The sequence below is a fragment of the Telopea speciosissima genome, chromosome 1, assembly GCF_018873765.1.
Source record: "Telopea speciosissima isolate NSW1024214 ecotype Mountain lineage chromosome 1, Tspe_v1, whole genome shotgun sequence".
NCBI classification, from domain to species: Eukaryota; Viridiplantae; Streptophyta; class Magnoliopsida; order Proteales; family Proteaceae; genus Telopea; species Telopea speciosissima.
The window spans coordinates 15311338-15383426 of NC_057916.1; the positions used below are offsets into that span (position 1 = coordinate 15311338).

Consider the following 72089-nt stretch of genomic DNA (forward strand, 5'->3'; position numbering starts at 1 on the left):
TGCTTGTATCCACTAATTTTGAGGTTAGGAATTGAATTGCACCTTCGTCCCTCCTCCCACCCTGCACCCCACCTCAATCCCCACCCTTGAGTCCTTGACATAAAACCATATGACATTTTTTTATGGAAACATAACTATATGGCATTGAAAGAACTAAAAGGCAATCCAAATTTAAACTCCAAACAATGTCAGCCTAAAAGAAAAAAAGAAGTTCAAAAACATTCCAAGAAATAATGTCTTTGTCATTATTAGTATTAAATTAGGGGTATAAGTTTGGCCCTCTCGGCTTGAGCCCGTCTTAAGCCTAAATAGGGCTCGTGGGCTGAGATATCCTAAACTTGGAGGCTGGTCAGGGCTAGAAATAGGGTTGACGCCTTGGGCTAAGCCCGACCCGGCCCTAAGGATGGGTAAGAGTGGGATTTTGTAGGCCCTGAGTCAAGGCCGATCCGGGTTTGGGCCCAGCTAAGGATACTCAAGATTGACCTAGGGTTTTAAAAAGCCCGATCCAATCTGACCCTATGCAGCCCTAATTAGTAGAATATCCAAAAGCCAAGTACAGAATTCTACATGCGTTTTTATGGATATAGTGGACATTAAATAATATGCTTTTAATGGTGATAATTACCGCCACTGAATGTTCTTAATTTATTAATAAACCCAACAGGTTTAGAGCTATTAGCATCAGTTTAATTACCTTCACTAAATATAAAACAATCAACTACATTAAATTTATCGTAGCTAAATATATTCATGGGCAAGATATCTCTACTTGGTCGGATGATCTCTATACAAGTGTCTGGGTCAATGGGTGAATACACCTAGGTATCTACCCAGGGGGTAGAGGTGTCATCTCACGGTGCCTGTGAAAAGACGTACAAACAGCACCAAGTAGAGATCTTTTTCCCTAAATTTATTTTTTTTTTTAAATTGCACTTCACTCCAACCCCTCTGTATCCCATGGAGAGAATTACTCTAAAAGATCACATAATCAATCCACATGGAAGGACCAGGTGCATTAGTTGGAAAGGTTCTCAGCTGCTGCCTTAGCAAGTTTTTTTTTTTTTTTTTTGATGAAAAGAAAAATATATATTAAACTAGGGAATGAACAAAGTATTTACAGCATTCAGATCATACAAAAAGTGACGATGGAGAAACCTAGCTTTCCTAGCAAAGTTAAGCATCCAAACTGACGTGTTACTATCAGGGTTTTCTAAGAAATAAATATTATCCTGGACATAGTCATTAAGGCCAATCAACAAAGGCACCATAACCCATGGCCAAGATCTTTTAGATGGTTGTGGAATATGCTGAAGAAGCTCCTTTGTTGAAACCCAAACTTCTTTAATCTTAATATCCATACTAGAAGTATGTCGGAGGCCAAAAAATAAAGTTGTTGCCTCCGGTTCTAAGGCATGATACATCGTCAAAAAACTCGCATGAGCTGAGAGTACCCGTCCCTAAATCATAACGTAAAAAACCCAAGCCGAGGAGTCTATGCCTGGTTGGAAGATTCATGCACATAGTAAAATAGGATAATCAAAATTAGGCAACCTCAAATCAGTAATAGTTATCAGCATAGTAGAACTCATCATAGGAGAGGAAGTGGTATCCATAATCACTGGCGGTTCAAGATTAAGATTCATTATCCAATGATTGATTAATGTCATGGTTCTAACCGGATCGGCCTTAGCAAGCTAGCGTTTAATATTAAGAAGGTTCTGTTTAGGGTTTTGGAGAGGAATCATGTAAAGGAAAAATATAAGATAAAAACACAAAAAAAAAAAAAAAAAAAAAAAAAAAAGAAGGCAACAATTGGAAATTGGATTTCTATGGAATGATCTGGATTGGTCTTTAAGTGTCAAATTTTAGATGCTAATTCAATCACATCTATCGTGTATTGGCATGCATTTTTTCCATAATTATGCATTTATCATTTCACCCCTTAGTTTTCAAACAAAACTCAGATCACACCCTCAAATCACCCCCTGGTTTAGACCCCAATATGACAAATTAGTCCCTATCGTTAGTTTTATACTGTTAAGTGATGAGGTCAACCATTTAAATAAATTTAAATCCCTAAACTATCCTTGACCAATGTTGAAGATGAAGGAAGGATAGTATTGTAAATTTAATTCTAATGTTTTAGTACAAGGGTAAAATAGTCCATTCACACCAATAACTAACAGCAGACTAACACCGTTACTGTAGAGGGGGTGATTTAAGTATTTTCAAAAACCGGGGGGTGATCTGAGTTTCATTTGAAAACCAAGGGGTGACGTGTAATTTACCCAGAAATTTATGAATAAGCCGTCTAACCAACTCCTACCTCAAAATTAAAAAAATTATGTTTGAATCTTTGTGGACATCATAATCTAATGAATGTATGGTTGATTTCCATTCCAGTTCTAAATTACCATGTGTTGCAATTTCGTTTGAAAAGTAATTTAAAGCAAGAAATTTTGTTCGAAGAATTGAAAACAAGGAAGGGAAACTCCTACATAATGGCCCACAATGGGAACAACTAAATTTAAGAGATAGTGACCCAAATGAAGAGTTTCTCATTTATGAAATAGAAAAACCAAATTGGTGTTGTTTTCCATAGACCTTTTTTTTCCCCTTTTAGATTGGGAGGTGAGGTGAGGTGAGGTGAGGTGGGGTGAGTATTTGGATAAAATGTTTGCTTAAAAGGATAAGATTTTGGTAGGAAAAAAAAAAAAAAAATTAATAATGGATGGAATTGGGTGGTTCCTTTTGACTGGCGGCATTTGGATATGTTCTGGTTGATTCTTGATGTTACATATACCTAGTTTTTGTAATCTAATTATAAGCAGTTTCTGCCATTTCCATTTCCATTTCTACAAGTAATGCGTTAATGACTGGCTGAGCATAGAACTCTCACTTCAGTACTGATGATTTAGATAAGATAATGAGCTGTAAACCCATGGAATGACAATAAAAGACATTTGCATCGACAATGAAAGACAATTTGTCTGACAAAATTAACATGTATATATATGGTTGTGGATTCTCGAAGAACCCAAATATTCCAAATTTTAACTCTTATTATGTATGCGCTGTTGCCAATCATGATAATACCAAGATAGGATTGATTTAAACCCATGGGCTGCGCCTAACTGGAAGAGGAATAGTATTTTAGTTTTGAAGTTGGAAAAATTACAAAAAAAAACAAAAACAAAACAAAGCATTTGATGCCCATTGGTTTTGGAAGGTATATCAGTGTTGAGCTTGAGCTCTCCTTTGCGTATCTTTAGTTAATGATGCGCAACTTAGCATTTTTTTCAAAAAAAAAATCCTAGGATCAGAAATGGCCATTTTTCCAAGGCTCCATCTAGGTGCAAGTAAAAGAAATGGATGTGATCATGATTATGTACCTGACAACTTTTATCATAATTGGTAACTATACTTTTTAATATAATATTTAACAATAAAGTTTTTTGCACTCGGGCGTAGGGTACGCCTAGACACATGGGGTGGATGAAATGACTAGTCCCCCCTCCCTGCAATGACTCAAACTCTGCTCTTGGCTGTGCCCAGATGTGCTCCTGTACAGAGAACATGTGTCCTAATATTTATTGTCCTTTTCAAATCCAAGGAATTTGATTGCAAAGTAACATTAACACTTAATAACCAGTTTTAACATGTTTGGAATTAGTTAAATAATCAGGGATTTAGATACTCTCCAACGCGGGGGTGTTGGGGATTGCCCAGTGAGGCCTCTCTAGCCGACACTTGTGTTGGAGATTAATTTTTATTTTTTTTTAATTAAAAAACTATCAAAATTTTTTTTATTTTAAATTCTTTATTAATTCTTATTATTATTATTTTTTTCATTCAAACTTCCATTTTTCCTCTTTGTACAATCGAAATCACATTCAATACCAATCCAATACCGACTCATTTTCGATCTGGTATGAGACTAACCCATATCGTATCGATATCGATATGATATCATAGTTGGTATATCGTTATGATGATCACGCCATATTGTGGGATTACAATATGGCATGATCATCATAGCGATATGGAGCAACTCTTCTACCAAAAACCTTTTTTTGCCGACCATTCTTTTCTTCCTCTCCAATACTGACTCATTATCAATTCGATACAAGACCGACCCATATCGTATCGATATCAATATTGATATGATACCATATGCGATATACGACTATAATGATCGCACCATATCATGATATGACATGATCAACAATATGACATGATCATCATAGCGACATAGAACGATCCTTTTGCCGATATCGATTTTTTGTTGGTACTAAAAAATAATAAGAATTAGTTAATACAGAATAAAAAGACAACAAAATTGATTTTTTGAATAAAGAATGGAGAGAGCGAGAAAGAGAGAGAACATGAATGAGAGAGAAGTCCTTGGATCCTCTCCAGCACAGGTGTCAACTAGAGAGGTCTCACTGGGCGATCCCCAGCACCAGGAAAGGTTCCAACTCCTACAATTAGTACTACTATTTATAGAAAGTTTGGTCCCATAGTGTGGAAAACTGTTCGTTCCCCGACGAATCTTGGAGTTTTAGGGCTTAGGGACTCGGTTACCCATGTTAACGTGTTGTTAAGTTAGGTTGGAGATTACTTGCTAATGATCACAAGGTAGGAAAAAAGAAAGGGAAGTAGTTCTCTGTCCGGGAGTGTGGCCTACGCTAGCACTCCCATGCGTCTATCTCTCTCCTCCTCAAAACAAGGGAGCAAATGTGTCTTTTCATATGGAGAGGAAAGAGATAGACTCATGGGAGTGCTGGCATAGAACTTTCTCCCAAAAAAATAGCAACTTTTTTTTTACATGTCTAGATTGTTTTCAACAATCAGTCTTAGAATAGTATTGCTAGTGTCTTACCTTATATTAAGCATTTAGTCTATATAAAACTGGTAATGGTAGAGATGCTAATACAGGGATAGATCCTTCGATCCAGATTTGTAAGGAAATTGTTTACCTGCAAGGCTCAACTAAAACCCGGCAATTTATAAATTTAGCATTCTAATACACAACAATATTTTGGAATTTAAGACTTTTAGCGAGTTGTGTACCTCTAAGATTGGTATTTTGGAGTTTGATAGTAGGGATCATTGGTTCTCGGTATTGGCTGGATTGGATTGGCATCGGATCGGCCGATATGAATCAGGATCGCTCAAACTTGGGCAAATATGACATTTTTGTCCCTGTTTTCTTATATAAAAAAAATAATTTTTTTTACATTTTTACCCATGTCTGTACAGCTGGATCAGATCGGTATTGGGATCGGTTTGAGCCGATACCGATCTGACCCTGCCAAAATCGGCCAATCTGATCCAATACCTCAAACCATGGTCCTTTCTCAAAGTGTGGCATTTTAACCACCAAGGTTGTTGCAACTTTTCTTCAGTTGAGATATCCTATAACTTAAGACCTCATAATAGAAGACACTCTAAATGGTGGAAGTTTTTTTTTTTTTTTTTAGAAAAAAAATCCATCCCAAGTTTAAAATGTTCTTATGAAAAGTTTTATACTATGGGGGCCTAATCAAAGATATTATCTCTAAATGGTCAAACTTGATGCTTCATGTGTTTTCTGTCCTGATCATATGGAATCATATCTTTTTGTCGTGTGAATTCTCTAAAAAGATATGGGTAGTAGTCCTTTTGAGAACTAATTTTAGTAGTCAGTTCTACAATTCTGGAATTGTTGGTTACTCTTTTGAGTTTGACTTATTTCCCCAGGTGGATAAGAACTTGGCTTTTGATGTTATTTCCGTTTCTATGTATTTCATATGGATCCACAAGAATCAGGTTGTATTTTCAAAATTTGAAATCAGATCTTGCTAGTATTATCCGAAATGTGTTAAAATAGGTTGCTGACCTCCGGTTCTCTCCGATTCAAATACCTTCTGACTGGCTTTTTTCTACGGAGGTTGATGAGGCTCAACGGATTAATATTCCAGAGTTAGATTTGCCTATTCAAGCTGATTATGTTCTTATAATTGGAACTTCCTATAATTCTGTTAACAATGAATTTGGTTGTGCTTTTATCATTTTGCATCAAGGGCAGTTAATTGGGAATATGGTTCAGAGCTTGAAGTAGTTTGGTGGTTTAGGTGATTAGCTAGTAAAGCGGAGGAGAAGTTAAAGTGGTTGGTTTAGGGGGGCTTGAACAATATTCTATCTTTATTAGTTCTTTTCTTTTCATTAAAAAAAAAACAATTGAATTGTTCACACACACACCTAAAAAATGAAAAAATCCAATTCAACTTCTCATTATTTTCCTTGCAACGAGACAAACCCGTTTGATCATTAGGACAGTTTCTTCACCAGTAGGCATTACTAGGTAACTAAAGCATTTTCATCATCTGAAGCTTAAGCATCCCAATTCAATGGTGTAGGGTCTCGGAATGTGTAACTCTTTTACAATCGGGTAAATATCACCAACAAAAAAAAACAATCGGGTAAGTTCATACAGTAAATAATGGGGGCCCAAACCCAAGCCCAATCCATTTACTGATTGGGCAAGGTTCAGAGTTCGGAAATCAGATAGACTAACCAAAACTGGTTCAAGAAAAAAATAAATCAAATAATACATGTCCACGATTTAAACAACAGCCGTATTGAGACAGAAAAGGGCCGAGAGTAAGATTGCTGAAGAAAAATGCAAATTACAACCTTATCCCCAAATCCAAAGATCAATCCTGTAAAAAATTCTCCTCCTCCTTCCGGTCTTATCAGGTTGCAAGTAAAGGGAAGGGAAGGGAAAGGAAATGAAATACGTTATCTTAATTTTTTTTTTTTTTAAAATTGATTATCATCATCATGCAACTACGATCATGTTTGGTTGGTTTTGAGTCGATTTCGCTTCCCTTCCTTTCATTTCCCTTGCAACCAGACCAAGCAAAGGGTTATTGCAGAACAAACTTCTTACCGTGTATAAAATAAGGGATCCAGTTTCTTTTCAACCATGGGGAAGGGCAATCCCTTGACAGAGTCATTGTGGCAGTGAATAGGCATAAGGGGAGGAGTAATTTCAACTCTGATCTAATAGGGAGGCAAAACAATAGTGACCCTAGATGGGTGTACCTTTCCTTCACCCATGGTGGGGGAAAACTTTCTCCTAGAATAATTATAGCCATAAAGCTATTCAACTAAAACTTTATGGAGAACGGTAAGATCCTTAAAACAGGGGAACAAGATTGTCTGCAGAATTTTATCTACGAATTGATGCAGAGGAGACAGCACACTCACCACAGTAAGACCAATTGGATAGCTTTTTCAATTTTGCGTACCTCATTGGGACCCTGTGATGATCTGCTACAAGTAATAAGCTAGACCTGTTGCAGCAACTGTAAACACCTGTATATGACATCCCATAGCTAAGCATCTCATCAGATCAAACATTGCCAGTGTATTTCAACAGTAGAATATACAGACAACAAACTAAACACGGAGTAACATAGTCATGGGTTATAAACTCTAGCAGTACAAAACAGCAGTTATCACAGTTAGTATCAGTTCACAGCGGCACTAATATAAACTAAACCTCTTCTCATCCTAACCGCACCCCAACAGGCAATGAAACAGCAAACATAAAAGACAATTTTCTTTTACAAGGAAATACTACAGTGCCATAAATCCCACGAATACGAGTTCTGCACATGGAATACCCGCAGGAGTTTGACATGGTAAGAAAGGACAGAATCATACAACATACATTATGTGACATAAGACACTGTTCCTACTCATTTAGCAGTGGAAGAAAGATGACAACAATTAACTCACCTCTCCAGGACCCCTGTAAGCCACCAATCAAAAGGGGGCCAGCTTAATTAAGCCCACACACCCCCCCCCCTCTAAAAAATCAAAGAGGAAATGAGAAAAAATAGTCTCGATATATAACTGGAAAATATCCCAAGGACTCTGCTTGTATTGGCCAGTGAGATCCACCTCAGCTGTATGCTACTCACAGCCTGTATTCAAAGAACCATCCTTCATCAGCTTTACACTGAGGCTATTAAACCTTCCTCTTGAGTAGTGCCGAGAAGCCTTCCTCCAGTCTGTTCCAGTTTTCATCATTGCAGCAAATTCATCATAGCTGATTTTCCCATCCTGCATTTCATTAACATTGAGGTGAAGTTGGAAAACACAGAATCCATGCTAGGGTCATAAAGAATTTCCTGAAGTTCCCACCTTGTCAGTGTCTACTTCTTGGAAGATGTCATTTGCAACATCTGCACTGGTGATGGCTCCATCCTCCATCAATGCATCCTGGAGCTCTTCCGGATCAATATAACCATTGCCATCCTTATCAAAATAGGAGAAGGCCTTGCGAAGATGCTCATCATGGGCCATTCTTTGTAGATGGAGGGACACAGCAACAAATTCTCCATAATCAAGTTTTCCTTTCCCATTGGTATCTACCTGTTTCCAACAAAGATGTCTCATTAGAAGATAACGAACCTGTGTCACCATCTTATGTTCCCTGTTGCTTAGCATTTTCTATAACCAAAAGATCAAATATAGGCTGTAGATGAGGATCTTAACAACAGGAAACACCATATAAGTCAAAAGTTTTTTAGACCAGAAAACATTCTCAAAGATGATAACCTGATTATTATCAAAAAATTATTTCCTGCCCCTTTTGATCTCAAGGCTGAGATAGTGATCATTAGTTTCCCTTCCACTAAGCTTTTCTTTTTGGTTGTCATTCATACATGGTTCTAGAGAACCAGAACTAGCAACGGGATTGGCCTCTGCCTATTCTGATTCCGATTCCGACTCTGACTCGACAAGAATAGCACCGAACCCTAGAAATCCAGTAAGAATCAGACGATTCGAATCAGCTGGAATCAGAATCGGGATTTTTCCAATTCCAATCCACTTCCTCAAACCATTCATTCATGTGATGTTGAAGCTCTTGGCGACGAAGAAGATAGACCAGAAAAAAAAAAATCCATAAGAAACCTTCCTACTTTAGACAAACATAAAATACTCAATTCAACTCAGCCTAATCCCAACTAAATGAGGTTAGCTACATGGATCCTTTTTCTCCAATCAGCCTATTCAAAACCATACTTGTTACAACTCCTGACCTATGCATGTCTTTCCTCACCACTTCTTCTAGAGTTATACATAAAATGACTTCCATTTTTCAAGTTTTCAAAATTTTGCTACAGCAGACACCATTTATTCATGTCGGACCATCAGTTAAAATGGGAAGTGCAAAAAAAAATTTGTTCGGTACAGTATGTTTAAAAAGTTTTAAAAATCGAAAGAAGCGGTAAAAAAATGGTCAAATTTTCAAGAATGACCCCAAAAAACAAAAACGGACAATATGGATTTTAAATGGTTAAATTTGAACACTGCAGGACCCAAAAAAAATGGCAATAATAACTATGGTTCTGACGGTCAGAATCAAAATTGTCCATTGATACTGGGCCAACCGGCCAATAATAAATGGTTCCATCTATTGTTCTCTTGTTAACATGTGGGGCTTACTTAATTAGGGCTTATATTTGGCCCACCTCGTCCGCAATCATCAAGCCCATGCCACTATGACTACAGTACATGGTGTGGGCTTGGACCACAATGTGGATTAGAGTCAGGCTTGGCACTTCTTTTTTGAAATGTTTTAAGTTATAACACAAAAAAAGGACACACTTTGATAATGGTGGGGCTGCCTAGAGAGAGAGAGAGAGAGATTCACAACTCACAAGTGCCTTTAGTCCTACATCAGGTAGGGGCAGATGTAAGAGTAGGAGTGTAGGACTATTATAAAAGTCTATGGGAGATAAAGTATTCCTAGCTCAAGCTCAGCAGCTCAGCCTATAGGCAGGCTTTGAGTTTAATTTTAAAGTTCTCTTTTTGAGTTGTCAGTGAACTGTCAACTGCTGATGTTATTTAATTTTATAATAAAAAAGTGAGCACTTTTAAATTGATGGCGTTTTAAACGCATTTCAATTGTGTCAGACAGCAAGATTCTTGATGAGGACATCACTCAAGGATTTATGCAGCCACATGTCACTTCATTATATGGCTAGATGACCAGCATTATGTTATTTCTTTTTATTATTTTGTTGTATTTTTATTTGGAGCCAGAATTGTTATGTACTAATGTTGTAAGGGAGTTATTGTTGGAGAAGTAGTTATTATGGGTTAGTTATTGCTGGAAAAGTAGTTATTAGGGAGTTATTCATTCTTCTTTTTTTTTTTTCATTTTGGATTTAAAAAGACTATTTGGAGATGGAAGACAAGGAAGAATGGAAAAATGAACACATGAGTGATCCTATGCAAACCTTGGAGTGAATCCAAGTTCGTGTGAAGCCAAGATGATCTTCTTTTTCTTCTTCTGTCCACTTCTCCTCTCTTTCAAACTCTACATCTATAACAGACCATCCTATTTGATTCCCCAAATCAGTTGTTGTTTGTTCCAACATATTTCTCCCAACCTCCATTTTCATTTTCTAACAGCATTCCATTTGTTCTTTCAAATACAGCAGCCCATTAACCCCAATAAATCATACTCTTTTGTCTGGAATAGTACTGATTGTGATGAAAGATGTGGATTAACAAACCTGTCCTAGATCAATTCTGCTTCTATTGTACATACAAACCAATACAAAAAAAAAAAGGGAGAGGGATCTACATGCAGCAATAGCGGGTAGCGAAATGGTATATTTAATGAGAGAGAAGGGGGGCCACATATTTAATGAAAGAGGACAGAGGAGAGAAACTGAGAGGGAAGTACACATTGACAGTGTGTACTTTATTTTCTCATAAATAAAAGAAACACCATGTTACTGTCCTTCACAGGCAGAAAAGACTGCTAAATTCACTCTAAGAGAGCTCTTTTTTAGGGGTGTCAATTTGGCCTGGCAAACCCGAGCTCGCCCTGAGCCCGGACAGGGCCTTGGCCCAGTTTTTCAGTCAGCAAGGAGGGATTGGGTTTAATTTTTTCCCAGCCCTGGCAGGGCTGGGCCAGCCTAGATTGAGGCCTCAGGTTGAGCTCGGCCCTGGATTAATTACAATGCATATAATTTTATATACATGTATACAAGGTTTAAAGTATCGGTATCGGGTATCATATCGGTCGGGTGATTTTAAGAGACATCGTATCGTATCGGAGATACGTATCGAACAATACAAATACGCATAGAAATGGTCAAGATACACATGGAAGTACACTTTTGGAACAAAAAACAATATAAATAAGCAATATATAATACGTGTCATGCATAAACACTAAAATGGTGAATAATGTATAACCAAACAAGTGCATAAATTGAAATTGTTATAAAAGATGAGGTTTTTTACATGTTGTAATCGTCTATAGCCATGAAGAGTATTGGATGATGCAAAGGATGATGTTGTAGCACTCCTTGATTTGTTTTTTAGTCTAAAAGTGTGAAAAACCAAGATTAAATGCAAGATTTTAGACTCTTGGTCGAGAGTTTTCCTTTCATTTTTTCGTTAGATTAGGAGTTGTATCAAGTCTGTGAATGCAAATGGCTTTTTTTTTATTGAATGTATCGATGGTATTGGTACGTATCGGAGTGTTAAGCTTTGCCACTAGAGCAAAAGTCTCCTGGTAGTCGATTCCATATGTCTATGTGAACCCTTTAGCAACCAGCCTTGCCTTGTATCTGTCCACACTACCATCTACCTTCTACTTGACCAGAAAGATCCACTTACGACCAACTGGTTTCTTCCCTGGAGGAAGAGCCACAAGCTCCCATGTATTATTTTTCTTCCGGGCCTTCATTTCTTCTACCATAGCTGTTTTTCACTTTGTATCTGTAATAGCTTCCTGCCAATTTTGTGGAATGCAAACAGAGGAAAGAGAGGAAACAAAGGTACAATAGGAAGGAGATAATGAATCATAAGAAACAACATGAGATATAGGAAGTTGGGTGCAAGCCCTGGTACCTTTGCGAAGAGGAATAGGTAACTCAGGAGAGGATTCAGAAATAGACTCAGGAGAAAAAACATTACCAGGAGAAATCGGATCTGGTTCAAGAGACTCCAATTGGATAGGTACCAATGCTAGAGTGGTGGTGGTCTCAACTTGCTAGTTTCTGGTGCTTGAAGCATGGCAGCCCGACGAGTCTCTTTAGTATGTACCAAGGCATAAGCCTGCTTCAGGGTAGGAAAAGGTGATCTACTAAGTACTTGAACACGAATCTGATCGTATTCAACTTTCAGCCCAGCCAAGAAGTCACACAGTCTGATTTTGTCTACATGCTTGCGATAAGTGGCAATGTCAAGTGCATTAGTAGGCTGATAATCACTGTAATGATCCAATTGTTGCCACAGGCTACGAAGAACAGCATAGTACTGAGAGGTGGACAGTTCTTTTTGGGAGGTGTCATGAACTTTGGAACAAAGTTCATACACTTGGGCATCATTTCCCACTTGTCCATAGGTCCCTTTTGCACCTGTCCAGATTTGAGTGGCAGTATCCAAAAGCAAATATCCACTAGCAAGATCAGATTGCATTGAAGTCAAAAGAAAGGACATTACCATGGAATCATTGGAGATCCATTGATCTAGAGCAACCCCTTCTTTAGATGGCTTCACAACAGTCCCAGTAATGTGTCCTGTAAGGCCACGACTAGCAATGGACAAGTAGGTAGACCTAGACCACATTAGGTAGTTGGTACTATCAAGTTTTATGACAGCAGCATAGGGAAGGTACTCATTGCGAGTCTGTCCTTCCAGTCCTGATGTGGCTGTATTGATGTCTGAATTAGTGCCCATCGATCAATAACCAGCAACTAAGAAGAGTGCAATTCGATAAGGGAAAAAAAACCCCCAAAAACTCAGATCGATTTCTGGGAAAATAAATAGACTCTGAAAAAGGGGAAACCCAAGATCTTCAATATTAGCCAAGAGAAAGGGCAAAAAATTGGATCGAGTGCACCTTCATGGTATACAATCCTTCCTTCAAAAAATCAGCAGCATCCGGCAAGGGCAGCCGCAAACTCGATAAAGCAGGTTTTCGAAGAAAAACCCAAAATTGAGATCTCGATAGAATCAAATAAGCTTCTGTCATCTGAAGATGGATGTGATAGATGCTGTCCCAAATGGCAGATGTAGATCTCCAATAGAGGAAGACTCGATCTCCAAAAAAAAAAGGTGACGACTCCAAATCGCAGGAAGGAGGGCAGCAGCTATAGTTCCAGAATTTTTTCTAAATCATTGCTTGATTGGTTGAGGTGAAGAGGAGGGCAGCAACTAGATCGATTGATCACCTCATTAGTGCTGCCCTTGAAGAGTGATTGGAACCAAGAAGGAAAAGAGAGAAGAAGACCGAGAAAAGAAGAGAAGAAAGTGAAACGATGGGTGGGAGGGGGGGAAGGGGGCTGTTTTGTAACCTAGATCAGATTTATGGCTCTGATACCATGTTAGCAGAGCTGAACAGATGTTGTAATGCTTGAGTGATCGATGTGACCAGCCCAAGAGCTTTATTTACAATAAAATTTCCGAGGAAAAATTACATATCTGCCCCTTCACTAACCGACTCTTCTAGACAGAGTCGGTGAAGGAGTGAAAGCCCAAATATGCCCCCCACAGCATATTACATACAGTTTAACACTCTCAAACTCCGACACTGTTTGCTGCCAGTCTCAAGCCCAGATAAAGGAGGAGGGTTGGGGGGTCATGTCGGCAGCCAGCACCGAAAAAAAAAAAACTCAGCCAAACCCCTTTACATGGATTCTACAACCTTATATTATAAACGTTACGCTAGGGTGTTCCCCGACAGAATAAGCGACGCACTACACTATGACCCGGGTGTAGTGAAAAGTGAGCAAGGGTTGACTAGGGTGTCCCCTCTAAGCAACACGCCGCGCCGTCACCCGGATGCGGTGACAAATAGGCAAGGGTTCTCAAATCCTAGACGAGTATGGGTAAAGAAGCTAGTCCAAAAGCGTAGGATTAGATTAGCATCTTGGAACATTGGATCTTTAACAGGTAAGAGTCGAGAATTGATAGATGTTATGAGGAGAAGAAGGATTAACATAGCCTGTATTCAAGAAACTAGATGGAAGGGTAAAAAAGCTAAGGAGTTGGATGACTTTAAGCTTTGGGCATAGTAGTAGATAAAGATTTAAAGAATGATGCTGTGGATGTTAAAAGATTCAGAGATAGAATTATATCCATCAAGCTTGTGTTGGAGAAAGAGGTTGTCAATATAATTAGCGCTTACGCACCTCAAGTAGGAATGGATGAAAGTAGTAAGTTACAATTTTGGGAATACATGGATGGATTAGTGCAAAGTTTTCGTCAAGAGAAAATATTATTATAGTGGGTGATCTAAATGGACATGTTGGGAAAGATCATAGAGGCTATGAAGGTATACATGGAGGATATGGTTTTGGAGAAAGGAATGAGGAGGGGATCTCAATTTTTGATTTTGCAATAGCCTATGATTTATCCATTGTAAACACTTACTTTGAAAAGAGAGAGGAGCATTTTGTTACTTTCAAAAGTGGACATCATAGTAGCCAAATAGATTTCTACTTAACTAGAAGGTCTGATATGTGTCTCACTACACATAATCATAAGAAAGGTGATCATATTTGCCTTAGGATAAGGTGGTGGAGCTTAAAAGGAGATACTTTGAAATCATTTACTTATGAAGTGGTCAAACAAGGATAGTAGGACTTCGAGGGAGACACTAATATGATGTGTAATGACTACTTGTATTAAGAAGGTTGCTAAAGATGTCCTAGGCGAATCAAAAGGAAAACATCATTCTTTCAGAGAGACTTGATGGTAGGATGATGAGGTTCAAACAGGCATTAGGACTAAGAAAGCTAGTTTTAAGACACGGCAAAGAACTATGGATGTAGAGGATCTACAAAGGTATAAATTTGCAAGAAATAAAGCTAAGAAGATTGTGGTAAAAACAAGGGCAAAGAAATATGAAGATCTTTATAACAATCCGAGCACTAAGGAAGGGAAAAAAACTATTTATAAAATAGCTAAAGTGAGGGAAAGGAAGAGTAGATATCTCGATCATGTTAGAGGTATTAAAAGTGAAGATGGTAAAGTAATAATAAGGGGTGAGGACATTAAAAAGAGATGGGAAGGTAATTTCTGCAGCCTACTAAATGAAGGCACTTCGAGTAGTAGTGTTCCGGAAGATTGCATTAATGCATTATCCATCAAGACACCACATGTCGTAGATATATACGAAGAATTAGGGTGTCTAAAATAAAAGAAGCTCTAAGGAGGATGAAAGTAGGCACGACACATGGCCCAGATGAGATGCCAATAGTATTGTGGAAGAGCTTAGGAATTTGTGGTTTATTGTGGCTAACCAAGTTGTTTAATAAGATTATAAGCATAAGGAAAATGCCAGATGAATGGAGGAGAAGCATTGTGGTTCCAATTTACAAAACTAAAGGTCATATTCAAAGCTGCAATAAATATAGAGGCATAAAACTAATTAGTCATACTATAAAATTATGGGAGAGGGTTATTGAAACCCACTTGAGACAAGAAACTACTATTACGGAGAACCACTTTAGTTTTATGCCAGGAAGATCCATGACGGACGCTATTTACCTAATTAGGAGACTTATAGAAAGATTTAGAGAGTGCAAGAAGGATCTCCATATGGTTTTTATTGACCTAGAAAAAACTTATGACAAAGTCCTTGGAGAGTAAATCTGGCAAGTACTAGAGAAGAGAAGTGTTTGAAGTAAATATATGGACATAATTAAAGATATGTATGATGGTGCGGTGACAAGTGTAAGAACTATGGGGTGTCAAGGTAGTGAATTTCCAATTACAATTAGGTTACATCAAAAAATCAGCTTTAAAACCTTATTTGTTTGCGCCTGTCATGGATGATTTAACCATAGACATTCAAGATGAGGTTCCTTGGTGTATGCTTTTTGTTGACGATATTGTTTTGGTGGATGAGACAAAAGTAGGGATTAACGCCAAGTTAGAGTTATGGAGAATTGGAGATCAACCTTGGAATCAAAAAATTTAAGATAAGTAGAATGAAGACGCAGTATATGGTGTGTAACTTTGGTTACACTAGGACGATTAATGAGGTGGTGAAAATCGATGAGAGGGAGATACCGCAAAGTGATTGATTTAGGTATCTTGGCTCAATCATAAATAAAGAAGGTGATATAGAGGATTAAGTTTCAGAGTATTAAAATACGATGGATGAAGTGAAGAGGTACGTCTGGAGTGTTGTGTGATCAGCGTATTTCTTTATAACTTAAAGGAAAATTCTATAGGATAGTCATACGACCGGCAATGATGTATGGTGCTGAATGTTGGGTAGTTAAGAAGCATCATATAGACAAACTTCATGTAGCAGAGATGAGGATGTTGAGATGGATGAGTAGCAAAACTAGGGAGGATAAAGTAAGGAATGATCATATTAGAGCTGGTTTGGGAGTAGCTCCGATACATGATAAGCTATGAGAAAGTCGTTTGAGGTGGCATGGCCATGTTCAACAGAGGCCTTTGGATGCTCTAGTATGGAGCATCGTTATCAAGGCGTCGCCTAGGCGTCCAGACTCCTTGGATGCCTAGGCGGGTGTCTTTCCGCTATGGCGGTGTCGCCTTGATTTTTAACCCTCTAAAACGCCACGGTCGCCTTGATAACTATGGTATGGAGGAGTGATTTGATTCAGATCGAAGGAACTAAAATAGCCAGGGAGTAGACCTAAAATGACCTTAGGAGTAGTGAAGAAAGACATGCATAGCTTAGGCCTTGTATCAAGAATGATCTCGCATAGAGCTGATTGAAGGGTTTTACCAATCACAAGCACACACTCGTATGCAACACCTTGCCTCTCAACTACATGCAATCATGAATATGTAGCAACGTTTATCCGGTGTGCATACCCATCCTGCATCAAATATACACCAATATATCCAAGCAAACAAACAACACACACACCACAAGAGACAGAGTTTTGCGTGGTTTAGAAATGTGTCTACGTCTAGGAGCAATGCCTAGATTGGGGCTTCGTATATTGCTCAATATGCTACCATTATTTTGGTATTTTGAGGTCCTTACAACGACCCAGGAGCACCCATCCCTGTTACACCTTTTTGCACCCACAAAAGTAATAGGGCCACAACCCTAGAAACTACCAAGCACCCACTTGATAGTGATTACAAATTTAATCAAAGTAAATAGGCAAACCCAACCCTCAATACATTCAATGAACTAGGAATAACCAATTTCTTATCCTAGAACAATATAAAAAAGGTTTGCAAAAACATAAGTTACCTCCCTTGGAAGTAACCTAAACTGATAAGAACTTGCAAGCTATGTTCTCCTCTTCGATTTACGTTCTTGCAGCATCAGATGGTGAAGTTTTGATCTTCCTGAACTTTCCAAAGAGATACTAGCATCAAACAATCAACATTGTAGCATAGGATGACCTTTTTCTCACTCTCCTCTCTTCTTAAGGGTTTTCTTCTCTTTTTGGCGCAACCCAATAAAAGCCATAGTTGCCTCCTTTTGTAGAAAACAAAAGAAAAATGTGAAAAGACATGCATACCTTTCGGTGTCGACATCAATATGATTTGTTCCGATGTTGACTGCCCAAACCAAATGTCGAACAAAATCTTTTGAACGTCGATCATCAGACGTCATTCCACATGCACCACTTGACATCGAGAGATCCTCCGTCGACATCTAATTAATTTATTATACTATTGATTGCCCTAGCCAAATGTTGAAGAGAATCTTCAGTATGTCGATTGTTAGTCGTCTTTTTATTTACACTACTCGACATCGAAAGGTCGTCTGTCGACATCGAGAGGTCGTCTGTCGACCTCGAACAATGTCATTGCGACGTTGATTCGGGGCTGCTGCTGCATTTCTCCAACAAAATACATTACGCATCACCTTGTCCACACTCCAAGGTCTCAAGCACCACCAAACACACATCTTCACCTTGTGTTGGCCCAACAAAACACACTGCACATCGCCTTGTCCACACTCCAAGCTCTCAAGCACCACCAAACACACATCTTCACAATGTGTTGGCTCAACTAAGACCAAGAATGTTGCCAACAATGACAACAATCAAGTAAGTTGCCAACAAACAATGACAACCCACCAAACGCCATTGCACTTGGTCTAAATGCTTTCTGACTCCCCATGCCCAACACGTATTTCCCTCTTTCCTATTTCAATTACACTTTCCTTTCCTATTGTAAATACACTTTTAGTTTCTATATATTGATGTAACTTGTAAGAGCCATAGAGCTCCATATGATTTTGCTATTGAATAAAAATTGGCTCTTGCTGCCTCCATGTTCTGTGGGATTCAGAATGCTCTATTATGGGATGCAACAACCCTTGGTAAGATGCTAAGGTTCGATGATGGGATATTAGTTTAGTTTCAGGTCGGATGCTTGTTGCATATCTTTCTTCTATTCCTCCGTTCTTCTAGTCTATCATTGATTCAGGTTAGTAATTTCTGGTTTTCTGTTCGGTAATTCTTCATGTTCTAGTTGCTGGAAATTTCTGTTTCTCACTATTTACATCTCAGTTTTCAAATCTGATTTCATATTTGGTAATCGGATAGTATTCTAAACAAACCCACAGTTTCAAATTTTGATTTTGGTGATGATTTCTTAAGAGTCCTACTTCAAGTGGTTTTCTGTTCAGTTATTCTTCATGTTCTAGTTGCTGGAAACTTCTGTTTCTCACTGTTTACATCTCAGTTTTCAAATCTGAATTCATATTTGGTAATCGGATAGTATTCTAAACAAAGCCACAGTTTCAAAATTTGATTTTGGTGTTGATTTCTTAGAGTCCTACTTCAAGTGGGATTCTTCTAGAGTCCTATTGCCAATAGGATTAGTCCATAATTCCAGATCTGACAATCTGATTTCAATCATATTTTGAGGAGTTATTCTTATTCTATACCATTCTGGAAACAGCCTCTCTGCGAAAGCAGAGGTAAGGCTGCGTACATTATGACCCTCCCCAGACCCCACAGTGGCAGGAGCCTTGTGCATTGGATACGCCCTTGTTTATTCTTATTCTATACCATTAAATTAGCATCCGACCAGAATTTCATTTCCATCCAAGTTGTTGATAATTACTTATTGAATTTCTCCTAAATCTGGTCTTTTCCCCTTCACTGTGATTCTGATTTTCAACTGAGTTTCTAAACCTAGTTTCGTAGGCTCCTAGTAACCCATCATTCCAAGAGAGAGTGAAGGTAACAAAGGACAAAGACAAAATTGATGTTGCACAGGACCCGGCACAATATCCCACAGGTTTTGAGCCATGTGGCAGATGAGATGGAAATTCCAACAGTTGGAGAGGTAGGGGAGTCCCCTATGCTACCATGTGTCAAATTTGGAACTCCAACTTAAACATATGGTCCACCTTGCATTGATTTCTCTGTGTACTTCCAATAGTCAATCATCTTAGCTCCTACTAGAACTTTAACCATTTTCCCCACTTTTTTGCAACATAAACAAAGTAAGATGGACTAAAATTTTACAACTGAAATATTTTGATGTCGGCCATGATCAAAATCAGAACCGAAATTGAAATCACTTCATTACATATAAGTCCTTCAGCAGAAGATGGGTTAAGATGAACCTTAAACAAACATTTACAATGATGTATGATAAAATATGTGTACTGGTTAATGAACTACAACATTTATGCAGTTGACCCTTTAATCAGTATACATATATCCAACCTCATAACAATAAAAACTCAAAGAAAATTATCAGAAAAACAAAAACCAGACAAACAAAAGAAGCTTGTTTAAAGTTGATCCACACATCCACAATAGTGAGTGGTAAACAGTAACGAAAGAGACTACAGGTTTCTAGGCTTAGCATCAGGTATACAGGTTAGTGTCCACTCACAGCTTCAATTAGCATCTGCACCTCAGATTCTGCAAGTTGAGAGCCAAACTTTTGAAGTCCAACTTTCAGTTCCTCAATTGAGACAATACCATCATTATCTGTGTCCATTTTCACAAACATTTCTTTGATATCTTCAACTTCTTCAATGGATAAATGATCTGCAATGACCTATTTGACAGCCCCCTTTAGTATTAGATATCTTGGTACAAAATCGACTGACAGAGAAACAGGAAAAAAGACCATAGAAATGTGAACCAACCCTCAAGGCTTTCCTCTTGAATCTGTTCATCATAGAAAACTGTTTAAGCCTTGACTTGACAACATCTCCAAGGGGAACATTTGGAGCTTTTTTCGCATTTTGGAGCCAAGGATGCTCTGCAACCAGTGAACAAGATAGACATCATGGAAGAATACACAAATAGTGGGGTACTCAATTTTAACATTAACAACATTGATATTTGTAGATTTATTAAGCGAAGCACTTTCTCCCCCTGACCCACCTCTTTCTTTCTGTTTTTCTATTTTACAGAAAGCTAGTGTGGTTTCAAAAACATTGTCCAGAAAATGGCTATCTATGTCCAGGTACAGCTATCCATCATTTTTCATATCATATGTTGATACTTGTGATAAGCATCCAGGCATCCTATAAGATGATCCAGTTTTAGGAGCTAATAGTCGAATTTCCAACGTGTAATTTCCCATGAAATACATGTACATAGAGCTGCCACAACTTTCTATAGTGAACCTTCACTTTATGGTCGGAGTCTTGAAGAAGGGGACAACAAAATTTTGTTGCAGATGGTCAAGAAACTACTGACAGGCATGGACAAATAGCTACTATATTTTTTAAGATCAACTGGCTCAGTATAAAAAGACAAAATTGAGATGTCTAAACTCCCTAGTTATGCATGCATCAAAAGGCATCTGATGCTGCAGGCTCTGCAAAACAGCTACCATATTACAAATGATGATGTGTTTCCAGTGGTTAACAAAACAGTAATGGCACAACTAACACATACAAGCATGTATATGTGGATGTCTGTGCATGTGCCTGCCATGAATAACAGGTAGATAAGTAAAGCCAAACTTTCTGCATCAGAAGCACTCCCAACCGAAAAGTGCACCTGATATGGTAAAGTAAAGATGGTGAAGGTTTCAGATGACACTAAACAAGCAACTATGCATAAACAGTATAGACATATAATTTACTGCCAGATCTAAAATATGAGGGTAGATAGCAGTGCAGCTGCCATCTCGACTCAATACACCAAACCATTTCATGAACCTTGTTCGGATGAACATCAGATACATAAGTTGAAGCATAAGAATCTCAGTTTACAAAGGATACATACGGTGTTTATATAAAACAGCTAGCCAAAATGCCCGTATTGGTCAATGTTGGAGGTGTCTGATGTGTCTAACTATTAATAAAAGTTGTGTCCATTTAGTAATTAGATGGTCCATCTGTAAACTAACTAGCACAGAAAGGCATACAATACCAAGCACTTGCTTTGCAGTTAACCGGAGCTTTGGGTCAGGCTCCAACATCTGTCGAACTAGACTCTTTGCAGTCTCCGAAATATTTGGCCATGGATCCCGTTTAAAATCTATTAGCCCACGGAGAATGGCCTGTGCAACCCCTTGCTCTGACTCTGAATTTTAAAATCATAAAATTCATTATAAGTACAGCGGAAGCATTTCTCTTAATCAGAAGGCATGCTAAAATCTCAAACTCAAAACTAGTATCACTGACTACAATTTCTGGTTCACATAACAGAAAGTATCATCTTGTAAAAAGTTAATTGAACGGCTTCTACTAGGGAAGAACCTTACCAGCCCAAAATGGAGGAACCCCACACAATAGGATGTAGAGAATCACTCCCGCACTCCATATATCTATTTCAGGTCCATAGTTCCGCTTGAGCACTTCTGGAGCCATGTAGTATGGACTTCCAACAATTTCAGAGAATCTTTCACCTGGAATGACCAAGAGTATAAGCATTACATAAACATCAGTGTGAAATACTATGCACGGTCGAAAGTTTAATGAATAGAGAGATCCTTGCAGCTTGACTTAACCCAACCCAACCTGACTTGGCCCAAATTGCACTATGGTTAGCAAGTGAGTTGGTTCCAGATTTGAGCAACTCATGCTGATAAGGAGGCTGGTGATCAGAATCTGAACCATTTGTTATGCTAAGAAACCCAACTAGATTGCATCTACATAAAAAGTACTCTACAGACTAGCATCCTGTTTAGAGTGCCTTAATGTCCAAGAGTTAACTCAAAAAGGCCCCCATCTTAATGACCCTTTCCACCATGCAATAGCACAATTCACTTTGGGGATATCCATATATCATTCATTCATACCATGTGTAATGTAAGGCTAGATTACAGGTAACCTAACTGTTAGATATATGGCCAGAATACCGTGGGGGTATTCTGGACCTTTTTCTTTGTTATTTTATTAGTTTTGTATTATGTGGTTTAGTCCCACATTGCTCATGTACATATTTTACTATTCTATTATTCTTATAAATAAGAAGGTGCTTGGGATGAATTAATCATCCAAGCATAGAGTTCTAATTCAGATCCATTTAACATGGTATCAGAGCTGGTTATGAATTAGAACCATCCACGATTCCCTCCCCTTCTCTAATTCTCGATCTCTCTCCTGTTCTCTTCTCTCCTCTTCTTTCCTCTGTTTTGCATTGTTCTTCTTTGTCCCATAGGGCAGCACTGATGAGGTGATCTATTGATCCAGCTGCTGCCCTCCCTTGTTACCTCACTTCATGATATGAAGAATTGATCGATAAGGTGCTGCCCTCCTTTGCTGAGAATATTGAAGACTTCAGCCTTCATTGGACAGATTCACACTATATTACAAGGATTTTGTTCACTATATTGGAGTTTCAGACCTGCGGCAGATCAGTATTCCAGCACCTACATCAAGCTACATCAAGTTCCAGCCCTCAAGATCGATATCTCTTCACACTTTCAGGGTTTTTTTCAAAACCCTGACAATTGTCGATCTTGGGGTTCCACTTATCAGGTAATTCTGATTTTTTGAGGAGTGCTTAACATCTGTTCAAGTGTCCTTCGCCTGCAATTTCAGCCTCATACAGTCATTTTTCAAGCCTCACATCATCTTATCAATTTCAGCAATTTCAGGGTTTTTTTCAAAACCCTGAAAATATCGATCTCAAGGTTTTCTCTGGCTGCTGTTGCTGATTCTTGGAGACACTTATTCCTTCATTATTAGAAGGCTTTCATCCTTGTTTCAGCCCTTAACTTGGAGGTGTTCTTGGTTTTCTCTTCACAACAGCCCTCTTCTCCGATTTGGGATTCTTCACTGTCTCCATGGGTGACTCTGTGGATTTGACTGCTGCTTATGTTGGTGATGGAAACAGCAAACCAGAGTATCATACTTTCTTCTCCAAATCCAATCAAGTTGGATGGCACCAATTACCTACTTTGGTCTAGGTCTGCCTCCTTTGCCATTGCTAGCCGTGGCCTTACTGGTCATATTAGGGGATCCACTCCTATGCCTACTGAGGTTGGGGCTGCTCAAGACAAGTAGCTTGCCAACAATGGAGTTCTTATGTCCTACTTGATTGGTTCTATGGTTACAGATCTACAACACAATTTTCTTCTCCTTGATACAGCCTCAGAAATTTGGGCTGCTTACAAGGAGACTTATGGACAGCTTGGCAATGATTCCCAAGTATATGAAATCAGGAAGAAGGTCCTTCACACTACTCAGGGAGAATTGACAGTCTCCAAATACTATGCTACCTTGCGCAGCCTTTGGCAGCAATTGGACCATTTTTCTGATTTTCACCCAAGTACAGCTGCAGATATTACTTCTTATAAGCAACACATGGACAAGATCAGGGTTTATGATTTCTTGGCAGGATTAAATGTGGAGTATGATCAGATTCGGGTTCAAGTGTTGGGTCACAAGCCTTTTCCCACACTTGAACAGTCATATGCCCTAGTCTCCTCTGAAGAAAACCGTAGGGCTGCCATGTTGCACCCTCCTATTACTGACAGATCAGCTCTCCAGGCCGCTGCCCCTGCCACTCCTGCACCTAGTGGCATTGCTTCTCTTGGTGATTCTACTACAGGGTCTGTTGTTTGTGAGTACTGTCACAAACCTTACCACACCAAGGAGAAGTGCTGGAAACTTCATGGGAAACCGGCTGATTTTGAAGCTAAAAGGGCTGCCAAGACAAAGATAAAGACAAAACCAAGGCCCATTAGATCGAGATCATATCGCAACTCCTGCATCGACACTGGTCTATCCGGATGATCTACAGGCACTCCTACGTATGCTCGGACTTCCCGCATCGCTCTACTACATCGCCATCGCCAATTCCTCGCCTCCTTCAGTTCACACTTTGCCCGGCCAGGTATTCCATTTGTAGGTCATTGTGCTTCTGTGGCTTCCCATCCTTGGATCATAGATTCTGGAGCTACAGATCATATGACCGGTTCCTCTAGTCTGTTTCACAGATATTCTCCCACTTCTGGGAAAGATAAGGTCAAAGTGGCTGATGGGTCCCTTTCTTCAATATCTGGAAAAGGACTCATCAACTGCACTTCCTCTCTTCCCTTGTCTTCTGTTTTACATATTCCTAATTTTACTACTAACCTTCTTTCCATTAGTAGTATTACTCGTGATCTTAACTGCAAAGTCACTTTTTTTCCATCTCATTGTGTGTTTCAGGATCTGGCCTCTGGGAAGACGATTGGATTGGGTAAAGTGCATGGTGGCTTGTACCTGCTTGATGACGGTCGCTTCTCTCCACCACCATTGCCTTCTCCGCTGCATCAGAACTCCTTGGTCTCTTCTGAACTTTACCAGTGGCACTCTTGGTTAGGTCACCCCCCTTTAGGAATTTTAGCTCATTTATTTCCTCGTTTGGTCACCCTACATACTAAGGATGATTTTTTTTGTGAGGCTTGTGTTCTGGCCAAACAGACACGTTCAAATTATCCCATTTCAAATAAAAGGAGTTCTTCTTGTTTTAATTTGGTACATTCTGATGTTTGGGGCCCTAATCGCAAGCCCTCTATTTCTGGTCATCGTTGGTTTGTCTCTTTTATTGATTGTCATTCTCGGAACACTTGGGTATATCTTTTGCACACTAAAAATCAGGTTTTCTCATGTTTTCAGCATTTTCATAAGATGATTCAAACTCAGTTCCAGGCTACTCTCCAAATATTGAGAAGTGATAATGGAACCGAGTTTATTGAATCACAATTTCAAAAATATTTGGCTGATCATGGCATTATTCACCAAACTAGTTGTGTTGATACACCTGCCCAAAATGGTGTGGCAGAAAGAAAAAACCGCCATTTGTTGAAAATGGCCCAGGCTTTGATGTTTGGGAGGAATGTTCCTTCTCAATATTGGGGGGATGCGGTTCTCACTGCCGCCTATCTCATCAATAGGCTCCCTTCTCGGGTTCTTAATTCCCGTACCCCCTCTGATATTTTACTGGGCCATTCCTCCTTTATTGTCCCTCCCAAAGTATTTGGGTGTGTGTGTTATGCTAGGGATACCAGATCTCCAGGCAAGCTTGAGCCTCGTGGGCTCCGTTGTATTTTCTTGGGTTATTCTCCAACCCAGAAAGGTTATAAGTGTTACCATCCCCCTTCCCGTCGTACCTTGGTGAGTATGGATGTTGTTTTCCATGAGACCCTTTCTTATTATTCTTCACCACCTCTTCAAGGGGAGAGTTCTAGTGAAGATGTGCCCTTTGAGATTCCTCCACTAGAGGTTCCTCTGGCTGCTGTCCAGCCTCCTTTGACGGCACCCACGGCTGCTGCCCAGCCTCCTTTGACTGATGCCCAACCTCCTTTGGATGATGTCCAACCTCCTCCGGCTGTTCCTCCCTCACCTAATGGGAATCCTTTACAGGGGGAGACCATAGAAAATAGTGTTGTTAATGTTCCTATTCAGGGGGAGCTGACTCCAGTCCAGAGAACTATTGGTGAATTTCAGAAGAGAATTGACAATTCCAACATACTCACCTACACAAGGGGCAGAACCAACAGAGGGCAGTTGCAATCCCCTTTAGCACCAATACCCATCCAATTGCCGGCTCCAAATCCAGATCCTCCATCTCCTGGTAATCCCTCTTCTTCCGACCTACCTATTGCTCACGGCAAAGGTACTAGGACTAGTACTTTACATCCCATATCTCGTGTTGTTTCTTATAGCTCTCTTTCTCCATCTTTTCGTGCTTTTGTATCTTCTCTTTCTTCTGTTTCGATTCCTAAAACTTGGCAGGAAGCATCTACAGATGGAAAGTGGAAGGCAGCAATGTTGGAAGAAATGAGAGCACTACATAAAAATAATACATGGGAGCTTGTGACTCTTCCTCCGGGAAAGAAACCAGTTGGATGTAGATGGGTCTTCGTGGTCAAACAGAAGGCTGATGGTTCTGTGGATTGATATAAGGCACGTCTGGTTGCAAAAGGGTTCATTCAAACTTATGGAGTTGACTATCAGGAGACCTTTGCACCAGTGGCGAAGCTCAACACTGTCCGGGTGCTATTATCTTGTGCTATAAATCTTGGGTGGGATCTTCAACAGTTAGATGTCAAAAATGCTTTCCTCCATGGGGAGCTTGAGGAGGAGGTATATATGGACATTCCACCAAGCTTCTCTGATGACAGACCAAGGGCAAGGTCTGTAGGATCAAGCGTGCACTTTATGGGCTGAAACAATCACCTAGGGCATGGTTTGGCGATTTCACAAGGCTATGATTTCAGCGGGTTATAGGCGAGTAATGCTGATCACACTTTGTTTATCGACGAGTTGGTGACAAGGTAACTCTTCTCATAGTCTATGTGGATGATATTGTGGTCACTAGTAATGATGGTGATGCTATCAGGGATTTGAAGCTCCTCCTTGGCCGTGAGTTTGAGGTCAAAGATCTTGGTCCTCTGAAATATTTTCTAGGGATAGAAGTTGCTCGCTCTTCAAAGGGCATCTTTCTTTCTCAAAGAAAATATGTCCTTGATCTATTGACCGACAGGGCTGCTAGGTCATCATCCTTCGGATACTCCTATGGAAGCTACTACAAAACTTAGGGAGAAAGAGGGTGAGCCTGTTGACAAGGGTATTTATCGGTTAGTGGGCAAGTTAATCTACCTTTCTCACACACGACTGACATTGCGCTTCTTGTGAGTTTGGTGAGCCAATTCATGCATGATCCCTATTCCTCTCATATGGATGCGATGCAAATCGTCGTATTTTGAGGTATTTGAAGTCCGCTCCCAGGAAAGGGAATCCTTCTATCTCCCACGGTCACCTTAAGATTGAAGCCTATACGATGCCGATTGGGCTGGTCTCTCCGACAGAAATCAATCTCTAGTTACTGTTCCTTTGTTGGTGGGAACCTTGTCACATGGCGTAGCAAGAAGCAGAATGTTGTGGCCAGATCCAGTGCTGAGGCCGAGTTTCGTGCGATGGCCCAAGGAATTTGTGAACTTCTATGGCTTACAGGATTATTACAGGATATCGATGTTGCTATCCATCTTCCCATGATGCTTTATTGTCACAATAAAGCAGCCATTAGCATTGCTCATAACCCTGTCCAGCATGATCGTACTAAACACGTGGAGGTTGACCGACATTTCATCAAGGAGAAGCTTGAGGCCGGCCTCATTTGTGTTCCTTTTGTGAAGTCTACTGATCAACTGGCTGATGTGTTCACTAAGGGACTGAGTAGCAAGCTGTTTCATCCTATCTTAGTCAAGTTGGGCATGCATGATATATATGCTCCAACTTGAGGGGGAGTGTTAGATATATGGCCAGAATACCCCTGGACCTTTTTCTTTGTTATTTTATTAGTTTTGTATTATGTGGTTTAGTCCCACATTGCTCATGTACATATTTCACTATTCTATTATTCTTATAAATAAGAAGGTGCTTGGGATGAATTAATCATCCAAGCATAGAGTTCTAATTCAGATCCACTTAACACTAACCCCAAAGATACCCACAGATAAACCAATCCCACATTCAACAGCAGCCAAAACACTGCAGCTGCAGGTCTAGAAATAGGGCTCAACACCAGAAAATTGACAACTTCCAAAACAGCAGTTACCCAACTTGTATGGGCCTGATATTCCTACTAAATAGAGGTCTAGTAGGGAGGATGAAACCCTAAAAAACTCAGCTCAAACTAATGGCTGGATGTAGAGATATCACAGTAGGACACCAAAATAGAAACTAAGCTCAGAATTAGTAACTTAGTGAATAAAACCAAATCAGCCAGCAGAACAACTCCAGGTTTGGATCAAATGAAGAGGATGTTGAGGGGGATTTGTGCTCCAAAATTTAGCCAATTCCAATGGCTAGTTGCAGAGTTATTGAAATCTGAAATTGCAGCAGATCTGGGCAGGAAACCTGAACCGCAGGTGTGCAACAGCAGCAGGCTTGGGTGGTGATTAAAAATTGATTGAGACCTTCACAAGTGTTGCCGGTAGCAGTTTGTGGCGGTCTCACAGTAGTAGAAGCAGAGGAGATCGATAGGAGAGCGAAGAAGAAGATAGAAAGGATAGATAGATAGGAAGATGGGGTCGGCTCTCTCAGCCTCCCATCCTCTCTCAGCCTCAGGACACATAAATTGCCAAAGCAAGCTTTCATTCATCAACTAAATCATGGGGGAGGCTCCTAAGAGCTCATACATATTATAGGCAGCAATACCTTGCCCCTTGAGAAAACAGGAAAAGGAAACTAATTCAGTTCTTCAGTTCAGTCTTCTAGAGCCTTCAAGAGCACCAGCCAATCCATATAAGCTTGTGGGCCCCACTCTGGAAATACCATCATCGGCCAGCTAGAGAATCATGAAAAAAAGGGACTAAATTGCCCCCCCACAATTTGGGTGTGAGAGACCCAAAACTCCCAGCCCATGCGGGCTGGCCCACCTAGGCTGGTTGGCCCTATGGCCCATTGGGTTGGTCCACCAATTGGTGAGATGGACCAGCCCCCTTGTGGTGCTTGCGGCTAGCATAGTGCTTGCCATAGAATCTGTCTATATCAATGTGCCTAAATATATTCCTCAACTAATGCAGCATCCATCAAATACTTGTTGAGAAATGTAACTGTGTTGCAGAGTTTAAATGGCCCATCCTGAAAAATTCCGTGAACCTAAACAGCTTACTTCAAATAAACAAATACATCATAAATAAAGAGCCTAGGATGCCTACTCCTTGCAGTTCTAATAGAGAATGAAAATATATATATATACTAAGAGCAGGTTTTGCTACATGGTATCAGAGCTATGAAGAAGAAAAGGGTGGGGGAAATATATATATATATAAGGGCGTACCCAGTGCACGAGGCTTCTGCCACTGAGGGGTCTAGGGAGGGTCATAATGTACGCAGCCTTACCCCTGCTTTCGCAGAGAGGCTGTTTCCAGACTCGAGTGGTCACAATGGAGCACCCTTACTACTGCACCAAGGCTCGCCCTCTAAAATGTATAGGGCAGAAAAGAAAAAACAGCAGAAATGCAGTAACAAGTGTCAGCATAATTCTTCAAGAACCCCACTTTTCATAAATAAATATATATATTAGAGTTTTTGCGCATTGATATTTCTGCTATGTTATTCAATCCAGCAGTACATGTGAGTCTTGATAACTGATTTGGTTATCTATTTTTGTCTGCTGCTGTTCTATGGATATTAAGAGCCATCCATCATTATCTATTAGAGCTTAACAGATCTGGAAATACTGCTGGGTTACTACAGTCAAAACTGACTTTCGGTTCCCCTGTCTTTGTGCCCTTTTGCTGCAACTATAGATTGGTTATATCTCTATATATAACCATTGATTGCCTGTGAAATTCTGGGGAGTAATACCTTAACTCTGGGCAACTCAACCATGGATCTTTGTCCCTGAAGTTCAATCCTGCTAGAAGATTTCAACCTGAAATCAAATCTGGTCTCTGCTAACTGCCAGACTTGAGTTGCAAAATTTTCCTTTGATCTTTTGATCTTTATTTGGACTGCTTCATTGGTTGGAATCAGTACGTCCTACAGTCATCGACCTCCACCGAAAGTTTCAGGCGAGTCTAAGGCCATACCCAAGAGTTCCAGTCAAACTCATCTTTCTCGTTGGCGTTGAAGACAATCTTCTCTCCCCCTTTAGTCTCAATATTTCTAATCCCTTTGATTGTTTTACTTAACTAACCCTCCCTTTTATCCTTAATATCTTCATATCCTTTAGTTACTGTCAATTCCAAGATTGTCCTGGGTCTTTTGATTTAATTCCCTTTGAGTCCTTTCCCCCCACCTATCTACTAAGTTACCCTTTGAAATTCCTATTATTTATGTCAAGTGTGTCTGGGTTTATGTTGCTGTTAGTCTATTTGTTAGCACTGGTTTGGGTTTATATTGTGGAGGATGTTTTAAGTAGTTTGTTATTATGTTACTTTAAGTCGGCGGAACTGTGTTTAAGTTGTATTCTGCAATTTATAAATACAAGTCACAGTCCCACGGTTTGATTAGTTAGTGTACTTCTCAAACCGTGGGCTACATTCTCCTCTCTTCTCTTCTCTTCTTCTCTCTAGGGTTGCTGGTTTATTAATGCACTGGTATTGTTTCATGGTATCAGTTATAGTATCAGAACATAAAGATCCAGTTGCTCCATTCATTCCATCTTGAGAGTCCTCTTGGGTTCTCTTTTGTGGTCCACAGCAACCCATGCTGTACCTTGTGTTTTGAAACCCTAGTTAATCAAACAATACAGAACTAGGGTTTCCTGACTTTGTGAAGATATCCTACTCCACCGACATCAAGATACATTGAAGACTTCGTTGCATTATTTGAAGCTCATCAATGTAGATTGCGATACTCTGTTTTTGACAGATTAACGAGAGAGTTGATACAAGCCTGCTCGAGGCCTCAACGCGGGGCCAGGCCTAGAGGTTTTTTTTTTCCCTCCTACAGCTCCTTCTATCGAGGGCGTTTAGCGGCTTCTGTATAGTGACTACACGGCTAACCAGCCCTTTGGAAAGACTGAAGGGACTCTCACAAGAGAACTGCTACTAGTTGAACTTCTGATCCATTACATTCTAATGAATGGATCGTTCTTATTTTTTTTTTGCAGATATCAAATCTGCAATTACTTTTGATCCTTCGATTGGATCCTCTCCAGGTTGTGGGGTATTAAAGCTCTCATTGAATAGGACCTTTGATCCTAATATGGTGCTGATCCAAGCTGTCTACCTGAAGTAATTACAAATCTCCTGCTGCTGGCTTGAGGTCTTTGGGAAATTTCTGGGTTCTCATAATTCTGAAATAACTTCAGATCTAACCAATTGTTCTGGCTGATATTTTGGGGTATTAAAGACACCTCTTCATTACTAATTCAATCTGGTTTATAGGCTGATCACTGCCTTGGATTTTGCTGCTATCAGAATTCTCCACCATTACCTGTGGTACTCTGTTTTACCACTACATGACTGGTGCCTGTTTATGTATATAATTCTTTCCTTCAATATTGCTAGCACATTGCTCTCTCTCTTGAAAGATTCTGTGGTGGTTTTTTATTGCTGATTTGTGATTCCTGGTAGTTTCTTTTATCACCATGGCTGTCTCCAAGCCCCCAGGGGACAATGTCAATGTCCAAATAACTACTATCAAATGAAACAGTGCTTCCAATTATCTTCTCTGGGCCCAGGCTGTGGAGGTTTACATTATAGCCAAACGTAAGATGGATTATGTGACTATGTCTCCACCTGATCCTACTGCTGATAATTACAAGGACTGGCAATCTGAGAATGCTACTTTACTCTGTTGGCTCTGGAACAGCATGGAACCCTCTATTGCTGCCAATGTTATGTTTCATATAACTGCAAAGGGCATTTGGGATGAGCTCAAAGAGAGTTTTTCTCAAGATAAGAATATGCCTCGTGTCTATGACTTGTATGAAAAATTCTTCCCCTTCAAGCAGAATGGGAAGTCTGTTGGTGACTACTATAGTACACTTAAAGAAATGTGAGAGGAACTTAATGTATATCAGCCACTTTCCACTGACATCAATGTTCTCAAGTCTCAACGTGCAGAATTCCTCGCTGCCAAGTTTCTATCTACGTTGGACTCTGATCTTCAGCCCATCAAGAGTCAGCTATTAGCTAGTGAGAAGATCCATCCATGAATGAGGCCTATTGCAGAATTCAGCGGATTGTATCTCCCTCCTTGGTCAAAATGTCAAACCGGATTCCACTTCCTCTTCCAAGGACAATTCGGCTTTTGTTGCTAATGGTGGTGGCCGCAGTCATGGTAGGGGCCATGGATCAGGGAGAGGTCGTGGACATGATATGGGTAGTCGTGATAATTCACCTTCTGAACCCGCTGTTTGCTGGTGTATTCATTGAGGTCGCCCCAATCATACTGTTGACCAATGTTGGTTAAAACATGACAAGCCTCAGTGGTCACAGCAGCAATTTGCCAATACCAGTACTTCTGCTTCTAAAGGGAATACTGAAGCTGTGATATCCAGTGACACTAATCACGGTCCTTCACCTGGAGGTGGTGTCCATCTCACACTGATATGATCAATCAACTCCTGAAAAGAGTTCAACAACTTGAGACATCCTTTTCCACATCTACTGCAACATTAGCTTACTCAGGTTTACCCACATGTTTCACTTCCTCATTCTCCACTTCCTAAGTCATTGACTCAGGTGCATCATCACATATGACTGGTAAGCCTCATTTGTTCTCTTCATTTCAGCAATTGGACTCTCCATCACAAGTTATTCTTGTCGATAGTTCTACTAATGTTGTTGGTCATGGTATTGTTTCCTTGTCCTCTATGCTTTCATTATCTCATGTTTTTTATGTTCCTAAAATGCCTCTTAATCTTTCATCTGTTAGCCAATTGGACTAAACATCTTAATTGCACCATTACATGCTACCCCTCTCATTGTGTTTCAGGATCTCAAGATAAAGATGATGATTGGTGGAGGGCATGAGCGGAGTGGCTTATACTATTGTGATGTTGCTTCTTCTTCTACAGCGGCGTCTATTATCCCTACTTACTGGTGTTTCTCCTCCACACTGGCACTACCGGCTAGGGCATCTTTCACTTTCCAAGCTCCAACACATGATCCCTAGTTGCAAGTCTATTTCAAGTCTTGAGTGTGAAGCTTGTGAGCTTAGCAAGCATCACCGTACTGTTTTACCATCCCATAGTGAGTCTAGGAATAAGTCTTTATTTGCTTTTAGTTCATTCATATATTTGGGGCCCATGTCGGGTCAAGTGTAGGTTAGGTTTTTATTACTCTATGTCCTTTATTGACGATCATTCTCACATGACCTGGCTGTATCTTTTGAAAGATCGTTCTGAATTATGTTTGTCTTCAAATAATTTTATAATGAATTTGGTATTTATTTGAAAATTTACTGATAGTGCTCTTGAGATTACACGACGTGAGATTTCATCCTTTTGTTCTGATCTTGGCATTATAAACCTCAACAAAATGGTGTAGCCGAACGCAAATACCGTCATTTGCTAGACATTGCTCGGTCCTTAATGAATGTTCCAAAATTTTATTGGGGTTATGCTGTGTTAACCACCTATTTTTTAATTAACCGAATGTCATCAACTGTTCTTCGTATTAAACCCCTTTTTCAATCGTCTTTCCTCATAGTTCCCCCATTTGGTTTACCTCCTCGCATTTTTGGTTGTCTGTGTTTTGTCCATAATCTCGCCTTGGACTTGATAAACTGTCTCCTCGTGCTACCAAATGTATTTTTCTAGGGTACTCCCGTACCCAAAAGGCCTACCGGTGTTTTGATCCTGTCAGTCATCAGCAGTTTGTTAGTGCTGATGTTACTTTCTTTGAGAATACTCCATTTTTTGGTGGCTCGGGTTCTGACTTAGGGTCTCTTTCTCCTAGTTCTCCACCTCTTCCTCAGCGCATTCCTCTTGAAGTGTTAGACCCCACACTTTCTACTCCTTCCGGTAAGCCACAAGGAGTGCCTTTACAGGTTTACAAGCGCTGTCCGAAACAACAAGCATCTGCTCCCACTGCTCTTCTGCCCTCACCGCATATTTTTTGCCTGAGGATCCGTCTTTTGACATGGATCTTCCTATTGCTCTTCGGAAAGGTACTCGTTCATGTACTCAGCCCTCCTTGGTTGCCTATCCTATTGCCAATTATGTTTCTGTTTCCCATCTCCTTCCTTCCCTATGTCGTTTCGCGCTATCCCTCACATCTCATTCTATTCCCACTCATTACAAAACTACTTTGTCTGACCCTGGGTGGAAAACTGCCATGGATGTGGAAATTGATGCATTGTTGTCTCGTAAGACTTGGACCTTGGTTGATTTACCTCCTGGTAAAGACCTTGTAAAGTGTCGTTGGGTGTTTACTATTAAGTATCATCCTGATGGTTCAATGGAGCGGTTGAAAGCTCGTCTGGTTGCTAAGGGCAATACTCAAACTTATTGGGTTGACTATTTTAAGATTTTTTCTCTTATAGCACGGTTATATTATGTGTGTATATTCATCTCCTTGGCCGTTAATCTTGATTGGCCTCTTTACCAGTTGAACTTCAAGAACGCATTTTGTATGATAACTTAAAGGATAAGGTTTATATGGAGCAACATCCTAGGTATCTTGTTCAAGGGGAGGACACTAAAGTTTGTGGGCTGCACAAAACTATTTATGGGCTGAAACAGTCTCCACGGGCTTGGTTTAATAAATTTAGCAAGGTTGTTGCAGTGTGTGGTTTCTCTCAGTGTTACTCCGATCACTCTGTGTTTGTTTGACAATGGGCCTCAAAAGTTACTATACTGGTTGTTTATGTTGATGACATCATTGTTTCTAGTAATGATGACTATGGGATCGCCCAGGTTAAAACTTATTTGCAACAACATTTTCAGATGAAAGAATTGGGTGACCTCCAATGGTATTGAGGTAGTTCCCAGCAAGAAAGGACTCAGTTTGTCTCAATAGGAGTATGCTTTTGATCTTCTAAATGAGACAGAGATATTAGGTTGCAAGCCTGAGTTTGTCTCAATAGAAGTATGTTTTTGATCTTTTGAATGAGACAGAGATATTAGGTTGCATGCCTATAGATACCACTATGGATCCTCATACCAAACTTGGAGCGTCTGATGAGAGAGAGTTCAAAGATAAACATCAGTATTGTAGACATGTTGGCAAACTTACATATCTTATTGTTCCCCGGCCTAAAATCTCCTTTGCAGTTGGTGTAATTAGTCAATTCATGCAGGCACCTAAGCAAGTTCATTGGGAGGCAGCTTGTCGGGTATTGAGATATATCTAAAGGGTGCACCAGAAAAGGACTTTATTGTTGTCATAACTCATAATCACATTGATATTGTTGGTTACTCTGATGTTGATTGGGCTAGAGCTGATGGTGACAGACGGTCGACTACTGGATATTGCACCTTCTTTAGATGCAATCTTGCTATGTGGAGAAGTAAGAAACAGACTATTGTTGCTCACTCCAGTGCTAAAGCAGAGTATCGAGCAATGGCACACACTGCAGCTGAGTTGATGTGGCTTCAGTCCTTTGTTCAGGAGCTTGGGTTTTCAACCACTAAACCTATGAAAATGTTCTGTGATAACCAAGCAGCCATTTACATTGCTAGCAATCCAGTATTTCACGAGAGGATGAAGCATATTGAAGTGGACTGTCATTTTGTTCAAGATGCAGTGATGAAGAAATTAATCTCCTCTCCTTTTGTCAGCTCCAATTGCCAACTTGGCAATTTGTTCACCAGAGCTCTATTTCGTAAGGTTTTTCTACAAGGGGGTTCCAAGCTGGGCATTGGTGATGTATATGTTCCAGCCTGAGGGGGAGTGTTAAGTGCATCTCGGTTTATGTTGCTGTTAGTCTATTTGTTAGTATTGGTTTGGGTTTCTTGGTAACCTGTTACTCTGGTGGGCATGTTATATATATTGCAAACCAGCTGTTGGATAAACTCAATAGTTTGGGGATCATTGTCATTGTCTGGAAGGAGCATTTGACCAGAATTTGGGAGACATCAGGCTCCCTGGTTGTGGGTTATTAATTTATTACTATTCTGCCTTGTTTGTGTCCTGCATTAGAGTTCTTTATCTACTTTGATCTGATCTGTTACTGCTGTTGATGCTATTGTGTATGCTCCTGATTATGGGATTTATGTAATGCTCATCCTTCGTGATGATAGCTAGTTATTGCTATCATATGATGATGGATTATCCTTTGGTGTTCTCTATCGGCATGATTTCATCTACTTATTTGAAGATTATTATTATCTGTTCGTGTCATCTGCTCTTGTCATCAACAACATATATATTCTTATGAAGATGCTTACTTGTGATTTTCAGCACCAAGATTCTACAGTAACCTATATTGCACTTTTATCAGTGGGGCGCAGTAACCTATTCTGCACTTTTATTAGTGGTTCACAGCAACCTATGCTACAATTTACTAGTGGTTCGAGCGACCTATGCTGCATTTTTACTTTGGCTGGCAGTTGACATTCTCTACCTCTTCTTTTGTTCATCATTGTTTGGATTTATTCGACACGAAGATTTTTCTTTACAGTTGCTGCTAATGATTGGTGTGCTTGTATTGGTATTGCTACCAGAATGAAGACCTCTCTATGGTTATTGGCGTCTATGACTGCTATATATATTCAAGACTGGTTCTGCCGGTTATATGTTCTTGCTGTTCCAAGCTGGGCCTTTGATATATATACTCCAGCTTGAGGGGGAGTGTTAAAGACTGCTACTGTGGGTGATAGGAGTTATTGTTACCGTGAGGAGTGTCCTTGTTTAGTTGTAATTGTTAGGCTATGAGTTGTAAAACATTCATTTAGTTATTTACTTTCCTTGTAATTAGACTTATACTCTTAGTAGGTTTCCTACTACGAGTCAATTGCTTTATGTTTTAAATATTGGGTTGGGGATAGACCACGATAAATATATACTGATTCCTGTTGTGTTCTAGCTCACTCCCTCTTCCTCTTCACAGGTCCTGGTTGTTAAGATCAGGTTTTGCTACAACAAGAACTCAAGGTCCTTCAATCAAGAACCAATCTTCATGATGCATCAGCCATCATTGGCTTGACAAATATGAACCATGGTGGAGGCCCAAGAAGCCTCGCTGAGGTTTCAAGTTTGATATTCACTTTTAGGCCATTCTAAGTGGCCACACAAGTGTTGGATTTAGCTACTTACTTTGTTTCTAAGCTTAGGGACAGTTTTCTTCAAAAACAGAATCTTTAGGTTAAGCCAGGTGCCCATTTTAGTGTATCTATATGGTCAATTTAGAGAGTTAGGAGTTTCTACTTTTAAAGAGTCCTAGAGTAGTAAGAGCTTCTAATTCTACAGTTCTTGTTTTCTTAAGAGCTTATATAACCAGTACATTAACAGTTTAATTAGAGCAATAGTCTCTCTCGAGTTAGGAGTTTCTACTTTAAAAGAGTCCTAGAGTAGTAAGAGCTTCTAATTCTAAAGTTCTTGTTTTCTTAAGAGCTTATATAACCAGTACATGAACAGTTTTATTAGAGCAATAAAGTCTCTACAAAACCTGTTCTCTCTCTCTCTCTCTCTCTCTCTCTCTCTCTCTCAGCCTAATCCTTTTTTTCTTCTTCTTCATTGATTCTAGTTTTGGTTTTTTTTCTTCAATACTTCAAAATTTGTCATGCTTCTATATTATTTTCTCACTCCAGTTTGCAGGAACATAGCCAGAATAGATCAACTATCAGAACCGTGCATATTTCATAATCAACAGATCAGGTAACTTTGTCATCAGTTTCTTACCTTTTCTGATTTAAAGATGTATACATGATCTATCTGGATCTGTTTAAACATTATTTAGTTCTGGTTCTATTATCCTTCTTTCAAATCACTTCCCTTTTACTTTTGCTCTGTTTTCTAATTGCCTCATAGAACCATTTTATCTAGATGTTCAGGACCTTCTGTTCTCTGAACTTCTCTTTTCATATAATCTAGTTCCTTTCTCTGCATTCCTTCTTATGCTCTGTTTTCTAATTGCCTCATAGAACCATAAATCCTAGACTATATTCTGTTTCCTATGTCTCAGCTAGAATCAGGTCTGCTGTCAATTAGTTGGTTGGATTTCTGGTTCCCTAATTGAAATTGGGAATTTTCCTTGGGCTTGCATTACTTCCTCATGATAAAATTATCAAAAAGAACAAAAATAAAAAGTACCATGACAAAGAAATAGGATCCAAGGCTCCAAGCTCAGTGCATGAAATTTGTGAATAAGATCAGACAGTTGACCAGATTGACGGCCTTCCATGCCACATATGGGAAATGCAGATCAATCCCATCTAGGAATTAGTCAACCAACAAAACCAAATCACTGTTCATTAAATATATACATGGTCTGAATCATCTGATTAATTAGACTAGTGCCCACCTCAGTTCTTTTGTGAGTTTGTGACTGCTCTGCAGAAACCAATAGCTACAATCCCCATCGTTCCATGTTTTTAAGTTCTATGCTCATAATAGAAACACTTCACCCAGAAAATTTATCAAATCAACAAAGAAATCTTACGCAATGCCTGAAAATTTAGTAAAGAGAATGCACCTGTAGTTATAGGTAGCATTTCTGGTCATTACTATATCAGAAGTCCCAATGGCTACCCATTGACCCGAATGTGAGAATTCAATTCCCGAAGTTTCCGCTGGTATGCCAATTAAACATAAGACAGTACTAACAAAAGGCAGATATCTGCGGGTGGAACTCTCACCTGGCTTGAAGAAGATGGACAAGCCGAAATCAATGGCCTTCAATGGTGAATTCTCCTTCTTGGTAGCGAAAAGGAAGTTCTCAGGCTTCAAGTCTCGGTGGATCACCCCATATTTGTGACATAGCTGAACAACCTCCACAATAGTCCGAGTGACAGTAGCAGCAGCTCGCTCCGTATAGTGACCACGAGTCACGATCCGATCAAATAGTTCACCTCCCTCACACAGCTCCATCACCAAGTGGACCGCATTGTCGTCCTCACAGGCCTCCTTCAAGCTCACAATACTCGAATTCTGAGGCAAATGCTTCATAATCGCCACCTCTCGCCTCACATCCTCGATATCCACTGCTGTCCGAAGCTTCCTCTTCGAAATGGATTTACAAGCCAAGAGCTCTCTTGTATCGCGATCAACGCAAAGGTAAGTGACGCCGAACTCACCTCGACCCAATTCTTTATCCACCACGTACTTCTCCTCGATTGCTTCCTTGGTAGTATCAGGCAAGACAGTGATGGTTTTCTTGCCTCCGGCACCAGCGTCAGCTCCAAGTTTGTCCTTTCGGCCATGATCGTGACCTGAAAAACTCGACTTCACGTCCTCCCTGGCTACCGCAGCGGGAGATCTGCAACAGTTTCCCATCTAACGGGTCCAGATTTGAGAACAGGAGACGATCCAGCAAAAGCAGGACTTCAACGAAAAACCTTGGCTAGGGTTAGGGTTTTACACCATCATGCGGACCATTATAAAGAAGAAGAAGAAGAAGAAGAAGAGGAAAAGCTGGAGAAGTACAGAAGCAAGGTAGTTCAGAGAGTACAGACTCTCACAGACTGACTGACTGACTGCGATGTGCGGAGTGCAGAAATGAAAGAGGAGAGAGATAATGTGTTCTGATTGGTAAAGAGTGATTCTGCAAAATCTCCAATGAGTGATGTGTACGGCAATGTGATTCAGTTCTGCCTTTTTAGCTTTTCTTTAAAACACTCTCTCTCTCTCTCTCTCAGACTCACTCACACTTTCTGGAGTCTGGTCGCCGGTCGTCGTGAAGCTTTGCTGGGTGACACAACGGGAGGAATACTTTTGGACTTGTGGTCGGGAAACAAGTATTTCGCTTGATGGAGTTGGAATTTGGATTTGAGTTTCACTTTTCTCTCTGGAATCTGTTTCGTTGGTGAGAACTGAACAGAGAACAGAGGAAAGGTAGAGAGACAGAGAGAATAATAATGTTTTATTCTTTGCCCAAATTTTAATAAATTAAAATATATATATATATATATATGATGGGGGATTAAGGCTTAAGGGTGTCTCTGTCTTTGCCTGCACTGGAATCAACAGGGGACCAGTCGACCAGACCGGTCACAGACCACTGATTATAAAAATTAATGCAACATCAAATGGGATTTCATTTTGGCAGCTCCAACAACCGACCCTTCACTATTTCTCTTTTCTCTTGTGTTTGTGCGTTGATGTTGCCTTATGACTGAAATTGATTTTAAGAAATTGAGGAGTAATTTGTAGAAATGTAAACTGATCGGATGAGCTTGAATCAGATCTCATGGCCAAATACGGATATCCCCAAATGATACAAATACAAATCGAATTGGGATTTTTGACTAACCTAGATTTTCTGACTTCCTCACCTAACAGATATTATTCACACTCTCAATCCATGTGTCTTAGTTGTTGTAGTTTCATTATTCTCATTTCTTCACTCCTTCGAACTTATTGAATCTTCAAAAACCCTCAATATCATTAGTTATTTAATTTTTTATTATTAATTGGTTATCTTTTTAGATTGATTAATTTTTTTCTTGGGTTATTCGAATATCTTTCCAGCTATCCTTAAATAGATATGAATACCCTATTTGAATACAGATGCGAATCAAATTCGAATTTTCGAATATCCCTTGTCATCCCTATAAATATACAATTTGTATGGTTGGTTGGTTTAGTGATGGGCTTTGGACCTGCAAAAATTACTAAAATTTGATAAAAATTCTACCGCAAAATGCAGCAAGCATTTACACGGTTCTAAAGGATTCAAGGTTGTAAGCTTACCATGTTCTACTTGTAGGTGGGAGATCAAACTGGTAGGGCTGTAAATGGATCGGATTCGGCTCGGATAGTGCTATATCCGCATCCGCATCCGATTAGCTATTGGACGGATTCGGATAATCCTAAACAGATACGAACACGGATACGGATCGGATATTTTATCCGTTTACATGTAAATATAGCTTTTCGGATAGCTATAGCCTATTCATATTCGCATTCATTTAGATTTCGGACGGATTCGGATAGTGCTAAACGAATACAAACACGGATACGGAAACGGATTTCGGCTATTCATTTACACCCCTACAAACTGGTAGCTCTGACCCACAGTAGTAAGCTTGACCAGCTCAGGTGCTTGACTCCTACAGTCCTACCAAATCATAGAACCAATCAACTCGAATCCTTGGCCCCAGATCCTAGAGTGTCTATTTCCGTAGACAAAAACAAACTTTAAAATCTAGAAGGACTATATGAATATCATGATCAAATTTTGTGGGCAGAAGAGAGAGAGAGAGGGATCAAATGTTATGTTTTTTAACCGTCCTTATCTTCCAATATGAAAAAAGGTTATTCTTATGGGAATGAGGAAGCACTAAGGGGCCATTTATTTCGCGGGGAGGATGGGGTGGGAATGTTGTGGGATTGGTCTCACAGTATAATGGATTGGGGAACAAAGGTGGGATTTTACTTTTTCCAGGAATAGTAACCAAAGTCCTTTGTTTTTTATGGGACTTTGAATAGCATAGAGGTGGGATTTTCAAATGCCACATCAGCAGACTAAGCATTTAATATTATTCCCTGAGCTTTTGTAAGTTCACCTCCCCAGATTAAACAAACAAGGTTAGAGTGGGATTTTGAAATGCCACATCAATACTTTCCCACCCTTATTTTTCCTACCCCACTAAGTCCCCGTTAAAACAAAGGGATAGGGCATAAGCAATCTCCAAACGGTCGTAAAACCTACAAAGATAAATTGGGTCCAATCATGGTTCGAGATTGAATCCAGCCCAGCTTATCTGTAAAATCTACAAATACAACTTGGGCCCAATCATGGTTCGAGATTGGATCCAGCCCAGCTTATCTGTAAAATCTACACATACAACTTGGGCCCAATCATGGTTCGATATTGGATCCAGCCCAATGTGGGCTGTACTTTAAAGACCATGTTTTTATTTACTCAGTTCTCTGCCCCAATTTGGTTTTCTTTGTCAAGGTTCTTCTCACTGGGATTTCTTTGGACTTTCAATCTATCTCTTTCTAGAGTATACCGATACCTTGTCGATCTTGGAGCGGGTAACAATCTCGGCCTCTACATCAGTTGTCCGAAGAGAGTACATTTGTGTATAAAAAAGAAAGGAGAGAGAGAGAGAGAGAGATAATTTACATTACATACATCCATCCACATGATTCATTTTAATCACATTACCACTAAACATTGCATATATTTGATCCTTTAATTCCATTTATATATTTAAATTAACATTTATAAAACAATCATTAATTTAACAAACATTTAGTTTATTAACATATATTATCTCACACATAACATGTGTGTGTGCATCTTATGCAAATGTAATTTTTCATGCCCTAATGATTCCCTAATAATTTTAATCTCATTTGTTATTAAGGGTTCAAATATGCATGGGCCGACAATGGTTTCAAGAAAACCCAAAGAATGCGTATGTGTATAAAACCAACTTAATGACCCACTATATGTAAAGTAGAGTTTTTTTTTTTTTAACTGAGAGCTAAAGTAGTGCTTACTGCTTAGCACTTAAGTTACAAACCCATTTCGGCCCAATGTACCAAACAACATTCATGGCCCATGGGGCAAACCACCTCACACATTCAAACTCTATGTCACTAACAAATGAGATTACCCCAAAATCCCCAAGTAAAGACCCATTTGAGTTCAAACAAACTTAGGCCCAAACCAGTTTTAGGGAAAAAGAATCCAATTCTGTTTTAATAAAACTTGGCTTAAACTTGATGGGCTAAACTTCCAAAACTGATTTAATTGCAAAAGCCTAAAACATATTTAAAGTCCCGCCCAAAACAAGGTGTTAATACAAACCAATGACAATGGCTTTATAAATGGGCCAGAAAAAGAACTTTTGTTATTTTTTTAAAACAAAAAATGGGGCTAGGCAAGCCTGAGATGGATTGGCCTGGCCTGGGTTTATAACCCAAGCCAATAAAAGCCTAAATCCTCAAAAAGTGTTTTTGTAAAATTGAAATGGACTTGAGCCCACACCATTTGAAAAACAAAATTCATATATAAAGAAAAATGTCATAAACCAAAAACATGGTCTATAAGCCTGCCCCCTGCTCCTTACCCGCTTGACCAACCCCACCTTGCTTCCTGCTACGAATAGAGAAGCATTGCATAAATCAAATATAAAAAAAAAGGAGAGAAAGAATGCCACCTGGTCATGCAGCACAGGTCGTCCCTGCACTCAGACACAGTGTTGTTCATAATGACCATTGCATCCCGTGGAAAGATGGAAATGACTAAGGATGCGACAGTCATTTTGCACACCTTTGTATCTAGAAACATGAACGGCTGTGTGACCGAGTGGCATTCTCTTTCGCATAGAAAAATTTTCTACAAAACTTAAGAAGTTGCAAAAGAACCGAAACCTCCCTCTCTTTTCTGTCTCTCCTTTTTCAGCCTTGACTACAGGCCACCCGTGGCCTACCAGATCACATTTTATAAGTTCTGTAATTATAAGGAAGAGAGAAGTCTCTCCCAAATAATTACAATTGATCCACCTTCTCTCCCCTCACCTCAAATCGCCCTTCTCTCTCCATTGCATGTGTCTGAGTCATTGAGAGAGAGGTTGAACAAGGATTTTGAGAAAAATCTTCTTCTTCGAAATTTTCGTGTTGACAGAAAGCTTTGCTACAATGGTGGAAATGACTGACTGTGAAAGGGCTAAGAACGCGTGAAGGTTTTGTATTAGTGAGGATTAAGATAATCATGTTTTACCTTCCTTTTGTTGATTAAAATTCTAGAATGGTTGTCAATATCGGTAGAAGAATTCCTATCCATTTCTGTCCAACAATTCCTTATGACTTTGCGGAGTACAAGGCTGCCATGGACCTTACATAGGCGCGTTGGCCCTGCTGGCCAAAAAATAAAATTTTAATGGATTCACTTTGAATTCTCGAGAAAAAAGATCATCTTCCATGTCATCTCCCTAATCTTGATGTGAGATTTCATCTCTCATCAAGATCCCTATACAATAGATATTATTCAAAAGATTATGATCAATAATAAAAATGTTACATAATGTAAATGTGTCAAATAAATAGAATCATAAGAAAATTCATAAATAAAACAAATGGGTTGAACCGATGGGGAAGGAGTAGGATCCCCTTAGGATTCTACCTAGCATGTCACGTGTCAGGTCAATATCACATTCCCAATATGATATTTACCGCTACATACACAACTAGGTAGGTATAATCAAAGTCTCCCAATTTGAATAACTAATTATGCATCGGTCTCTCTCTCTCTCTAAAACAATATCATATAGCAGACTATAAGACATGTATAAAATTGTTGTCAAAACCCTAGTATATCAAAAGTCCAATTTCGGAGATTCTGTAATTTCGATTAGACCCTTAAAACATTTCTACAATTTTTCTAAAAATAAATAATTTTAAAACTTTATAAATATTTACCAAAATACCACCAATTTCGGATTTGTCCAAATTATATATTCTCTCTCTCTCTCTCTCTCTTTGATATTCTCCTAATAAGGGTAGTGGATTTCAAGTTGGAAGTCTCTTTAAATATATAGTCAAGGAGACATCAAATGTTGGTTCACAAAAAATCATAATGCGTAACCACAACAAGGACCCCTCAAGGTCAAGGGACTGACCGTACACTACACACGAGAACTCCATTCCAAATCAATAGACAATAACACACAAGCGAAATTCTCGTATGATCCGATTCAATGTACACACCGTATATAAATTCGCACTAGTGCCATGAAATCTTCATTCCTAAATACACACAATACGGAGACCATATGAACAGGGTGTTTATTCTCATTCCTAGTCATAAACAAGTTTAGATTAAAAACTATGGACTACTAAGGCTCATTTATTAATTCATGCAAATTTTAGTTTATTTAATCCATATAAATATGAATTTGATGGGAAGCAAAGGAATGCTCAAGCTTCCCAGGTCTCTCTCCCTCCATTTAGATCATAGAATAAATACCTCCCCCAAAGTGTGGCCTATGCCACCACTCTCATGAGTCCATCTCTCTTTTTCTCATATGAAAGTACACCTCTGCCTCCTTGTTTTGAGGAGGATAGAGATAGACACATGAGAATACTGGCGTAGACCTCATTCCCTAATAGAAAACTGCTTTCCAAAAAAAAAAGAAAAAAAAAAAAAAAAAGAGAGAAATTTGCTCCTTTTACAAATCTACCCCTGCAGCGAGAATGAAACTATTTTTGGTTGTACAGTTCAGTGTTTTTTTCCTTTCCCCTACAAATTAACCTTTTAAACAGAAAAGAAAGAGTGATTAGATTCGGACTGGGGAAGTCCACGCACTTATCAAGGACCCATATAGAAAGATCCTGCGTACGAAAAGGAAACCCTCAAAAACTTATCAGATCGAACAAATAAAGTCTTTAGATTGGATCTAACCCATCTGATTTCCGACGGGTGATGGAAACCATCCATCACTTTGACCACTTTTCTTTTCCTTCTCTCTCTCTCTGCCAGGGTTTTAGTAATTGGCATTGTATCAATACTGATCCGATATCGATTCGGATTAAATAGATTTACCCTATATTTTTACTTTTATGGGATTCACAGGATTAATCAAAAATCAATATGGATCTCCACCGATACTGATACGAGTGGGCCAGTGATTCTCCATTCAAAGCATCATCGTTCCAGTGGAGTGCGGGGAAGCGTACGAATGCATCCGCGTGCAGGTTTGTCACCAGCTCGACTTCACGTGAAAACGCCTATGCACCATTCGCTGTAAGGGTGTCGGTAAAGCGGTGGGGCCCATGACTGGATTTCATTTCTTAAAAAATTCCAGTTTGATGCCTTCCATTGGAACTTGGAAGGGGGCCGCTCCCATATGCCGTTTTTTTCTCTTCTGATTTTAGAGGCTCGATGTTAGGCCCGAGGACAAGAATAGGGACCCACGAAGCAGAACTGTGTTCCGTCGTTCCGTAGAAGACCAGATGTGAAAACGAACGGCCCCGATCTAATAATGAGTGGATCCCAATATGCTTTATTTGTGAAACGGCGGTTACAACGGAAGGAGTGACACCTGTAAGTGTGATACCAATAAACCAAGTCGGTGAGAACTGCGCGAAATGTGAACCATAGAATATAGGCCCTAAGACCCGGCGGCCCATTCCATTGGACCATTCTACGGCCGTATAAATGCGGGGGGGATAAAATATGTGTAGGTCCAATCAGACCAAAATCCTTTCTAGAGAATCACTGCGTCTGAGCGACGTGGGAAGAGGGCAGGACACGTGGGTCAAGCGGGTCCAGCGTAACCGCGTCGACATTTTTTTTTTGATTTAAAAAAAAAAAAAAAAAAGAAGGAAAGGCAAACTTGAAATACCATGCAAAGATTGTCATGGACCGCCCACGTAGAGTTTCCAGATTCGAACACACAAACCCACACACGCAAAATGAAGAAGAGGAGCTGCTTTGTCTTCCAATTCTGAGATCTTTACATGGTCTTGGCTTTCCATTGATGACTTACTGAACAAGTTTACCCTCCATGGACTGAAATAGAAAAAGACGTTAGAATAATTAAATTAGATTTTTCAAAAAACACCCACCTGAGGCCCTGATGGATGATAGAGTGTGAGGATGGGCTGGAAGGGCCAAACCAAACAAAAGCTTCTATGTCGTAAGCGTGACGTCATGGATACGCTGGAAACGCAATGGAAACAAATGGAGAAGTAAAAGGAGAGAGAAAGAGAGAGAGAGGGTTTTCCGTTTCCGCGTGGACAGATGAGACTGCAGGGAATTGAAGAAAAAATAAATATCATAGTTTAGACTTTTAGAGAGAACCGATTCAAAGAAGCAAGGAGAGAGAGAGAGAGAGAAAGAAAAATAAAAGAGGGCTAAGACTCTCTCTCCTTTCACACCTTGGTATATAATAGATTAATCCCTCCATATCCTTCTTCTTTCCTTGTCTCACCTTCTCCTTCTCTCTCTCTTTCTCTCTGTGTCACCGCCCTTCACATAACCCTTTAGACGAGGATTCGTGCTCTGCCAACCTCATCGTTCTCTCTCTCTCTCTCTCTCTCTCTCAATCTCTCTCGATGAGCCATGGAAGGAGGACATCATCAGCATCAGCATCAGCATCAGCATCTATTAAGTGTTAACATGATGATGGACACAGGAGATCGGTTCCCTCAATGGAGCCTCCAAGAGACAAAGGAGTTCTTAGCGATCAGAGCAGAGCTGGATCGAAACTTCATGGAGACGAAACGGAACAAACTTCTCTGGGAAGTCATCTCCACTAAGATGAAGGAAAGGGGTTACACTCGTAGCGCTGAGCAGTGCAAGTGCAAGTGGAAGAATCTCGTCACTCGTTATAAAGTATTTATTGCCTTCTATTACCCTTTTACTTCCTATTTATTACAACTTGACCCTCCCTTTTTAATTCATTAATTTGATTTTTTTTTTTTTTTTAATGATGAATTTGAATCCATCAGGGATGTGAAACAATAGAGCCTGAATCGATGCGTCAACAATTCCCATTCTACAATGAGTTGCAAGCCATCTTTACAGATAGGATGCAGAGGATGTTATGGTTGGAAGCAGAAGGTGCTGCTGCCGCCGCAGCCGGTGGTGGTGGTGGTGGTGGTTCTAAAAAGAAAGGGGTTAGGTTATCATCGGACGATGAGGATTATAACGAAGAAAGCGATGAGGATAATAAGGGTATTATTAATAAGAAGAAGAAGAAGAAGGGAAAGGTCATTAGTACTAGTGGTGGTGGTTGTAATATTAATAATTTGCAGGAGATATTAGATAACTTCATGAGACAACAGATACAAATGGAGATGCAATGGAGAGAAGCTGTAGAAGCAAGGGAGGAGGAGAGAAGGTTGAAAGAGATGGAATGGAGACAAATCATGGAAGGTTTGGAGAAGGAGAGATTGATGATGGATAGAAGATGGAGAGAAAGAGAAGAACAACGGAGGATTCAAGAGGAAATCCGAGCAGAGAAGAGAGATGCTCTCATCACAGCTCTGCTAAATAAGCTAAGACGAGAGGAGGAGTTGCTGTAGGGTTGTTTAGTTTAGTTGGAGGTAGAAGAAGGTAGCAGCAGCTACTGTCTCTCATTTGTTCATTAATTCCTTCTTTGTTTTCGAGAGAAAAGACGAGAGAGACTCTTCCTGAGGTTTGTCTTGGAACTCTCTCGTTTCTAGTACCTTACCTTTTTTTTTTTTTTTTTTTTTACTTCAGCTTTTGGAGTTTATTAGAAATTAATGAGACGATGTTCTTACTTCGATCTTAGCTATTTCTCTTTCCATCTTCCTCCCTCCTTCCTTCCTTCCTTCCTTCCCCAATACTATGACCTAATTAAACGCGTTGCACGTTAGTCTAGATTCTTTAAACCAATAGAAAATCAATAAATCGAATCTCGATCTATTTGCTTACAATCAAACAGTTCTGTTATATACTTATATCATGCAAAGAATTGAAGGCCCCAAACACCATTTTCTATTGTATCTAGGTTCTTGATGAAATAGATCTAGCCCAAGAATCAATCAAGGAAAAACTATTTTCATGCATGGCCTTGATTTAGGTCATAGTAGGATAAGTTGAATAAGAAACCCTAAAAGTAAGATTATGGAAATAAATGGAGATCCATGGGCATTTGAGGAAAAAAGTTTCTGAAAGACTGTGGCATAATAACAGCTGGGAGAGATGCCCATGGCCTGACATAGAACAGTAGTGTTATGGAATAAAGCAGTAGATTTTTTTTCTTTCCTTTAAAGCTCATGACAATTAGCATCATCAACTAGTGTTTGTTACAGAATCTACTCAATTTGAGATTCCAACAACTTTTCTTCCTTTTTTTTTTTTTCTCAAACCTTTTTAAGTATTCAAAAATAATATCCATTCCCCTTCTCTGAGATTAAGAACTCCTCCCCCCCCCCCCCCCCTTCCCTTTTCACCTATGAATTGGTTGGTGGGAGATGGTAGGAGTTGGCAAAGTTCCTATTAATGGTGTATCTCCTTGTACAGTAGTCTCTACCCTTTGCATGAAAAACTTAGGGGGTTAAGGTACCTAAAAATATTTTGAAACTTACAACAATGTTAAGATACACTTAAATGAACAGAAAAGTGATTGAACTCATGAATTGCAAGGAGTTGATTTTGATACCATGAAATGTATAAAAAAGGTATGATATGATATTCCTAATTCCCTGTTTATGAACTTGAGTGATTCTATCTCTTGATTATTATGAATTAAATGCATGGCCAATATATTTATATTGAGATCTTGAGGTAATTTTCCTAAATATTATGATTGATCGAAGTATGTTTGCCCTCTGGCTCTATTACATTTCTACACATATTTGTTACATATTTCCTCCAAAAACATGATTAGTTACACATATAATTAAGTAGCAATGCTATGCTTTTTATTAACTAATAAAGAAAAGGTTTAATGTAAGATGATCACTTTAGAGGACCCCAGAAGTATAAGAGAAGTGTCCAAGAAGAGTTGAGATGATAACTCATGATTAAGGAAAGAAAATTTCATGGAAGTGGGAGTTGGGGGAAACAAATTATATTCAAGTGTTGATTAAAGTTGAAGGATAAATATAGACCTAATAAATGAAATATCACATATTTACTTTCTCTTGTCTTTGTTAACCAACATTAATTATATTTGTTTATGTTTGTCAAAGGTTATGGAATTGATATCAAGCTAGACTGTCCCATTGATTCCCCTTGTATGGTTTCTATGGTTTAAAACAATGTCAAGATCATATCAACCTACCACACTGTGCTTAGTTTACCACTTCTTCAAATGAAAATAAGATGCATTAACCCATTAATCCATTAATCATTTTAATTAAACCCATTTATTATAGAAGAAGATGTTTCTGATCTGGAAGAACAATTTTACAATATTTTCTTCTTTTTTCTGATTATCAAAAATGTAATTTCATATTTTTTTGCTTATTCCTTAACTCTAGTTTTAGTTATTATACTTTGGCTTGCTTTTCATTACTTTCTAGGATGTTTATAATAAAAGAGATTTTAAGTGCATAATCAGCCAAGTTTGTACTCGCTTTCTACTTATACTTCTGACATTATCCCAAGACTATATAAATGGTACTGCACAGAAATACCATAGGAGATCTGCTCCAAGAACAGTTCAGGACCTTTGATAATAATAGAGTTTAATACAAATATCATATGGTCAAGAATAATCTAATAAAGCTTTCTTCATGTACAAATGGATTGGATTGGGATGCCTCTGGAAGATCTTTTTTCAGATTTTGTTGATTGTATCAGAGATTTCCTTTCCTGCTAATGGCATTGCCGAAGGTGGGAGGAATTTTTTTGTTTTCTTTTTCCATTTTGGGCTTGGTTTTTTCTTTCCGTTGATGGCATTGCCGAAGGTGGTTAGATAAAATCGCCTATTTCTGGGTTCTCTCTCCCTTTTTCTAGCGGCTCTTGTACACCATTCTTCTATTTTATTTTAATACAATTTGCTGACCCTTTAGCAAAAAAAAATGTACATACATTATATATTTAATGAGGCACAACCTAATATATATCTGATCCTATAGACCTAAGACATGCTTGGCTATTATAATCCATACCTAGCAGGTTGGCTAGGTTCTCCAAAATGAGGGAAAATTAAATTTACATCTGGTCTAGCTAGGAAGGCAAGGACATGTGAAACTCAAACTCAACTTGGCCTTTTCCCAATTAAATGTGGTTGGCAAAAGATCTTCTTTCTCGAATGAACTCTTTTCAAAGATATACTTGTTACTAGCCATAAGCTATACATGTCTTTCCTCACCTTTTCCCCTAGGGCCTACCCCTGACTTTTTTAGCTCCTATAATCTGAATCATCACTACTCCTGATCACTAAATCATTCAAAGGTCTATGGTGTACATGTTCTTGCCAATATAAACAATATTCTCTCCAACTTGTCATTTATCAGAGCTACTCTCAATTAGTTCTAATTTGTTCATATTTATTATATCTTTTAAAGTTTTACCATTCATATCCATCTCAACATCTTCATTTCAACTATACTAAGCTGGTTTATATGTTGTTTTTTCACTGCCCAAGATTAAACTCCATACATCATTGGTGATCGTATAACTATCCTATACAAATTTTCTTTGAGTTTTAAAAAAAAATGCCGTTGATCATACAACATTTCATATGCACCTCTACTTCATCCGTTATACTCTAATTTTTTGTCCAACATTAGCCTTTATTTTTCTTTATTTATTTATTATTGAACCTAGGAACTTAAATTTAACACTTTGCGGTATCTTCCTATCATCAATTTTCACTATCCCACTTTTATTTCTATTGTTACTAAAGTTACTTATCATATACCATGATTTTTTGTTTATATATTTGTTGCATCAAGAAATCGTCGAGCGGTCCTGCGAGTGCCGTCACCTGCAAGTGGACCAAGGGGTCAACAGAGAGAACCGGTGTGGTTCCGGCCTAGGGCTCTCCGATGCCAAAGTTAGATCTCCTGAGCAAATAGATGAATAGTGATTATTCAATATGAGTTTAGATGTCCCCTGATGGGGTTGTGTACCTTGCCTTTTATAGTAGTGTATGGCGGTGTGGAGAGTCCCAGGTTGATGGCGAGTGTGCCGTTGAGTGGATAGAGGCCCTGGGTAGTAGGGTTCTATCCTAATTGACCATCTCCCCGCGGGAGGGAGTGTCCTGGTGGTATCAAGATCCTTGGCGGATAGATACCAGCGTGTGGTGATAACGTCATTGGTGCTTGAATCCATCTGGGTGACGTGACTTCTAAGCGGTGGCTTAGAGTCCTGGTGGTGGCATGAGTCTGTAGTGACACAATGGGGTCATAGACGAGTGGCCCCGGTGTCCGTGTACATCACGTCTGCGTCTACGATGCTGCGCCTGGGTGAGAGGCTGCGTTTGGGTGCAGGCCGGGCCTGGGTGAGAGGCCGCGCCTGGGTGCTGGCCGCGCCCGGGTGGGACCCCCAATTGGTTCTCCTTGGTTCTGAAGCGGGTCGCTCTGTGACACGTGGCAGCCGCTGATTGGTTCGGTGAATCTTGGATGTATCAATATTTATGTTAAAACATTTTGACTCCAAAGTGGATACCTATAATTCCTACATTGTATTATCCTTGTTTTTTGTTTCATCCATCAAGACTATATCGTCAGTAAAAGAAATATACCGAGGGATTTAATCTTGAATGTCTCTAGTTAGCTCATCTATGATTAGTGCAAAAAAATACGAGCTAAAAGCTATTCCTTAATGTAATTTCTTTGTTATTGAAATTCACTACTCTGCTCCCTTGACAGTTTAATTTATATATGGGTGCGTTTGTTTGTAGCCAAGACAGAATTTGTAACTATACACTTTTTCCCTTTATAAGTTAATTAATATATCAATTACTTAAAGGGGCTAAATTACTTTACTCCCCTCTTCAAACAACATCGAGTTTCCTCCAACTCTAACTTGGATGTTCCCTTTTCTCTCTCTCCTCTGATGATTCTGAACCTATAGCCGTTGAAGTTGGAGTCCATTTCTTCTCCAAGGTCTCACTTTCCAACTTAAAGCTGCCATCAACAACCTTCAGCTCCAGCTGCTCCTCCTCTCTCACCCTCCCCATTTGTGACCTTCTCGCTGCAACTCTCCACTCCATCAGCGGCTTCCCTGGTGCTTTGAGGAGTGCGATTCTGGAAACGGAAGATATGAGACGCCAGTGGGTTGGGAGCTTTCGTCCAAACTTGCATTTCATCAAGAATATTGATTACTATTTTTCCAACTCCATCTCCTCTCTAATTTCTCTGAAAATATGTGTTTAGGTTTTTTCATTTATTGCGGTAAAAGTTTCTTATTCAAGTGCAGTAGTCACCGTTGGATGCACTTTAAATGTGCACTAGGTAATGCATCGCACTTGAGAGAATAAAACTTTGTATTCCCATTGTAATTTTACGCAATCTCTTTGTAATCACAAAATTTTTTCAACTTGATAGGTTGAAATTTGACATGTGAGAAAAATCTCCTTTTCCACAATGTTCAAGTCCCATCTAAGTTTCCACGTGGCAGAATTGAGATCGAATTAAATGAATATTGGTATTTTTTTCACCAATTTGAAAAACAAAAAAAAAGGGGCAAAAAGGAAGGGGTATGAGGTATTTTTCAATCACATTTTTCTTCAATTTAATTAATTAATTTCAAATTAATATTAAAATTATGGTGAAATGATACATAGATACGCATACAAAAGGATGATACACAATTAAAAACAGGTGTCAACCAATAGACGATAAATCCTTGAGAAGTACCTTCCATTAATAGAGCAGCTCTAATGGCCAAACCCTTCAGAGTTTTTCCAATGTATTTATCCATAGCATGGATTATATAAAATCAGGTTATATACTATACAGCTTGGACGGACTTATTTTAATTAATGTATAATAATTGGATACATTTTTCGTAAAATCAGCTTAGTCCTCGATATATACTTTCCATGTTATGGATTATCCATTAATACCTCCCTTCAAAATAAGTGCGGCCCAAGTTGACTCAGAGAAAAAAAAAACAAATTTGATTTTAGAGAGTGATACTTTATTAAAAAAAAAAGATTAATTGAGAAATGTACTTTGCACATATTTAAACATAAAGGGAAAGAGAGAATATTACTTAGGCACATGTGGTGCGCTGCTCCTGCCCAGACATAGAGGTGTGCAAATTGACGACTGCACCTTTGGGATTTTTCGCCTTTCCATGGAGGTGCAGTGATCATTTCAATGCACCACACACGTCCAGGTAGCATTCTTTCTCTCTAAACAAAAATATAATTTTGTAGTATCTTACACCTTGTTTAAATTAGGTACGTAAGTTTAGATTCATCGATCACTATTTCTATTATTGGTATTGACTTTAGGTATGACAATGAACTGTTCTTTTTTATGGAAAGAAACATAGTCATTTACAGATATGACGAGACTCAGCTCCTATGCTGCGAATGAGAAGCAGTATAAGATAATTTATCATTTATAGACATGGCTTTGTCCATTCTTCACAAATAGGATGTGTTTGGTATGCATTTTAGGTAGATTTTACATTCTTTGACGATAAAAACAAGAATATGAAATCTACCTAGAATATTTTGGAATATAATGAAATAGAGCCACTTTGAGGTTCCCTATGATATGAAGCATGAAACGGAACGACTACGAAGAAGTTCTGGGAGTAACGAAAGAAGCTTCGAATTCATATTGGTTGTGGGTCTTTACGTGCGAAATTAATATGGGATGATCCACAAATGGTAAATCCACAAGCGTCAATGATGACATGATATGCTCATGGGGGTATGCGGGTAAAGACAGCAGGGAATTGAAGAGATTTAATTTAACAACCAATTTCCAAATATTAGAGTCAATTTTAAAGAAGGGCTTGAAAAATTTCCGTCTTCACACCCAAAGGCCCTACAAATCAAACATACTTTGAGTAACAATAACAAGATAGGCAATGAACTAATTTCATGGTGTGTTTTTGCATGTAATCTTATTTCGGCCTAAGCTCTACAAAAATCAAACTCTTCAACTTGTTATAAAAAAAAAAAACCTTGTTATGAGTTTTTAATTTGTTACAAAAATAAGAAGAAGAAGAACCTTTAACGTTTTAGATGTTATTGTTATCCAAAAATATTGATAGTGTTTGTTCATCCCAAGGCCTTTTTTTGTGTCTAGGCATGGTCGCTACGCCTTGTGCACGATCGGGTAGCGTTCTATTACCCTATTTAAAAATAGTTTTTTCATTTTCACCAATCTGACGCATACTTGATTCTATTGTCATTGTGTACTAATTTTATTTTTTTTGGGGGGGGGGGGGGGAGGGTTTCCTACAAGGACAGTGTAAGGAGGAATCTGCACACTACAACCAATTTGGGGTTGGAAAATGGTATCATCGATGTGGGACCCACATGGTCAAAGAAACATCAGTGTGGGTCCCATTGACATAAGGAATCTTTTCCCCATTTTTTTTATGAAGAAAAGTACTCTGTGGGGGAGTGTACCGCCTAATCTCAAACATAGTGGGGGGCAAAATGACCGCCCCACCCCCTGTGAAAGGCAAAAATTCCGCCCCAAGATGCTTTTGCGCTCCCTCATTGGCCCCCATGCACGCACATAGGGGCTATGCTCCCTGATAGAGAATGGTCTCCTTTTTATTTATATAGTAAGGAGCGATCAAGTTTCACTAGTCTCATGGTGAATAAGGAATCTCTACATCTATTTTCATTGATACCATCGGATTGTATTAGGGAAGGGTACTTAGACTTTGTCCATAGGGTGAGAGTATAATGGCTACCAAGTGTCTAATCACATGATCACATTAGTAGTGAGGAAGAGATTACTCTTCTTTTTTTAAGGAAAACTTAATCCGAAAAATAACATGGCCAAGATGGTTGAAAGTTGAAGATCACCTAATGATTTACTAAATATTAAGAAAGATTTAGAAATCCCCTCTTCTTTATAGATATGTCCAAGGACATAATAGTTTATCAAGGAGGAAAAAGCAAATCTAAATGTGAGTTTTCAAATCTAAAAGATGAATCATATGGCAAGGAAGAAGAAGAAGCCAAGAAGGTGACCAGGGGGAATCAAGCATCCCCATCTTTCCTACAGATATTTTAAGGATAGGCTTCCTTCTCAATTTTATATATTCTAAATCTTTATTGAATTTTGTTTCTTGTCCCTCTTGTGGGGTTGGGAATATCATCTATGTGGTTGAAGAAGGTGATATGGTGGCCTAAGCCATAAGATGATCTTCACTAATTAATCTTTTAAACACAATTAATTAAAGATGCCCATCAACTTCTTTGACCATTTTATGTCACTCATACATATTGGATAAGGCTGTGCACCCTTAAATTAGGGGGAATATGATTAAGCATTTGATTATGACACTAATACCTATTTAATAATTAAGCTTGTCCAATTCATGCTTTATGATTAAGTTATAGTGAACGGCATTAAAGAAAAGCATCTGATTCACATCAACACATAGGATGATAGTATTAAAATTTTCTGCAGTACCGACGGGGTGACGATGCACATCCGATGGCACAGCAGAGGCCAGGCCCATCTAAGATATATTCTTAATTTTATTACCAAAAGCATTTGATATTTTTCACAAATCACAAATTAACAATAAGAGATTCTTAGGGTCAAAGGCATGCAGTAGTTGAACAACTTAATTGCAAGGAATATTAACTTTTAAAAAAATATTGTAAGAGAGAGTTAAATACAATTTTTAATTTATACATTTGAGATTAATTAGAGTATAGTTTTGGTCAAAGATGTACCAGTCACAACGACTCTAATTAACATATAAAATAAAGAATGAGACAAATTCTATTTCCAACCAAAATAAATAAATAAATATGAGAGCCCAAGGCAAACATCCTCATATATATATATTCAAGTAGACGACTGCTGCTTATTATGTCGGCTGTTTCTTAAAAAACATCCATCCAAATTAGTCATTACGTTTAGTTGTTTAAGGTCTTCTTGAGCTTGTGTTAGTATATTCTTAGAAAACCTTTTTTTTTATTAATGAAATGTGTTCTAGAAAACATTTATACGTGGGTTTTTATGTTTTTATAATTTTGTAGGGAAAAAGAACGTTGTCTGGTTTCGTGGATCTTACGCACAGATATAGGAGCGTAAGAGTGTAAATCGATCCGGTTTCAATTATTTGGCTTGATGCAAGATATATAATGGTGAAACCAAAATCGAATCGAGCCAAGAACAGAGAAAGCATTTCAAAACCAAAACCAAATTGATTCGTTTGGTTTCTATTCGATTTTTTGTATTGTTCTTTATTTGGTTTTAATTAGGGGTGTCAACGGGTCGGGCTTGGTTGGCCATAGCATGGCCTCACTAAGATTGAAGTCTATACCATGACTGTCCATTTAAGTATTTGGGCCAAGTTTGGATGGGCTCGGGCTATAATAGGGTACTAAAATCAAACCTTAACCGGGTCTTAACTGGACTATGGGCTGTTTAAAACTAAATGGGCTTTAAATGGTACAGCCTATTAAAATTGAATATTTTAATTTTACAAAGAAGTATACTTGTTACGGCTTGGCATATTTTTTATCCGAATCCTAACCCGAATCCGATTATAGATCCGAAACCCGAAGTCGTAGCATCAAGTAACGTTGGGTGTTTGAATGGGTAGATGATGAAGAAAAAATCTTTTTTGGCAATACGTCACATATCAGTAAAATGACGGATACCTCCCCTGTGTAGTTGCAAGACCCATCGATAGATGTATGGGTCACGGTAGGTTCCACTAACCGACAAGCATAAGCCATAAATAAGGCATCGGAGGCAAGAAAGGATGCAAGCAGAGTCTTGGGTCCAGCCTTGAGTCCGGTGTGGGCTGAACGACGGGGTACATCGGGTTCACGCACGAAATCACATCCAGGCTTGAATCCGGCCTTATATACGATGCGGGTCGGATACGAAATTTCAAGAATTTAGTGTAATATATTATTATACGAATTTAAATGGATTATATTATAATAATGTTACTCTATAAAGTAAAATGTAATATAATATTATTTTAATATAAGTTTTATACAATATAATAATATGGTGTTTATATATATATAAATGATTTATTTATTCATGTAGTACATGGGTAATATAGTATTACTTAAATATTTGGTGAAGCATGAGATGGCCAGGAAGCATGAGGTGGCTAGGGAGCATGAGGTGTCTATTTAGTGAAGTAGGAGGTGTTTAAAGATGAAATAAGGGGTTAGTGGACAAAGCCATCTTGCACATGCAAGGTGGAGGTGGCCTTAGTGAGAATTTGGGCTAATTCTCCTATCTAACAAGAGACTTAACGACTAAATCAATTTTGGCAAAATTGAAAGGAAAAGAGAAGAAGGAAAAGAAGAAGAAGAGCAAGAACTTGAAAGCTTAATTTCGGTTTGTAAGTAAGAACCTCACCCTCTCTTCCATTTTTATGCCAAACCCCATGGCTGATTTATCAACCCTATTCTTTTATTCAATACAAATCCTTGATAGTTCCTTTAGAAATCTATGGAAATTAAAGCTAAATTATCTCTATGACCACTCTTGACCTTCCATTTAATCTCTCACTTAAATCTATGAGTTTTAATGGTAAACCCAAGATTTGAATTTTTTTTTATGATTTATTTATTGAACCCAATAAATCCTTTGATAAGAGTATGATATTATGACCCTAGGTGGCTTAGTCTTTCCCTAAGCCTTTATAGCTTGAAACCCAAGTGAAATCAAGTTGGAAGACTCAAATCTTAGAAATTCGGATTCAGCAAAGGTGGACTCATAAGTGGACTCAGAGATGGATTCAGACCAGAATCCATAATAAGAGCCCGCACCTATTATGTTTCCAAGTGGACTCAGAGGTGGACTCAGATCAGAATCCATAATAAGAGCTTGCACCTATTCTATTTCCAAGTGGACTCAAACCAGAATCCATAAAAAGAGTTCACACCTATTCTGTTTTCAGGTGGACTCAGGCCAGAATCCATAACAAGAGTCCACACCTATGTTGTTTTCAGGTGGACCCAGACCAAAATCCACCTAAGAGTCCAGTTTAGGTTTTTAGGGCATTTTACCCCGGTTGCACCCAAACACTGTGCCTTCACCTAAATGGGCTAAAATACCACTTCGAGTTAGGTAGCATGTTCTGTCCTCTATTCTGGGAGATTGATCCCTGTTTAGTAAAATGGTATAACTTTTATGTGATCTGAAATGTACATACAAAATTCCCCATTTTTTTCTTTAAATTCTTGTAACTACCGTTAAGCCTACATGTGATTCTAAACCTAGTCTAACCTAATCCTAAGGCTACCCTAGGATCCCACCAACACTCAAATATATCATAATACTTGTGTATGACTTAATAATTATAGAGAATAATCATTTGGTCATCGGAACTTATTGGCAACGTCTCAAAGACTACTGCAATCTCACGAACACAAACATAACAGAGTAATTGGGGGTAGGCTTTGATTTCATTTGGGAGTGTTTAATTCATTCTTAGTACTATTTGTTAATGAATCATATGCATATTTAAATTATTGTTTTGTTTATGATACTTATTGGTTTCATTACTTATGACTCATGGACGCGAACGATGTAATGTGGAATGATATGCAATATGAATCTTTGTGTTAGAATAGATGCCGTAGTCAGCTTGGAAACGAGAGGTATGGTGTGCCGTAGTATGGGATGCGAAAGCACTGTACACCTCGTACTATGCCATTTAGTGCATATGACTAAGTATGTCTTTCCTTAGTGCTACAATCCTTACCAGCAGAGGTTTAGGTGTTGGGTGATCATAGCTCCCTGTCACTGAGGAGTGTGAAGGACGCCGGGATGGGGTTCCGGTTATGATTATTGGGGTCTACCCATGGGAAGGTATATAATACTAACGACCACTGTGGGCTCCCTACAACAGTTGAGATTACGTCTCGGGGCGGTTAGGAAGGAACCGAGAACATTTCCCGAGTTATTGTCGTAGCACAGACCCGACTTAGGCATTTGTGTGTTAGGTGGATTTAATAATAAAATTGAACACATGCATTTAGGACGCATGCTTGTGTGTGTGGTCTATCCTTTACTTGCTGGGCTCAGTGGAGCTCATCCCTGTGGAATTTTCTTTTTTAGATAATCCTGCAGGTAAATGCGTTTATGGTGGAAATGATTATTTGGAGAACAGGAACTGATGACGTGGTGTTACTTTTTTTTTTTATTATTTTCTTTTGTTCAGTACTATCCTTTTTTGTGGAAGAATTTTTATTGTTTATATTTTAGGATAGTTGTGATCTTGAGAATATCGAGCTGTTGAAACTTTAATGTAAATTATATATATAGGACTTGTAAATATTTACTTTCCCTGCACTCTGATCAATGTAACACTTGTTATCTCAATATTGTATGGTGCTTGTGACGTGTATTTAATGCATCTGGATCCTAGAAGTGTCTGAATACTTCAGGTATTTGGGTCAGCCGTCGAATCCTCCTAGGGGTGATTTTGGGGTGTGACAATACCATCTTACCATATTTTTTCTGTCTTTCCCATTAAAATTGAATATTTCAACCGTTTGAACATGACCGATTCATTAGAAATAGTGCATCTCGTGATGGCCCATGATATAAATTTAAGCTCAAATTTAAATGAAGTGATATATTGGACATTTAATAGGCCTAGCCCAACAAAAAGTTAATGTCGTAAAACTATACCTAATACATCAGTGTTCCTTTCAATAGGCCCAGCCCAACATAAAATTAATGTCATAAACAATTTCGATATTATAAACAGATTTGGGCCAATAAATCAAATAGGGCCCAAGCCCATAGAAAAGAAGTTTACAAGTTAAAGGGTCGGGCTAGGTCGGACCTTGAATTGATCGGTCCGGTCGGAGGCCCGACGGGCTAGGACCCCACACCGGGACCGCTCAATAATACTCGGGCCGGACCGAGCCTGGCTTTAGTCAGGCATGTTCGGTTGGGTCGGACATGGAATTGACACCCTAGCTTTAATCCAATTCCTTTTTCAGTTTTAATCCAATTTATAAGACATTTCCAACTTTGACACTCTTAACTCTCCAACCCCAACTTTGTCTTTCTAGTTTTTGTATAGCACATTGAACATTTATCAGTATATCATTACATAAACAAGCATAATAACGATTGTTATAAACTAAATTACTACTTAACTACAAAACCTAATATAATAAGAAATATAAAAGCAATGACTGAGATGATGTGTTTTAACTTTTATAAGTGATTGATATCATGGTCGGCCATGCCAATGTATCATATTCACCACCACACTTAAATAGAATGGCCCAATTCCATTCCCTGGATCTAGGAGATATGATCTTCTCCTTCCATGTGTGTTTCACGTTGATTTTAATATTAACTTTTATTACAAAAAAAAAAAGAGAATTATAACCAAAATGGTTTTTGTCGTAATATTACAAAAGCTAGAACCCCATACATAGTAACCCCCTTTTAACAGTGGTCGGCTCTCCTCCGGCCATGGTGGGAGTTGGAGGATCCAGCCCAACAAAACAAGGGGTGTTTGGATCATTTCACATATGCCCCCCCTGAGAAATGACCAAAACACCCTATGTTTTTGCTAGACTGGATCCTCCAGCTCCCGCTATGAGTGGAAGAGAGCCATATCCCTTTCAACTTCCTTAGTATCAAAGAAGTTATGTGATAGGTTAGAAAACCACAACTAACCTAGTAACCTTTTATGTTGATGTGACAATTAGGCCACATTAATCAACAATTAATTCTTTGGTTTGTACTTATTGTTGATTAATGATTTAATTTGCAAGGCAAAACCATGTTAGACATATCCCAAGGATGTACTTCAATTTGCAAGGACCAACACTTCAAGCTCAATCCCCTTGAGGCCTACCTATCCCCCCTCCCCCCACCCCAAAAAAAAATAAAAAATAAAAAATAAAAAATTATGTCAGCCATATCCTCAGTGAAGAATACATTTATATTTATGCTAGCGATCTGGTTTTAGTCTTTTTCTATGCTCCCCTTTGATATTGAGATATCTGTTTGGACTTTGGATGCCATCAAAATTCAAAGGCTATAATACTGGCCTTCTGAAGTTTGATCATGATGGGCAACATACCATAAATTTTTAAACAAGCAATCTCTTAAGCTGTCCTATTAATAGGTTCATTCAATTTGGTAATTTTTCCTAACTTGATGACTCCTCGTGAGAGAGAGAGAGAAGTCTTTTGCGAAATCATCTTTTCCTTAAAAATCATCTCTATTCTATATTTATAAATTGACCGAGTTCCCCTCCACCCATAGTGAATGAGATCCCATTCACCGTGGGGTAGGAGAGGGCAGGAGAAGGCATCATTGGGTCCTTTTGGAAAAATACTAAAACCCTATTGGGGTTTGTGAATCGTTCCTCTATGGGTGGAGAGATAAAAATATCCTCACATCTTTTTATTTGCAATAATTCCTCAGAGAGTGATGTCTTTTGCGAAATCATCTCCATTATATCATTATAAAAATCTCCTCACATCATTCTATTTGCAACAATAGAGGAATTTGGTTAATTCATTAATTATATCTAGAACATGGTAAAGGAAAGGACACTAGACAATGCTTTTCAATAGGGAATTGTTTAGTGTGATGGAATATGGCATTGTTCTTGACTTTTCAAATGTGCATATGGGTGCTTCTTGCCAAGAACACCACATAACCATGCAATATATCGATCCTCCATCAAGCTTTGAAACTAGAAAAGTGAAATTAGAATATTAAGCCATTGCAAGGATCCGATCATGGTAGCTACAAATTTCATCACTTATGTTGTCCTATGCATTAGAAGATACAGTCCGAAAATAGGCATGATCATCTTATGGCTTATTGATCTATTAATTTCTATGAGTGGAATTTGTTGATGTGAGCACTCAAATGAGTTGATCAAGTTTTTAATTGTTTTTTTTTCTTTAATTTTGTCTTCATTTAAGTCAAAATAGAAAAAATAAAATGAAAAGATTCGACCTTGTAGAATTTGGTATCTACTACTCCATGTTGTCCCAATTTCAATATTTTTGGCATCATACAAGTGAGGGACCAACTCCATTTTGTCTTTGATTATAATCTTTCTTTGACATTTTTGTGTGGTGAAAGACTCTAATGGATTTGAATTGTAAACGTACTACAAACTATGTACAAACTGTAAACTGAAATCGTTTATCAAAATCGAGTCGAATTATTTAAATTAGAATCAATAAACTATTTTTAATCAAATAGTTTGGTTTTGGACCTTTGGTTATAGTAAGTGAAACTGTATTAAAATGATTAGAACCAGTATGCTATTGAACCAATTATACATACTAAATCGATAAAAACCAACTAGTCTTGGCATTCTATATAAGTCATAATTAATTTAGACCTAGATGACATGATTCAAGACTAGTAGCATCAAATTTATTTATTGTGCTTAAAAAATAGCTTTTTTCCTAATTGTGCTCAAAATTGTTAACTCGAATGACAATAAAATCAATACCGAAATCGATAAAAATCATTTGATCGAAACTGTTTATAAACCATTTAACTAGAACTGTTTGTTAATTGATTTTGATTTGGGATATTAGAACCATTTAATAAACGGTTCAATTTTGCTTATAACCTTCACACTTTGAACCGAACCAACAAACCAAAACTGAATCAATTAACAACCATATCTATTTCTAATAGTTTTGGTTAATCGGTTTCGAATATACGATTTATTAGCGATTAGTTTTGGTGTGTTGTTGCTTTTTTCTTATGTGGTTTGTAATCAGTTTAAAATTAAATGGAATCAGGAGAGGAAATACTCCATCTCCTCCCACTTTGCTTTCGAATAAAAAATGAACCCTAATGGGTTGTGTAAAAACTTGCGTCCGCTTGTGGTAGTCCTTAAAAGCTATCGTCGGAATTGGCTAACCACCAATGGCCCACACCACCCTCCGACGACCGTCTAACTAGGATCACTACGCCAAAAAAAGCCAATGGCAAAACTTGAGAAAGGATCTATAAATCGTGACCAAAGATGGTCTTCAGTGGCCATTCTACCCATTCTCGGCCCGTCAATGGTCCAAGGCGGGTTCTAGCAAATCAATCTCCAAAGAGAAAAATGAAGTAGGGATTATTGTAGAGAGAGAAAGAGATATTTGGCTTAAAAAGATATTTAGCAAAATCATTTTTTTATCCTTAACAATCATCTCCCTTCTAAAATTATTTATAAAAATGTTATCGCAATCATATTGTTTGCAATAATGAAGACATTTGCTTAATTCATTACATCTATAGCATAGTAAATAGTAAAGGAAAAGTACACTAGACAACTAGGGAACCGTTTAGTGTGATATGGCATTGTTCTTGACATTTCAAATGTGTATATGGGTGCTTGTTGCCATGAATACCACATAACCATTCAATATATATGAATGCATCAAACTCCGAACCTAGAAAAGTGAAATTAGAATATTACACCATTGCAAGATTCGATCATGGTAGCTACAAATGAGTTGATTTAATCCATAATTGTTTTTGTTTTTTTGTTTTTTTGTTTTTTTAATGTTGTTTCATTTACGTAAAAAATGGGAAAATAAAATGTGAAGATTCGCCCTTATAGAATTTGATATTTATTGCTTTCAATCTACTCCATGTTGTCCCAAACCAATCTTTTGGCATCATCTAAGTGAGGGACCATCTCCATTTTGTCTTTGATTATAATTCTTCTTTCTTTGACATTTCTGTGTGAAGGAAGACTTTAATGGGTGTGAATTATAAATTGAAATCGTTTATCAAAATCGAAACAAACCATTTACTTTAGAACGGATAAACTATTTTTCAATCGTATTAAAACTGATAAGAATTCGTATACTGTTGAACCAATTATCTATATACTAAAATGATAAAAAACGATTAGTCCTAGCATTTTATATATGCTCTTTAACGTTTTGTAGTGGATTTACATAATGTATATTATTTACTTTTTTTATTTAATTTCTTAAGTCACAATTTGGACTTAGATGATGTGGTTCAAGCCTTGTAACATCAAATATCCTTATTGCACTTAAAAGATAGGTTCATTTTTGGTGCGTTGTTGATTTTTGATACATGGTTTGTAATCAGTTTAATTGTTTGTTTTTTATTTAGTTTAACAATTTACTTATAAATTTTACTTGGTTTAATGATTTATTAGTTTAAAACGATTCTAAATTATTTGTAATCACCAGTCTAAAGATCCAAAATAAAAAACGAACCAAATAAGAAACCACGGATTTCATTTTAAATGTTTCAATTTAGTTTTGATAAATGATTTTCGATTTGAAATTGGTATTGATTTTTGGTAATTAAATTGGTATTGATTCATAACTTCTCTTTCTTTTTTTTTGGGTGAACTACTCTCTATACACTATTATTTTGCATGATAAAATTTAATAAGTCTGAAACTTGATATGTGAGTAAACAACCAAATGCCTATCCATAAATTTTTAAACCATATGATCCTTAATCTTGGATCGGATTAGCCGATATCAACCAAGATCAATCCCGAAGTTCGACTAGTCCAATACCAATGCGATGTTACAACTAAAAGGTAAAAGATAATAAAAACCAATTTTTATTATAAAGTAAAATAAATCTGAACCGATTTTTGACCAACCCGAATCGATATCGAATCGATTTCGGCCTTGACCGATCCCGGGATTAATAACCATGATCTAAAGTCAAGTGAAGGTTTTGTTGGATTTTTAGACTAACGATCACGTCGGAATCCACCCAAAATTGGGTTGTTCGGACAAGATATTGCCACCGCTAAATATAAGAGAGTGGAGGAAGGTTAGATTTTGGAATCATGCCTAATGCACAGCTGTCCCAGTCACCAATCACCAGTAGTGGGGTTAGTATACTGTATAGTATCCTCCAAATATTATCTATTGTCTATATATGAAAAGAGTTACCTAAACGCACTGAACCGCCACAACGGATGGTTCTTGGTGGTTTAGTTAAAGATAAAAAGATTCTAATCTAACGTCAATCTCATAGGATGTACATTCATCTATTGTAGAATCTGATCTATGATAGATATAATACCATACTTCATTTTATCCATTTATCCATTAATAATTTTTATAAACTATTTCCACGAACGCGTATTCATTTTGACCAAATTCCCAAGGCTTTCAAAGCTATTTCCCCTTCTTTAACACATTTTCAAACTCTCTCAGCTGTAGAGAGACGACTACCCCCATCATCTGAGTTGGATTTGACGGACAAGATATTGCCACATCATAGGTGGAAGTAACGCGTGTAGCGTGATGTGACGACTCGGAATCTCTTCTTGATCACCTGAGACCCTGAGTCAATCAAATTGGCAGTTTCTATAGATTTACCGACACGTGTCGTTCATGCTCGACTGAGGCTGTTAAAGTATTAGGATAGACGTTGGAGTGACTCACATTTGGATTGCATTTGGATTGAATTTGAGTTTCATTTAGAGGGAAAAAGGTTTGGACTTTGGACAAAAAGAGAGAGAGAGAGGGAGCGGAGGAGTAGCTTCGTTTCCTTTTTTGACCCAACTCAAGAATCGAGATAAAGTCTTCTTTGCATCTCTGTCTTCTTTTAATTCCCCTCTGCTTCTTCTTCTTCTTCAACTATATAAGGGTAGAGAAGGTTGTGAGACGGTGAGAGAGAGTCCTTCTCTGTAAACACCGATCGAAGTCTTCCGTTGAGCATTGTGTCTTGTAACTAAGGTATGTTGATCTTCTTGATCTGTTGTTCCTTCAGTTTGCCTTGCAGAGTTTTTAATTGTGAGAGGTCTTCTTAGGTTGATCTCTTTGACGATCTTTGGTGTCTCTTTGAGATAATTGAATGATGTCAAAGATTTGATTTTCTTTTTTCTCAACTGAATTGACTATATTCTGTATAATCCTTCTTGGTTTTGGGTATCGTCTCGTAGTTTTGAGAAGGGATTTGCGAGCAAACCCTAGACCGATTATTCTTCCTCTTCTTCTTCTGTGTTCCATATTATTAGTATTTCGTAATGGGTCGGTGGTATTCTGTCATTTTAATAATGGAAAAGCATTCTTTTATTCCTCAAACCCTAAAAAAGGCTTCCTTTTTCGATACTTAATAGCTACTGTTACCTGTGATGTTTCTTTTTGTTTTTTTGATGAATCTAGTGTTTTTTTGATAAATCTAGTTGCCGATGTGAACTTTTGGTCCTCTAATTGTTGCAGAGAGAAGATAGAAGGGAACGGGGAAGAGACCAACACGTTCCATGTGCAGTGGTTCTAAGAGGAAAGTATCTGGCCCTGGGTTTGTCATGGAGGGAGAAGAATCTCAGAGGCAAAAGGATGGGTTCCTTTCTAAGAGCTCGATTTCTATTTTGCTCGAAGCATCGGCCTTGGATGATCTGATTACTTTCAGGAATTCTGTGGAAGAAAACGGTTGCGATGTAGATGAGACCAGTTTCTGGTATGGAAGGTGTGTTGGATCAAAGAAGATGGGGTTTGAAGAGAGAACTCCACTGATGATCGCTGCGATGTTCGGAAGTACAGAAGTTTTGACATATATCATTGAAACAGGCCGTGTTGATGTCAACAGGGCTTGTGGTACCGATGGTGTTACTGCCCTACACTGTGCTGTTGCTGGTGGTTCTGCTGCTTCGCCTGAAGTTGTCAAGCAATTGCTTGATGCATCTGCCGATGCTAATTCCCTTGATGCAAATGGGAATCGCCCCGGCGACCTAATCCCTCCGGTTTTGAAGTCCTCCTATAATTCAAGGAAGAAAGCGTTGGAGATGATGTTGGAAGGCACTGGCAGTGTTGAGGAAGGATGGGTTTCTTCTGACGAGACTGATGAGCAAAAGGAAGAACAGCAACAACAGTTGCAGACGCCCCTAGCTCCAAAAGATAAAGATCAGACTGAGAAGAAAGAGTACCCAATTGACCTATCCCTCCCAGACATAAAGAATGGGATATATGGGACTGATGAGTTTAGGATGTACACCTTCAAGGTGAAGCCTTGCTCGAGGGCTTATTCCCATGACTGGACTGAGTGTCCATTTGTCCATCCAGGGGAGAACGCAAGGCGCCGTGACCCAAGAAAGTATCACTACAGCTGCGTCCCATGCCCGGAGTTCCGCAAGGGGTCTTGCCGGCAGGGGGATGCCTGTGAATATGCGCACGGTGTGTTTGAGTGCTGGCTCCATCCAGCACAGTATCGGACCAGGCTTTGCAAGGATGAAACTGCGTGCAACCGAAGGGTCTGTTTCTTTGCTCACAAGCCTGAGGAGCTACGACCCTTGTATGCATCGACGGGGTCAGCGGTGCCATCACCGAGGTCGTCTGGCTCCTGCATTTCTTCCATGGACATGGGATCAATGAGCCCAATGGCACTTGGTTGTCCATCTGTCCTGGTGCATCCCACATCCACACCACCAATGTCACCATCTGCAGCTTGTTCTTCTCCCATGAGGGGTGCACTGTGGCAGAACCAACCTAGTCTTGTGCCACCAACCATGCAGCTCCCTGGGAGCCGATTGAAGACTACAATGAGTGCCAGAGATTTGGATTTGGAGCTAGAATTGCTTGCGTTAGAGGGTCAGCGTTCGCAGCAGCAGAAACAATTGATGGATGATCTGCCTACCCTGTCTGCTCAATCCAGCTGGAACAATGCCTTGGCCACTGCAGCAGCCTTAGCTGCATCATCTGGTTGTCGAACCACGGAGTACAGTCAACTTGGTGTGGTGAATCCTACTAATCTTGATGATGTTTTTGGATCTCTTGATCCTGCAATATTGTCTCAATTACATGGGCTGTCGCTGCAAGCTGCTAGTTCTCCACCATTGCAATCTCCATCTGCACTCCAGATGCGCCCGAACATGAACCAGCAGCTCCGTTCTAGCTATTCCTCCAACTTGCCTTCTTCTCCAGTGAGGACGGTGTCGCCATTTGGGTTTGACCCATCTGCAACAGCGGCAGCCACAGCTGCTGTAATGAATTCGAGATCAGCTGCTTTTGCAAAGCGAAGCCAGAGTTTCATTGATCGGAGTCCAGTTAGTCGTCATGCAGGGCTGTCTACCGCTGCAAATCCAATGTCAACTCTTTCTGATTGGGGTTCACCAGGTGGGAAGTTGGACTGGGGTGTTCAAGGAGAGGAACTCAACAAGCTGAGGAAGTCAGCATCGTTTGGCTTCAGAAACGGTAGTACCAACAACAGTGTGGCTACGGGTGCAGCCTCAATGGCTCCCGCAGTTGATGAGCCAGACTTGTCATGGGTGGAGCCTATGGTGAAAGATCCCCAGTCTGTGGGAGCGGATGCATTTGATTTGAATCAGCAGCAGCAGTATCATCTCAACAACGGGGGTTCTGAGATGCCCTCTCCCTGGGTGGAGCAACTGTACATGGATCAGGAGCAGATGGTCGTGTATTGAATATTGGCGGCCAAATCTGCCGCTAGTGAGACTTGACAAGTTCCTTCTACTCTTTTTTTGGTTTGATTTTTTATTAATATTCGTTACATGGCGGTAGGACTTGGGACCCGAAGAATTGGAGCAGGAAGAACAGTGAGTACTGCTTCACATTTAAACAGGTATAATTCTAGATCTAGGATTAAAGGGGGGGGGGGGGGGTTTCAGTTGGAGCATTCTTTTGTGGTTTATATTTTAGGTTGGGAGAAATTAAAGGGAGGGGGAAGCTTTCTTTTGTGGTTTATATTTTAGATTGGGAGAAATTGAAGGGAGGGGTCTTTTGCTGAGAAGACTAAAAGCTGGAAGGGGTTTGTATAAACATGGTGGGGGATTGGTTGTGGGAGTTGTTTTAATCAACTCCGCACATTGTTCATAATATCTTTTTAATCTCTACTCACTCGAATTATGAAATCTGCTTATCTTGCGATCTTAATATCTCTGGCTGTTTCTCTCTTTTATTGTTCAGTAATGGATTCTTCTTGTTTTCCAATTCCAAACTTATTTTCTAGGCCACTTTTGGGATTAACATCATGGTTTAAAAAAAATCTGGAATTGGATCGGTGAATTCGTCTGGCCGCGACTCGGATTGGATAAGACTGATACTGATTCAGGTCAAAATCTGATATGGTCGATTCATGCTGTAAAACCCTAGAATCGCTTAGTTTTTAGATTTAAGGGCTGTTGAGGGCTCTGATTCTAGGGTTTTCTTGGGAGCACAGTTTAAAATGCTGATTAATATGAATTGTTGTATCCGATTTTTATACACACACATAGCCTTGTGGACATTTTGATGAGTTTATTCAGACCATTGGTACAGGAGAGGTCATGATGGTATGGACTCTGAAATCTGAATAGTGGATCGGCCAGGATTCAGGAAGACAGATAGCAATACGAATCGACTAATCCAACCGATCAAATACCAATTCCTCAAACCATGGTCTGTGACCAAAATCTCGGTTGGACACCCTACAGGCTGCAGATATGGTTCCTTTCCTTGGGATTTGAAGAAGAGGGAAACATGATTCAGAAAGCAAATTCAGACGGGAAAGGAGGATAAAATCTGGCAATAATGATCGTCTCTCTCCTATCAGCAGACGGTGGGACGCACAACGTCTCTTTTTTGGGTATTAATCGAAGGGTCCCAGGATTCCTATCTTTTGGATATTGATCCAAGGGTCCTAGATTCCTCTATTATGGGTCTCGATCAAAGGGCCCAGATTCCTCGATTCTGTCCTCGAAAGCTAAAAAAGAAAAGGCCACATAAGGTGGTGGGGTAATCAATTGATGAGCTAGGTTTGGTAGGAGGAAGCTGGGGCTTCACATTTAAATCTCTCTTTTTTTTTTTTTTTGGTAGAATTTAAATCTTTATGCACTTATATTTTATTGATATATTTGAGTTGTCGACGCTTGGAATCAGATTCAACCCATCTGACCGGAATCTAATACTGATATCCAATAAAAGGGTGTCAATTTGGAATCGAAACGGACCGCATAAAACTGTATAAAAAATGATATTGACTTCGTATGATTTCGGTTTTTAAATCAATACGGTTGATATGTATCAAAACCGTATTCTTATACCCAAATTGTATCAAAATCGTACTGTTTAGGGGGTAAACTTGTAAGATATAAAAAACTACTTAAAACCTAAATACCTAATTCCTTTGCGTTTCGGCCTTTCCCAGTTTGTAAGTTTCTCTTTTCCCTTCTTTGCTTCTTTGCTTCCTTGCGGCGTCCAAAGCGGCAAAGCCTCCTTATACCTTCCAGCTTTCCAGTGCGACCCTGGGAGCTTGACACGTGAAAGAAGATTCATCCAACGGTGCAAGCTCAATGCAAGGCAGTTTTTTTTTCTTTTTTCTAGAGCTCGCTACCATTGGATGTCACGTCACATCTTCCACGTGTTGAGATCTCATGCCCGCATTGCAGAGGATTTTTTTTCTTCTAAAAAGAACACATTATTTCTTTGCACATAGAGAAGTTGCTATACACCGTTTCAAAAAGAACACATTATTTCTCTGTACGTAGAGAAGTTGCTATACACACCGATTTCATTTTCTCACATTCTTTCTTCTCATGACACATTCTCTCTTCCCTAACATACATTGAAGAATGGGAAGGGGATCTACACACATCAAGCTAGTGTGTTCAGCTTTTTCCCAAAAGTTTACAGAAGAAATTCTGCTATAGTTCGTTTATACACAGTTATTACAGGTTCTCCTCGATCATTATAAAGGCAAAACTCTCCATGGACGCCCGTAGAGTTCATAAACGATCTCATTCAAAAGTTGGTCAACCATTTGTAGACCAAACTCGATCCCTATCTCTTCGAACTCTTCTAGCTTTGATATCTTTCTTGAAATCCTATCTGAACCCACCACCTCGTCTTCTGCCAACTTGCAGATCCGTCTCCACAGCTCCACATTGTCCTGATTGTGGCAAACCTTCTTCTCTGGTTCGCTACCTTTCCTGTCAATCCCTCTTGATCCTCTTGGCTTCGCTTCTTTCTCTGTCGTGAACATATATTTCGAACAAGGTAGAAAGGGGAATCAGTGACTAAAAAACTCGTTACGAATTATGTGAAGATATTCTGAATTGAGAAAACAAACCTGATACAGGAGTTCTGGGTTCGATAAAAAAATCACCCACATCAAGAACAGAAACTGGGCTCGAGTTTTCCGAGTCGCATTGGGGTTCGATTTTTTTGACGGGAGACAGGCTTTGTTTCTTCTTTGGAGACACTGCTCTTTCTGTGACTTCCTTGTAGTGTTTAGGCTTTGGTGGACTTGCCGTGTTTGCGATATGGGTAGAGTTTCTGTAAACGTCCTCATTGTGAGGAGAAGCCAAAGCCGAATCTTTGATTCTGCTACCATTTCTGGCCTTTCGACAGGGCCCATCAGAGATATTCTTTTGTTTTTTGTCGTTCTCCTTATGGGCCGTCCTGTTGCTCCCTTCATCTAGCTTCTTGTGCTGCTTATTTTTATTCTTCTCCAACACTCTCTCTCTTCTGTTCTCCTTGTTTTTATTCGCCTCCATGCTCATCTGCTTCAAATATTCAGAACTCATCTCGGATTTCTTCCCCTTTGATCCCAAATCCTTG

General features: G+C 39.0%; 3 protein-coding genes across 3 annotated transcripts; 2 read left to right on the forward strand and 1 right to left on the reverse strand.

Moving 5' to 3' along the window:
- Positions 1–7939: 7939 nt before the first annotated feature.
- LOC122671046 (calcium-dependent protein kinase 13-like) lies at positions 7940–39408 on the reverse strand. Its single transcript, XM_043868140.1, has 7 exons — positions 38655–39408; positions 21721–21864; positions 21387–21539; positions 20147–20262; positions 19888–20055; positions 8197–8427; positions 7940–8115 (listed from the first exon to the last, which is right to left on the reverse strand). Exons 1-7 carry the CDS (start codon positions 39289–39291, stop codon positions 7966–7968), a joined length of 1599 nt encoding a protein of 532 aa, XP_043724075.1. The 5' UTR covers positions 39292–39408; the 3' UTR covers positions 7940–7965.
- Positions 39409–46999: 7591 nt separating this feature from the next.
- LOC122643250 (trihelix transcription factor GT-3b-like) lies at positions 47000–57752 on the forward strand. The gene is made up of 3 exons (XM_043836892.1): positions 47000–47308; positions 47425–48140; positions 57743–57752. Exons 1-2 carry the CDS (start codon positions 47036–47038, stop codon positions 47998–48000), a joined length of 849 nt encoding a protein of 282 aa, XP_043692827.1. The 5' UTR covers positions 47000–47035; the 3' UTR covers positions 48001–48140; positions 57743–57752.
- An 8955-nt stretch (positions 57753–66707) lies between these two features.
- On the forward strand, positions 66708–69050 carry LOC122638279 (zinc finger CCCH domain-containing protein 66-like). The gene has a single exon (XM_043831168.1). It carries the CDS (start codon positions 66800–66802, stop codon positions 68954–68956), a length of 2157 nt encoding a protein of 718 aa, XP_043687103.1. The 5' UTR covers positions 66708–66799; the 3' UTR covers positions 68957–69050.
- The last annotated feature ends 3039 nt before the right edge of the window (positions 69051–72089 follow it).

Excerpts from the sequence above, each read along its gene's own strand:
- LOC122671046 (XM_043868140.1), bottom strand. The coding sequence starts at position 39,291 with ATGGGAAACTGTTGCAGATCTCCCGCTGCGGTAGCCAGGGAGGACGTG. Across the intron at positions 21,540-21,720 it reads GGTTCCTCCATTTTGGGCTG|AGTCAGAGCAAGGGGTTGCA; the intron begins GTAAGGTTCTTC and ends TTTAAAATTCAG. Across the intron at positions 20,263-21,386 it reads AACTGCAAAGCAAGTGCTTG|AGCATCCTTGGCTCCAAAAT; the intron begins GTATTGTATGCC and ends CACTGGTTGCAG.
- LOC122643250 (XM_043836892.1), top strand. The coding sequence starts at position 47,036 with ATGGAAGGAGGACATCATCAGCATCAGCATCAGCATCAGCATCTATTA. Across the intron at positions 47,309-47,424 it reads ATCTCGTCACTCGTTATAAA|GGATGTGAAACAATAGAGCC; the intron begins GTATTTATTGCC and ends TGAATCCATCAG.
- LOC122638279 (XM_043831168.1), top strand. The coding sequence starts at position 66,800 with ATGTGCAGTGGTTCTAAGAGGAAAGTATCTGGCCCTGGGTTTGTCATG.